This window comes from Nicotiana sylvestris, chromosome 10 (assembly GCF_000393655.2).
Source record: "Nicotiana sylvestris chromosome 10, ASM39365v2, whole genome shotgun sequence".
In the NCBI taxonomy this organism is placed as follows: domain Eukaryota; kingdom Viridiplantae; phylum Streptophyta; class Magnoliopsida; order Solanales; family Solanaceae; genus Nicotiana; species Nicotiana sylvestris.
This window is the reverse complement of record NC_091066.1, coordinates 14,569,517-14,641,605: the sequence shown is the minus strand read 5'-3', so window position 1 is coordinate 14,641,605 and position 72,089 is coordinate 14,569,517. Positions and strand designations below refer to the sequence as shown.

The following is a 72,089-nucleotide window of genomic DNA, read 5'->3' as shown; positions in this document are numbered from 1 at the left end:
TACTGTCTAAGTATGCTCTGTGGTTGCAGCATAGTCTGATCTTCCACATCAGAAAAGATTTATCTTGGTAACTGAGTCAAGGTTCTGTCTGAGTATGCTCTATGGTTGCAGCTTAGTCTGATCTTCTACATCAGAAAGGAAATAATCTTGATTTGTGTCGTCAACTATTAAATAATATTTGTGTCAAATATGGGAGACAATAAACCAGAAAAATCTACATCAAGTGTCAATAATATGTCATCATTGGCATCTTCGCTTATGACAAGAATTGTGTCAAATGCAAAATTTGCGGTAGAAATTTTTAACGGATCCGGGCATTTTGGGATGTGGCAAGGCGAGGTTCTAGATGTCCTTTTTCAACAAGGGCTAGATCTTGCCATTGAAGAAAAGAGACCAGATGTTATTGGAGAAGAAGATTGGAAAATTATCAACCGTGTTGCTTGAGGTACCATTCGATCCTTCCTTGCTAGAGAGCAGAAATATCCATACACAAAGGAAACTTCTGCAAGTAAATTATGGAAAGCACTGGAGGATAAATTTTTGAAGAAAAATAGTCAAAATAAATTGTACATGAAGAAGAGACTGTTTCACTTCACCTATGTTCCTGGTACCACGATGAATGAACATATCACCAGTTTCAATAAGTTGGTCACAGATTTGCAAAATATGGATACAACTTATGATGATGGTGACTTGGCCTTGATGTTGTTGGCGTCACTTCCTGATGAGTACGAGCACCTTGAAACTACTCTACTCCATGGAAATGACGAAGTTTCTCTCAGAGAAGTTTGTTCGGCTTTGTACAGCTATGAACAAAGAAAGCGAGAAAAACAGAAGGGCGGAGAAGGAGAAGCACTATTTGTGAGGGGTCGTCCTCAAAATCAAACGAGGACAAAGAAGGGAAGATCCAAGTCAAGATCCAGACCCAGCAAAGATGAATGTGCCTTTTGTCGAGAAAAAGGGCACTGGAAGAAAGACTGTCCGAAGTTGAAGAATAAGGCCAAACATAACAATGGAAAGGCCATTATGGATTCAAATGTAGCTGATTGTGATGATTCAGACTTCTCATTAGTTACAACAGAGTCATCAACATCATCAGACATATGGTTGATGGACTCGGCTTGTAGCTATCATATGTGTCCCAACAGGGACTGGTTTGTGGAATTTCAAGAAGGAGAATATGGAGTCATCCACACAGCGGATAACAGCCCTCTTACCTCATATGGCATTGGTTCAATACGATTAAGGAACCATGATGGAATGATCAGAACATTAACAGATGTTCGATTTGTACCGGATTTGAAGAAGAATCTCATCTCTGTAGGAGCCCTAGAATCAAAAGGGTTCAAAATCATTGCAGAAAATGGAGTGATGAGAGTATGCTCCGGTGCACTAGTGGTAATGAAGGCTAATCGGAAGAATAATAATATGTACCGCTATCGTGGCAGTACAGTTATTGGGACAGCGACAGTAACATCCAGTGACGACAAAGAGGCAGAAGCAACCAAGCTATGGCACATGCGCTTGGGACATGCTGGAGGAAAATCCTTGAAAACTCTATCAGATCAAGGATTGTTAAAAGGAGTAAAGGCTTGCAACTTGGAGTTTTGTGAGCATTGTGTCAAAGGGAAACAGACAAGGGTTAAATTTGGTACAGCGATCCATAATACTAAAGGCATTTTGGATTATGTACACTCTGATGTTTGGGGTCCTTCCAAAACACCTTCATTGGGTGGGAAGCACTATTTTGTAACCTTTGTTGATGATTTTTCTCGAAGAGTGTGGGTGTATACAATGAAAAACAAAGATGAAGTGCTGGGAATTTTTCTCAAATGGAAGACGATGGTAGAGAATCAAATAGGCAGGAGGATCAAGTGTATTCGCACAGAAAATGGAGGTGAATAAAAAAATGATCATTTCAATAAGGTCTGTGAAAATTATGGCATCGTTCGACACTTCACTATTAGACATACACCACAACAGAATGGAGTGGCAGAACGTATGAACCGGACCTTGCTGGAGAAGGTACGGTGTATGTTGTCCAATACTGGCTTGGGCAAACAATTTTGGACTGAGGCAGTTACATATGCATGCCACCTCATTAATCGCTTACCATCTGCTGTTGTTGATGGCAAGACACCATTTGAAAAATGGTATGGAAAGCCTGCTGTAGATTATGACTCTTTGCACGTGTTTGGCTCAACTGCATATTATCATGTGACAGAGTCAAAATTGGATCCAAGGGCAAAGAAGGCTATTTTTATGGGAATTACTTCTAGAGTCAAAGGATATCGCTTATGGTGTCCTATGACAAAGAAAGTAATATTCAGCAGGGATGTTACCTTTGATGAATCTGCTATGGTAAATAAGGTAACAGAAGATACCAAACAAAATGAAGGTGCTTCTAAGCAGGTGGAGTTTGAGGGAAAATTTATTTTTCCTACACAAGAAGCAGAGGAGGAAACAAATGAAGATTACCCTCTGGAAGGAGAGCCAGTAGAGGAGATTCCAACTCAGGAACCTCAACAACAACTTGAATCAATAGCAACCAGCAGGCCAAAAAGAACAATAACGAAACCTGTTCGTCTCATAGAGACGGTTGCTTGTGCAACCTCAATTGTAGCTGATGATGTTCCTACCACTTATAAAGACGCTGTCCAAAGTTCAGAAGAAGATAAGTGGAGGATTGCCATGAATGATGAAATACAGTCCCTTCATCAGAATCATACATGGAGATTGGCCAATCTCCCGAAGGGAAAGAAAGCAATTGGGTGCAAATGGGTATTTGCAAAGAAAGAAGGATTTCCTAACCAAGTAGATGTTCGCTACAAAGCAAGATTGGTGGCCAAAGGATATGCTCAAAAGGAGGGAATTGATTACAATGAAGTGTTTTCTCCAGTTGTAAAACATTCCTCCATTAGAATTATGTTGGCTTTGGTAGCACAATTGGATTTGGAACTAGTTCAGATGGATGTAAAAACTGCGTTTTTACATGGAAACTTGGAGGAGGAAATCTACATGACTCAGCCAGAAGGATTCAAAGTTGCTGGAAAAGAAAATATGGTGTGCAAACTTGAAAAATCGTTGTACGGATTGAAACAATCTTCTAGACAATGGTACAAGCGATTTGACGAGTTTATGTTGCGGCAAGGGTACAAGAGAAGCAAATACGATCATTGTGTGTATTTGCACAAGCTTAAAGATGGTTCCTTTGTATATCTTCTCCTATATGTTGATGATATGTTGATAGCTTCCAAGAATTCGGAAGAAATTGATAAGTTGAAGATTCAACTGAAGAAGGAGTTCGAGATGAAGGATTTGGGTGAGGCAAAGAAAATTCTTGGCATGGAGATAATTAGAGATAGACGTTCAAAGAAACTCTGTTTATCTCAAAAGGAATATTTGAAGAGAGTACTTCAACGTTTTGGCATAGATGACAAGACTAAGCCAGTTAGTACTCCACTTGCTTCCCATTTTAAGCTAAGTACTACTATGTCGCCAATGGATGAAGCTGAACGAGAGTATATGTCAAAGGTACCATACGCAAATGTTGTTGGTAGCTTGATGTATGCAATGGTTTGCACAAGGCCTGACATTTCACAAGCTGTTGGAGTTATTAGCAGATATATGCACAATCCAGGGAAGGAGCATTGGCAAGCTGTGAAGTGGATTCTACGGTATATTCATAATACTGTAGATGTCGGGTTAGTTTTTGAGCAGGAAGACAATCAGTCTGTAGTTGGATATTGTGACTCAGATTTTGCGGGTGATCTGGACAAACGAAGATCAACTACTGGTTATGTGTTTACTTTTGCAAAGGCACCAGTTAGTTGGAAGTCTACTTTGCAGTCAACAGTTGCTTTGTCTACAACAGAGGCAGAGTACATGGCTATTACAGAGGCTGTGAAGGAGGCAATTTGGCTTCAAGGATTGCTAAAGGAGCTTGGTGTTGAACAAAAAGGTATCACAATTTTTTGTGATAGTCAAAGTGCTATTCAATTAGCGAAGAACCAAGTTTATCATGCAAGGACGAAGCATATTGATGTTCGATATCATTTCGTACGAGAAATCATAGAAGAAGAAGGAGTCACGGTGAAGAAAATTCATACTACGGAGAATCCTGCTGATATGCTGACAAAGGTGGTGACTGCGATCAAGTTTCAATATTGTTTGGATTTGATCAACATTGTTGAACACTGAAGATTGAAGATTTAGACACAATCAAAAATTTGAAATTTGTTATTGAGAGAAAATTGAAGATGTGGAATTTTGCCAAGGTGGAGATTTGTTGAAGTTTGGCAAATTTTTTATCCCACGTTGGTTGGGAGTTAAGTTTGGGGGGGATTTTTCCCCTATAAAAGAAGGCCTAATGTTTAGGATTGAAACACACCTCTCATTTGCCTTCTCATCTGTTTAAGGCATTTGTATCTTCTCTCTTTAGTATTATTTCACTTGTATTTTGGAGTGGAATAAAATATTGGTTGTGTCCGAGGAGTAGGCAAAATTAGCCGAACCTCGTAAATTCTGGTGTTCCCTTTATTGTTGCTTTATTGTCTTATTTATTATTTGGTGGCTGTCACAATTTTTGGTATAGTAGTTGTGACTTATTCACACTATATACATTTGGCTTCCGCAACAGTTGAAAGTATTCCGGACACTATTACTCAGAATCTTAAATCTCTCTGGATTATAGGTTGCAATAAACTTGCAACACTCCCCTTATCTCACTACTAGAAATCCGGTAAAAAGCGACCACAAAAAGCGACCAACTTACCCCTAAAAGCGACCAAAAAGCGACCAAACATGCCTTGTCGCAATATTGCTGGTCTCTAAGGAAAAAAGACCAAATATTCTGATTTTGACTTTAGTGACCAACTTTGGTCGCTATATTAATTTAATAATATAAATTTGGCGACCAAAGTTGGTCTCTACATATGAAATACGTTGTTTTTAATTTATCATTAATCATTAGAAAGCGACCAACTTTGGTCTCTAATCCAAATATTATATTTTAAAATCTGGACAATAGAGACCAAAGTTGGTCGCTAAATTCAAGAATTTAATTTTTTTTTTAAAGATAAGCGACCAACATTGGTCGCTATATTTCCAGAAATTGTATTTTTTTTAATAGAAATCTGGGCAGGTAGCGACCAAGGTTGGTCGCTATTGCCCAGAAAATTATTTTTTTTATAGTGAAATGCGACCAAATAGAGACCAAAGTTGGTCGCTTTTCTTGGTATATTTTTGGCAGAAACTGCCTGTTTTGGCAGCTACACCACCTGCCAGCTTACCAAACATCCTAAACAGGCATTTTATGCCAGCAACAACAACAACAACAATTAAAAGCAACAATCAATAGAACTAACACATTAAGCTAACAAAACTAAGTTAACGCTTATTACAAGCCCATTCGAACTAAAAAGAACTAACACAATAGAACTAAATTTTTTTGTCTAGTTCAAAGTATATAAAGTACTCAAGGAGTGTTCTTTCAGCATCCTCGTCCGAAAGTTGGATTGCCTCGCCCGATTCATTAGGTGGTTGACTGCGTATGAATTCTCCCACGTCAGCTGTATGTGAAGCGAACCTATATGAAAAATTATATATATTGAATTAGCATTTCAAAATTTATATAAAAGTAAATCAAAATACTTAATGAAAAGTAAAAAACTTACATGTATATAGTCGAGGTTCGACCCTCCTTTCTGAATCAGTCTCTTTCTTCTTCTTTACAATACGAGTTTCATTGAATATCTCATCTTGCTTCATTGGCATCATAAAGCTGTCTGGTGGCTTTGGTGATTATCCTCGTGGTACTATTACTCGGGATGAACTTGGATATAGAGAATAACTTGGATACAATACCTGACAGGGTGTGTCTTTGATCAATTGTTGATCTCTATAGCTACAATGATAATGAGAAGGCAATGACATGTGTTTCAAAATAGTGATGGTATAGGTAGGATTTAACATTTCCTAAGTAGATAAAAGAGGTTATAGAGGAATTCTCTACTTCACTTTCCAAGAGGAAAAGAAGTTTGATTGATAGTGACAACGTTGATGAAGACGGAATGTTTTCCGTTGGTCATGACAGTTCCCATAAAGCGGGGATCATAAGACTCTATGATGACAAAGATTATAGGAAGTTTTGTTCTAAACTTTCTTCCAAGTCTGATCCGTACAAGCTTAATATGATATTGGTGATATTTCTTCGGATTCAGACAATGATTTGACCGACAAAAGTATGGAAATGCTCTTAAAAAGAATTAAAGGTAAAATGTTTTTCTTGGTAGAGAAGGATGCTGAAAAGATTTTACCTTTAATTCTTTTTAAGAGCATTTCCATACTTTTGTCGGTCAAATCATTGTCTGAATCCGAAGAAATATCACTAATATCACATTAAGCTTGTACGGATCAGACCTGAAAGAAAATTTAGAACAAAACTTCCTATAATCTCTGTCATCATAGAGTCTTATGATCCCCATTCTATGGGAACTGCCATAACCAACGGAACACATTCCGTATTCATCAACCTTGTCACTCTCAATTAAACTTCTTTTCCTCATGGAAAATGAAGTACAGAATTACTCTATAAGCTCTTCTTTTATCTACTTAGAAAATACTAAATTCCTACCTACACCATCACTATTTGAAACACATGTCATTGCCTTCTCATCATCATTGTCGCTAATGAGAAGAACAATTAAAGGCACACTTTGCCAGGTACTGTGTCTTAGTTATTCTTGGTGGAAGTTCTATTGCTTGTCTAATAACGTCATCAACCTCTTCTAATAATCCTCTGGCAATCTAAAATTCCAAAACATAAACTAAAAGTTCAATTCATATCCTAAACCTTCAATTCATATCCACAAAAGTTCAAGTCATATCCTAAAGGTTCAACTCATATCGTAAAAAGTTCAAGTCATATCGTAAAATTTCAATTTATATCGTACAAGTTCAATTCACAAGAACAAAACCTAAAAACTAAAAGTTCATCAATTCTTATCCTACGAGTTTAAACATAAACTAAAAGTTCAATTTATATCCTAAAGGTTCAATTCATATCCACAAAAGTTCAAGTCATATCCTAAAATTTCTATTTATATCCTAAAAATTCAACTCATATCCTAAAAGTTTCAATTTATATCCTACAAGTTCAATTCACAAGAACAAAACCTAAAAACTAAAAGTTATATTCATATCCTACGAGTTTAAACATAAACTAAAAGTTCAAGTCATATCCTAAAGGTTCAATACATATGCTAAAGGTTCAATTTATTTCCTAAAAGTTCAACTCATATCCTAAAAGTTTCAATTCATATCCTAAAAAGTTCAAGTCATACATAAAAGCTTCAATTTATATCCTACAAGTTCAATTCACAAGAACAAAACCTAAAAACTAAAAGTTATATTCATATCTTACGAGTTTAAACATAAACTAAAACTTCAAGTCATATCCTAAAGGTTCAATACATATCCTAAAGGTTCAATTTATTTCCCAAAAGTTCAACTCATATCCTAAAAGTTTCAATTCATATTCTAAAAAGTTCAAGTCATACATAAAAGCTTTAATTTATATCGTACAAGTTCAATTCACAAGAACAAAACCTAAAAACTAAAAGTTATATTCATATCCTACGAGTTTAAACATAAACTAAAAGTTCAAGTCATATCCTAAAGGTTCAATACATATGCTAAAGGTTCAATTTATTTCCTAAAAGTTCAACTCATATCCTAAAAGTTTCAATTCATATCCTAAAAAGTTCAAGTCATACATAAAAGCTTCAATTTATATCCTACAAGTTCAATTCACAAGAACAAAACCTAAAAACTAAAAGTTATATTCATATCTTACGAGTTTAAACATAAACTAAAACTTCAAGTCATATCCTAAAGGTTCAATACATATCCTAAAGGTTCAATTTATTTCCCAAAAGTTCAACTCATATCCTAAAAGTTTCAATTCATATTCTAAAAAGTTCAAGTCATACATAAAAGCTTTAATTTATATCGTACAAGTTCAATTCACAAGAACAAAACCTAAAAACTAAAAGTTCATCAATTCTTATCCTACGAGTTTAAACATAAACTAAAAGTTCAATTTATATCCTAAAGGTTCAATTCATATCCACAAAAGTTCAAGTCATATCCTAAAATTTCTATTTATATCCTAAAAATTCAACTCATACCTAAAAGGTTCAATTTATATCCTAAAGGTTCAACTTATACATAAAAGCTTCAATTCATATCCACAAAAGTTCAAGTCATATCCTAAAGCTTCAATTTATATCCTAAAAGTTATATTCATATCCTACGAGTTTAAACTTAAACTAAAAGTTCAATTTATATCCTAAAAGCTTCAACTCATACCTAAAAGGTTCAATTCATATCCTAAAAATTCAACTCATATCCTAAAAGGTTCAATTTATATCCACAAAAGTTCAAGTCATATCCTAACGGTTCAACTCATACATAAAAGCTTCAATTTATATCCTAAAAGTTATATTCATATCCTACGAGTTTAAGTTCAATTTATATCCTAAAGGTTCAACTCATACCTAAAAGGTTCAATTCATATCCTAAAAATTCAACTCGTATCCTAAAAGGTTCAATTTATATCCTACAAGTTCAATTCACAAGAACAAAACCTAAAAACTATAAGTTATATTCGTATCCTACGAGTTTAAACTTAAACTAAAAGTTCAATTTATATCCTAAAAGTGGGCGACTCGTTGTACTCAAACAAGAGCCACGCAACGATTCGCTTAAGGCCTTAAACATTAACATTGTCTTGAACTTTAAGAGAAAATCCAAATATACTATCATGTGTCTATATTAAATATCTACCTATAAACTAATCAAGATTAAACTAAAAGTTCAATTTATACCCTAATATATATCTACCTATGAATCAAGTCTTTGACGTTAAATTAGTATCTATTGCTTACTAAAATATTGAAGGAGAAATACTCAATAAAGTCTAGCCTAAATATTCAACCCATACCCTAAACCCTAGATTTCTATAAAATGTTAAATAATGATAAATACAACTAAACCCTAGGTTTCTATAAAATACAATGTTAAATAATCAATTGAAACACTAATTCTAGGTTGAAACAATAAACAATTGAAACACTAATTGAAACCCTATGTTTGTAATTCTAACCTTGAATTTTTAGGAGGTGGAGAAGGAGAGACGCAACAGCGGCAGAGGCGACGGTGACGGCGATGGCGGCAGCTGAGCGGTGGTCGTTGGTGGCGTGGGTGGGGCCTGGTAGTGGGAGTTGGAAGGGGGGTGGGGTTTGAGTGTGAGAGAAAAGAGGGATTTTGGGAATTTTTTAGAAAGAATGGGAGGGGATCCCGGTTTTGAGAGTTATGTAATTAAAATAGCGACCAACGTTGGTCGCTATTTTGGTGGGTAAAACAGTTTTGAATTTTTAGACATAGCGACCAACTTTGGTCGCTATATTCTGACCGTTTGACCAAAATAGCGACCAAAGTTGGTCGCTATTTCAAAAAAAATAAAAAATAATATATATATATAAGCTGTATTCGTTACACTATTACCTAATACACTTATAGTTAGTGCATAGTATAGCGTATGTATATATATATTATATATATATATAAGCTATATTCGATACGGTATTACCTCATACACTTATACTTAGTGCATAGTATAATATATATATATATATATATAAGCTATATTCGATACGGTATTACCTCATACACTTATACTTAGTGCATAGTATAATGTAAGTACATATATTATATATATAAGTTGTATTCGATACGGTATTACCTCATACACTTATACTTAGTGCATATTATAGCGTAAGTACATATTATATATATATATATATATATATATATATATAAGCTGTATTCGATACGGCATTACCTAGTACACTTATACTTAGTGCATAATATAGCGTAAGTATATATATTGTATATATATATATATATATATATATATATATATAAGTTGTATTCGATACGGTATTACCTCATACACTTATACTTAGTGCATAGTATAGCGTAAGTACATATTATATATATATATATATATATATATATATATATATATATATATATATATATATATATATATATATTCGATACGGTATTACCTCATACACTTATACTTAGTGCATAGTATAGCGTAAGTACATATATTATATCTATAAGTTGTATTCGATACGGTATTACCTCATACACTTATACTTAGTGCATATTATAGCGTAAGTACATATATATATATATATATATAAGCTGTATTCGATACGGTATTACCTAATACACTTATAGTTAGTGCATAGTATAACGTAAGTACATATTATATATATATATATATATATATATATATATATATATATATATATATATATATATATATATATAAGCTGTATTCGATACGGTATTACCTCATACACTTATACTTAGTGCATAGTATAGCGTAAGTATATATATTATATATATATAAGTTGTATTCGATACGGTATTACCTAATACACTTATAGTTAGTGCATAGTATAGGTAAGTATATATATTATATATATAAGCTGTATTCGATATAGTATTACCATCATACACTTATACTTAGTGTATAGTATAGCGTAAGTACATATATATTATATATATAAGCTATATTCGATACGGTATTATCTCATACACTTATACTTAGTGCATAGTATAGCGTAAGTACATATATTGTATATATAGACACACACGCCCGCTTCGTAGTACTATTCATCCCTTGTATTACAAAATTATTAACGACTTACATTTATATTATTTACATAGTAAACACAAAAGTGATTTTTAAATTTGACCATATAGAGACCAACTTTGGTCGCTAACTTTAAATGAATTTAATTTAGCGACCAAAGTTGGTCACTAAATGTACATGAATTTAAATTAGAGACCAAATTTGGTCACTAAAATTTAATCAGATTTATTTATATTTTATATAATATTTAAATTAATAATAAAAATTGTTAAACGTTAGAACTGGGTCCCACATTGGCGACCAACTTTGGTCGCTAAATTTTGAATTATATTTATTTATATTTTATAATTTTTTTACATAAATATATATTTATTAAAATATTATAACTGGGTCCCACTTTAGCGACCAAAGTTGGTCGCTATCTTCTTATCCTTCAGTTAGCGACCAACTTTGGTCGCAAGTTTTAAATTATATATATTTATATTTTATAAGTTTTATAAAATAATAATAAAATTATTTAAAAAAATTGTGTGGGTCCCACTTTTGCGACCAACATTGGTCGCTAAACTCAGTGTATCTTTGACCAAACAAGTATGACCAGTCCAGTCAACTAACCAAAATTTATTGAAGTTCATAGGTCGTTTTCTCCGGACATTTATCCAGGTTTTTATCTCTCCCTTCACATTTATAGATGTTGATTCTTGTCAATTGATATATAATAATAATAATAATGATTTCTGTTGCAGTGCACTTCCACCAAAGGGAACATATTCACATTTCTTTTCCCCTGGGCAGAAGAACTCCAGAATCGTTTGTTGATAAGTTCTCAATTAATCTGAACTCATCTTGGTACACTGATAAATTCATGGGTTTTTTGATATGTTATCATGTTAGTAATCCATTTCATGAATCAGCTATGTACTGCAAATTATCAGACCGCGAAAGAAAACATCACTTGTGTTGTTGCATTAGGCCATATGAGTTCCCTCACGATGCTATTTTTTATGTATCGTATACATACCATTTAAAGTATTTTGGGATGCTTCTGCAAGTAAAGAAGGGAAGAACCCAAATGATTATTGCCTATTCGAGGTATCCAATCCAGGGATTGCAACATGTTGGAGAATTTACCTGGAGTATGAGAATCAAGGACGGAGATGGAGAAGGATGCAACGAGTGAATCAAAATTCCCAACACTTCCCAATTCAGCAAAAGGATAATGCAGTGACAACAGAACCTTGTTGCTCTATGGCATTTGAACGACTAGAGGCATCACGCACTTGTAGTCATTTGCAAGCATCTGTCGAACATAACGCTGCAACAGATAGGGTACTACATTTGGAGTATGAGAATAAAGCTCTAGAGGTGGATAATGCAACAATGGCAGTTCGAAAGGAATATAATTCTCAGAATGCTGAGCTGATTAGAGTTTCTGATGGCCCAACAAGGACGATTGACGATGCTTCAAGAAAGAAAAAGAGGAAGAGAAATAGAAAGAAAAAGTGAAATATAGGCAGGGAAAATGAGACAAGCTGCTCTCATTGCACCAACTACTCAACTAGGATGCATGACTTTGATTGGATCATGAGAAGAAACCTCTTACTTTGCTACCAAAAGGGTTATCCAAAGGAGAAAATCGAGGTTAGCCTTGAAGATATCTTGTGAATGCTCGTGTTCAAATGTATTTTACACTTACTCTCTTTGATGTAGGAAGCATCTATCCAAATGGATATTCAAAACAAAGAGGATGTAATGAGAAATTACTCAACATCAAAGCCAAGTGGGAGCAGCTATGCAAGTAAGCTCATTGCCATTTTGATTACACCATTAAAATTTTCTTATTTGTCGGGAAAGGTGCCTGATATTGCTCCTATTATTCTTCACCTTTTTTCTTGATGCTTTAGGCCTCTGCTTCTATGTTCTTAAGTATAGCTAAGCTCAAGGTACCACTTTTTTCCTTCCTTTTTTTAATAATTAGATCTGCCTTGAGATGGCCGGGGGTTTGGCTGGGACTCCTACCTTGTATATTAAATCCAAAAAGACAATACATACAGGAGGACATAAAAACTAGCCTCCATAAAAACAAAAGATGAATTGGACATTCCCAATTCTGAAGATCTCCATGAATTCTATTATTTTACGTCTCTGTGCTTCTGAGGCAGTTTCAAGTTTAAGCCTATCCTCGAGGCCCAATAAAAGGTCACTCCTCGTCCCGATCTTATTAAAGGAGGAAGTAAACAGATCAAGGTTTCTAGGTACGAAAATATGAGTGCAATTGCTCTAAATTGTGATAAGGGATGGACAATGACGCTTTCACATATGAATAGACAGGACTCCTCTCTTTATAGTTTGAGCAACCAAGACAAAAATAAACATTATGCTCCTTGTTAGTCTATCCATAACATCATGTATAAGGTACCGGATGATATTGTTCGCAGTTAACAGGGCATTTATATTTGTTTTGATTGCCTTAATTTTTATTTGTAGTAGGGAAAGTTAAGATTGTTTAAAATATTTGGAAACAGAAGTTCAGAAAATAATTCTACCATTTGTACGCAACTTATTTGTTTTTTTTTAGGTTGGTGGTATGTCTCTGAGTACATTTGATCAGCTGAGAATTTTTGTTGGCAATAGAAAGATTTCAAAAATTGAGCTTTAATCGTTGCTCATGGCAACACCATTAATGTCCTGAGCATTGTTGCTTATGCTACCAATATAACTATTTTAAGTTTTGATGCTTCTTTGTTAAATCATTTTCCAGGCAATATGACAATATCTGCTGGAGGATGACAAATTCCAACTTGTGTTCTGCTTTATAAAGGGATTCATATATTCCTAGTATCTTCTTAAATGCTGGTGATTCTGCCGGTTAACCCGTTTTTTATCTGTTTTCAAATATGGGTCGGGTCAGATAATTTATCCATTTTTTGCATTATCCGTTTTCGACCCGCCCATAGCCGACCCATCCCGTCCGTTTGCCACCCCTATCTACCCATATGAGTCTTCAATACATTGTTTTCCTTCTCACCACCAACTGGCTGAGGTTTACTTCTTCAATATTGAGCAGACTTTACAAAACTTCTCTGCCACTTTAAAAAGATTTTTCGGTCTATAGAACAAGATGTAGTTAGAAACAACATTACTTCTGTTTGCAACTGTCTAATTATTAGTTGGCCTTAAAATCTTACAATCTTCAGGCAACATGAGCACTTGTTGTGAATTGGACATTCAGGTATTAGCAAAAGTGAAAGTCTTTTCTTGAAAGAGCTTAGGATGGAAACTTATCTTCATTCTTCTTTTATTTTTTTTATTTGAGAAGTGTTTTTTTTTCAAAAGTATTTTTGGTGAAAAACAGCTTGTATTTGACTAATTAATTTGAAAAGCGTTTTTGAGCAGCAATTAGTCTTTGGCCAAGCTTTTAAAAACTGCTTATAAGTATATTTTTTCTCAAAAGTGCTTTTGGAGAGAAGCTATTTTTTTCTATTTCTCCAAAGGTGCTTCTGTTTCTTCTCAAAAACACTTTCTTTTCTTCCAAAAGCTTGGTCAATCAGGTTATTAGAGCCTCTGGTTAGTAGGTGGAATCTGGGTATCAATTTAGATGGTTTGGAGTGTTATGACGATTATGTAATAGCCCAGCCCGCTAGTAATATTATCCGCTCTGGGTCAAGGCTCTCACGGATTTAGATCGAGTCACTAGGGTCTTAAGCATGTTTCCTAATATTGTATGTGAAGACATATGTCATATATTCATTGATTGGTATAAATACCTGACAAGAGTACGTTTTTAAACCTTTTGTTTTGTTTGACTCAACTTGTTATTTAAAAAGAAATTATTTAAAAAGAAAAGGCTCAGAACCATTTAATGAAGTCATTCTTGTTTGACACAAAAGATATAAGAATCAATTTGGACAAATCAATCAAAGAAAATGGAGGGGTAAATCTTAGTTGAGTCTAATAATCTCTAGAATGAAAGATAGTTAAAGAAAATATTGATGATAAGAATTCTTCAATCGTTTTTGTGAGTAAGTTTACAGCCAGTATATTAAATTCTGATCCCCCCTCCCCCCCCACAAGACTGTCCTTTGCTATATATATAAAGAATGAATCCCTACTAAGCTATAAAGGACGAATTATAAGGAATATTCCAAGTATCCACTAATGGGTCCGTATTATTACAAGGGTCGTACAATCTCATGCTTGTCTAGAGGTCGTCCTCCGTTGGACGTCAAGTTACGAGGACCTCGTCGTTCTTCGTACTCATCGACGATCGTAGTCGTTCAAGTTTGGACCCATACAGTTAGTCCCTCCGCTTGTCGAGGTTGCAACTTGGTGCGTCCTCGATGAGCGGACACCCTGCGTTCCTACGGAGAAATTTGATCCTTCGAAACGTTACGAGATTGGCTAATGGTGGGCGGTCGGCATGCCTAGCAAGACACCAGGTTATACATTTTACCAGAAAATGATGTCATTTTCACGTGCGTCATCATTACGCGCGTTTTTTGAGGTAGGAGTTGATGAATTGTTGCTTCGATTCGGGTGCCCCTCTGTGACCTTTCGCTTCGATTCTAGCGCCACCCAATCCTATAAATAGGGATAGGGTTTGTTTTTTCGAAAGTTCTTGGCCATTCCACTTCTGAAATCCCCTCTTTATCTCTCCAAGCTAGCACTGACAATCTTCCGCTTCTTCTTCTCAAATTCTTCGTTCACAACTTCATCTTCCTCCTTTGTTTCTACGGTATCAACATCTCTTTTCTCTTTTAACGAAGGCATGCCAAGGCAACATCGATCTTGCGAAGGGGTTCCTGAGCCGCTCCATTGTCCATGGTGCCCTCTTCGGGTGGTGAAGATACGGTAGTAGAAGAGGGTGACAGCCTTCCTACGGTGGAGGAGTTACTGCCGAGACACCCCTATCTCGAAGTGACTTCCTCAAAGATCTCCCTCCTAATCCGGACCCCGTACTCTCTAAGACGGAGCAAGTTGACGCTCTTCGTGTAAAGTATGGCATACCCGCTCATGTCGATATGGTTCCGGCGGGGAGAGATTTTGTAAAGGTTCATAGACTTGGGTATTATGTTTTTTATGAGTACCCCTTCATGATTGGCTATACTTTTCCTCTCTTCCCTTTAACGGAAGAGTTCTGTAGGTTCTACCAAGCTTGCCCGGCACAACTTTCGCCATATACACTCAAGATACTTTTGTTGTTGACCTAGTATGCGGAGTTGGCGGAGTGTGACGTTTCTATCCACCACCTTTTGCACCTGTTCACGCCTGGCTTCCACAGGGGTACCATGGTGCATCTGAGGCTCCGTGGCACAAAAGGGCTGGTGGTCGGGGAGGACAACCGGGCTAGTCACAAGTTTTGGCACAAGTACTTCTTTGTCAAAATCGAACATATCGTTTCTGACCCTGCCAGCTTCCCAGAGCGATGGAATGAGGCTCGTAAGTGTCGCTACTCATTTTACTCTTCCTTCGTCTGTATTCATTATAAAATTTGTTTGCTTCTTGTTTGCAGCTATGGGACGTCCACCTTGCCCTATTGCGGGTATCAAGGATTGGGTCGCCCATTTGTTGCCCCATGCAACGGAAACCTGAGATTGGCCCGCCTTCGTAAAGCGTTATGGCCCTAAAGTTCCATCTAGTAAATGTTTTCCCTACCTCTTCATTGCTATATAACGTTGTTTATTGATACGACCCTTGTGATGACAGGTCGAGGAGCTTCCAGGCAGAGAGCGTCAGTCCCTGTGTTTCGACAGGCCGTTGCTGCCGCGGGCACACAGTTTATTTTGAGTGAGTTTGTTCGAGAGAGTTGTTCTCAACCTATTCAATTAGAAGGTCCTTCTCGAGTCATGGTCGTGAGGGAGGAGGCTTCTTTAATGCCGGCCCCACATCCTTTGGGCGAATCATCTAACGGGAACGAGCCGTTATCAAGAAAGAGGAGGAGAATGGAGCTCGGGAAGAGCGTGGTCGTGGATGCTGATAGAAGTAGGGCGTCGCAGATAGCCCCGTACCTATATTTATGGCTGACGCCATTTTGTCGGGAGATCTCTCCAAGCGGAAGGAGTTTACCCAGGAGCCGGCTCTGTACGCTATGCTGAGGGCGGTGCATCGTCCAATGTTGGAAGTCATCTTGTTGAGGGTGATGGCTCAGGTTCATATGTCGACCCAGAGGATGCCAACAAGTTCGTAGGTTGCCATACTCATGTGGAGGTCAGAGTGGAAGGGTCTAATTGTCACATAGTCATCCCGGGGAACTACAACTTGCTGCTGAACTATGAGCAAGTGGCATTTGTTCTATCTCCTTTATGTGTTGCCTCTGAAAACGAGGTGATTAGGGCGATGAGCGACGTGGAGTTGTCTCAGAACGTCGCTGGTATGGCCTTGCGGGTAGGTGCCTTTCCTTCCCTTTTCGTCGTTGGGTTTGTGTGGCGATCGTCGACCTGTATTTTGTTTCTAACTTTTCCCTTTTCTTTGTGCCAGACCCTCATCATGGAGACCGAATGAGAGCGTTAGGAGAATAAAAGGACGACCACTTATGAGAAGATGTCGTCCAAGTATCAACAGTATCGTGCTAAGCATCGCGCGATGGCCGACATTTATAATCAGGACCCTGAGTTTCAGTTGTTTTGCGAGGGGTTCAAAATAGAGGGAGGACCAACTGGAGCGAAAGGTCGAAGAGCTAATGGAGCGGGATGAGGATCTCATGAAGGTTGTTGCCCGTAACAGTGAACTCGAGGCTTCCCTTAAGGTGAAGGAGGACGAGTTTGAGTTGAGCAGGGGGTGATGGCCGAGAATACCGATTTGCAGGCAAAGGTGGTCAGTTTGACCGCTGAATTAAGTGTGAAGGCGATGGATGTAGAGGGGCTTAAGGGCGAGCTGAGCGTCGGTGCTGATAAGTTGGCAGCAACTATTTTTGAAACTGCATCTTTGGAGAATGCCCTCCATGTCTGTAGGTCGGAGCTGACTGAAGAGAATGAGGCCTCTAATCGTAAGGTCGTGGGGCTTGAAGGGCATGTTAAAGAACTGGAGGTGGAGTTGTCTGCATTGAATGGACAAGTGGCCTCGCTGAGGACGGAGGATGCAGGTCGACGCTTTCAGCCTTCTACGTCTTGTGCTTAGTTGATCCGATCGTGCCTTGTCATTTATATGAGTTATGGGTCCATGCTGAGGCTCGGCTTGACGTGTACAAGGCTTTTCACACCGAGGGAGGGCAACTGAAGCGGAACATCAGGCCGTGCACACCGAAGCTCGTACAACTCGTGAGGCATGCAGGTACAACCCTCTTACACTTGACGGGGGTGACATCGATTCTGATGATGCGAACCGTCTTACTTAGGACTTGTGGTACGAAGATGCTTACCCTACCGGGGATGATGTGTAGTTTCTTGCTTGTGCTTGCTCTTATTTTGGGGTTTTTGTATGGGGCATGCTTGAGCCCGTTTGTAAAGACAAGTGTAAATAACATTTTGATGCAATGTAAAATTTATTTTGTTGATTTGTTATTCTTTGCAATGTTTTATGGTATCTGGGATACTCGTCGAGCTGTTAATTTAGCTTTTGGGCAGAAGTTGATTCCTTTTTTCGTCGATGGCCTTGGCCATTGGGATGCTGCTTCGAATTGTCGTCGAAGTAGTATCCCGTCGTGGTTCGAACGAGGTCAAACTCATATTTTCATCGATGACCTTGGCCATTGGGATGTTGCTTCGAACTGTCGTCAAAGTAGGATCCTGTCAGGGTTAGAACGAGGTCGAACTCATATTTTCGTTGATGGCCTTGGCCATTGGGATGTTACATCGAACTGTCATCGAAGTAGGATCCCGTCGTAGTTTGAACGAGGTCGAACTCATATTTTCGTCCATGTCCTTGGCCATTGGGATGTTGCTTCGAATTGTCGTCGAAATAGGATCCCGTCATGGTTCCAATGAGGTCGAACTCATATTTTCGTTGATGGCCTTGGCCATTGGGATGTTGCTTCGAACTGCTGTCGAAGTAGGATCCCACCGTGGTTCGAACGAGGTCGAACTCATATTTTCGTCGATGGCCTTGTCCATTTCATGTTGGAGGTTTGATCGTATTCCCGTAGGAAGGCACATGTCGACTTTATTCATGCAATGGAGATTTAATCGTATTCTTGTAGGGAGACACATGTCGACTTTATTCATGCAATGGAGATTTGATTATATTCTTGTAAGAATCACATGTCGACTTTGTACATACAATGGAGGTTTGATTATCTATATCCTGTATCTTTATTACTCTGTTCCGGAGATAATGTCGACGGACGGGGTAATGAATAATACTTCGAACCTCGAGACGTCCCATTTGTCGCCTCATTAAAAACCTCACCGGGAAAACCCGATTGGGACAAAACCCGGATGAGGGAAAAAGAGCACGACTTAGGTGGCGCCTCCTCTTGGAAGTGGAAGTATTTGAGGTGGGTGACATTCCAGTTGTTTTGGAGTAGTTTTACCTACATTGTCTCTAACTGGAATACTCCTTTGTTTGTTGAGGCCGTGATTTTGTATGGTCCGCCCCAGTTTGTTCCTAGTTTTCCATCATTAGGGTCTTTTGCGGCTTGTGTTTTAGCCTTGAGGACGTAGTCCCCGACTTTGAGCGGTCGCACTTTGGCTTTCCTGTTGTAGTTCCTTTTTACTTGTTACTTTTGGGCTACCATTCTTACGTGGGCCATGTCTCTCCGTTCTTCGACTTCATCCAGTTCTTGTAGCCTACTTCCATCGTTGCTTGGTCCGCTCTCGTTGGAGTATCTCAAACTAGGCTCTCCGACCTCGACGGGTATAACTGCGTCAGTCCCGTAGACCAATGAATATGGCGTCTCACTTGTGCTGGTTTTTGGCGTAGTGCGGTATGCCCATAATACTTCTGGTAATAGTTCAGGCCATAGCCCTTTGGCGTCTTCAAGCTTCTTTTTCAATATATTCAGTATTATTTTATTGGAAGATTCGGCTTGACCATTGCCGACGAGATGATATGGCGTGAAGAATATTCGTTTGATGTGCCATTTTTCGAAAAACGCGGTCATTTTCTTTCCGACGAATTGAGGTCCGTTGTCGCAACTAATTTCTTTGGGGATACCGAAACGGCATATTATGTTTTTCTATATGAACGCAATGACCTCTTGCTCAGGTATCTGAGTGTATGCACCTGCTTCCACCCATTTAGAAAAGTAATCAGTTAAAACCAAAAGGAAACGTACCTTACCTTGTCCTACTAGGAGGGGACCAACTATATCCACCCCCCACTTTATGAATGGCCATGGTGAAGTGACAGAATGAAGGAGTTCCCCTGCTTGATGTATAATAGAGGCGTACTTCTGACACCATTCACATCTCCTGACATAGTCCACGACTTCTTTTTTCATGGTGGGCCAGTAGTATTCGGCACAGATGAGGCATCGGACAAGGGCGCGGTTTCCCGTGTAGGCACCGTAGTGCCCTTCTTGTACTTCTTCCAGTACTCGCCTTGTTTGATTTGGCCCAAGACATTTGGCTAGAGGGCCGCCGAACGTTCTTTTGTAGAGATCACCATTTACGAGATTGTATCTGGCTGCCTGTATCCGAAGCTTTTTGGCTTCTTTATTATCTTGCGGGAGCGTTCCGTCCTGCAAATATGCTACGAGGCGGTTGCGCCAGTCCCAAGTTAGGTTTACAGAATGTACCTCGACGTGGTCTATTGCGGAATGGAGAAGGATGACCACATTTTCCTTGTTGATATTTTTGGTGGCTACCGCTAGTTTGGAGAGGCCGTCTGCTTCGATATTTTGTGCCTTAGGTATTTGGTCTAGGTGGCATTCATCAAATTATGGAAGTAGTTTATGAATTTTCGACTGGTACTTTTGTAGTCTCTGTTCTTTGATTTGGAAAGTCCTGGTGACTTGGTTCACCACGAGTTGAGAGTCGCAATGGAGGACGAGTCGTCGAGCGTCATATTTGAGGGCTAATTTCAAACCTGCAATCACAGCTTCATACTCGGCCTCGTTGTTAGTCATCTCGGGGCATCGTATGGACTGCGAATTACTTTGCCCGTAGGGACTTCGAGGATGAGTTCCAGTCCCGATCCCGAGGAATTAGAGGCACCGTCGGTGTAGAGGACCCAGAGGTCGGTATGAGTGGAAGCGCTAAGCGTATCCTGTTCTACTTCAGGAAATATTTCTGCGCTGAAATCGACGACGAAATCGGCGAGCACCTACAACTTAATGGCAGTTCGCGGTTGGTATGTTATGTCGTGCTCGCTTAGTTCTATGACTCATTTGGCCAATCTACCCGATAGTTCGGGTTTGTGTAGGATACCCCTTAGGGGGAAAGTTGTCACCACCTTTATGGGGTGACATTGAAAATACAGTCTAAGCTTTCGTGAAGCTACAACTAGTGCCAAAGTTAGTTTTTCAAGGTGAGGGTACCTTGTTTCGGCATCGATTAAGTTTTTGTTGATATAGTAAATCGGAGATTGCATACCTTTGTTTTCACGGACCAAGACTGCGCTTACCGCAACTTCGGAAACTTCTAGATACACAAGTAGACATTCACCCGGGTCTGCTTTGACGAGTAGTGGTGGCGAATATAGATACGCTTTCAATTTTCTCAGGGCGTCGACGCATTCTTCATTCCATTGCAGTCCGTGGTCTTTCCTTAGCATGTTAAAGAATTTGTGACATCTATCGGAGGATCGTGAAATGAACCTCGACAGGGCGGCTATTCGTCCTGTTAATTTATGCACCTGCTTTTTGCTGGTCAGTATCTCCGGTATTGCATCGATGGCCCCCTGATCTGATCTAGGTTGACCTCGATACCCCTCTGTGACACTAGGAAACCAAGGAACTTTCTTGAAGTTACGCCGAAGGTGCATTTTTCAGGATTCAGTTTCATCCCGTATTGCCTTAATATCTCGAAAGCTTCCTTCAGATGGCCAATGTGATCCTCTTTCTTTGTCGACTTTACTAGCATGTCGTCGATGTAAACCTCCATGGTCTTACCGAGTTGTTTTTTGAACATCTTGGTGACTAATCTTTGATACGTGGCCCCTGCATTCTTGAGTCCGAACGACATTACCTTATAGCAGTACATTCCTCGTGATGAAAGTTGTCTTTTCTTGATCTTCTTCAGCCATTAGAATTTGGTTATAACCGGAGTAGGCGTCCAAGAAGCTCAGCAGTTCGTGCTCTGCTGTTGCGTCGATAAGCTGGTCGATGTGTGGTAACGGAAAGGGGTCCTTCGGGCATGCTTTGTTCAGGTCGGTAAAGTCGACACACATCCGCCATTTCTTGTTCTTCTTTTTGACCATGACCACATTGGCGACCCATTGGGGGTATTTTGACCCTCTGATGGAACCGGTAGTGAGTAATTTATCAACCTCCTCGTTGACCGCTTCATTGATGGCGGCATTGAACTTTCTCCTCATTTGCGGTACTGGCGGGTAAAGTGGATCAACATTCAACCTATGTGTGGCGATATCCCTTGGGATTCCTGGCATATCTGAGTGGGAAAAGGCAAACAAATCGGCGCTGTTAGTTAAAAACTCACGGTATTTACCTGGTTCAGGGAGGTTGTGTCCGACATAAGCCTTTTTCGTGCTATCGGCGTTGTCCAGTTGGACGGGATCATGATCTTCTACGGTTGCTTTGCAAGCCTCCACGACGTTCGGGTCTTTGATGGCCTTTACTTGTATGTCGGGTTTGGTTCCCGACATGGCTGATTGCTATGCCTCCGCACTTGCCCCTTTTAATTGTTTGGTGTGTGTGCAATCTTGGGCGATCCGGTAGCATTCTTGGGTGGTGCGTGGCTCGCCTCGAATGCTGAATATCCCCCATAGGGTGGGAAATTTGATTACTTGGTAGAGGCTTGACGGGACGGCTCGCATGGCGTGTATCCATGGGCGTCCTATAATGGCATTGTAGGTTTTTTCCTGATTCATAATGTGGAATGTTGTTTCCAGGGTGACTCCTCCTGCTAGGACAGGTAGCACTATTTCCCCAGATGTTCGCTCCACTACATTATTAAAACCCGTTAGTGTTATGCAACGCAGTATTATTTTATCCTCGAGCCTCATCTGTATGAGAACTCGTGGGTGGACAATACACGCGCCGCTTCCGTCATCCACTATTATTCTTTTTTACATCGGTATCCACAATGCATAAAGTTATAACCAAAGCATCATAGTGAGGGAAAAACAAACCATCGGTATCCGACTTATCGAAGGTGATACTATCTTCGAGGTCGTCATACCGTTCGTGGGCAACCATCCGTTTGAGTTTATATGTGGTGGTGAATTTCACATGGTTGATTATCGTGTCGTCGTCGCCGCCAATGATCATTTGTATGGTACGAGTTGGTGAGGGTGGTTTTGGAGGTCATTGAGGTTGATCGCGCCCACTAGCAAAGTTGGCCCGTCCTCGATCGCTCAGCAGTTCTTTCAAGTATCCCTGGTTTAACATTCTTACCACTTCTTGTCGCAGACCTATGCAGTCTTCAGTCTTGTGTCCTCTTTCCTGGTGGAATTCACACAAAACGCTCGACCTCCTGATGTTCGGATCCTACTTCATCTTTTGCGGCCATTGCACCTTCGTGTCGAGCTTTTCCAGTGCGTACACTATTTCTAAAGGAGAAACACAAAAGTTATGAGCAGATAACAGTGGAGGCATACCTCTTTCGTTTCAGGGTGGTGCGAAGTGTTGAGGCACGACATCTGTATATCATGGAGAAGGTGGGTTGGATGTTCAGATATAAGGCTGGTGCCTTTCTCGATTGAAACGTGGTAGTTGATCCCTTCGACCGTCATTGCGACGATCTCTCCTTGCCTCGGTCTGGACTGATGATAATCGCTGGAGCGGGCCATTCAGGTCATCCTCGTCTGCCCTTACTTCGGCGCAATAGGCATTGTGGATTTCTTCCCACGTGGTAGGGGGTACTTCATGAGTCTACTAGTAGCTTTTTGGTTGCTTTTGACCCATTTTTGTTTAGCCCATTTTGAAAGGCTACTACCGTCATCCCTTCTGACACGTTCGGTAGGCTCATCCTTACCCTGTTGAATCGGACTAGAAAATCCCTCAGTCCCTCGCCCGTCGTTTGCTTGACGGCAAAGATATCATTGTCCCTGGCCTCTGCCTTCTTCGCTCCCGCGTGAGCGGTGACGAACTTATCTGTCATCTCTTCGAACGTTGATATCGATCGCGCTAGTAGTTGGGAATACCATGTCAACGCTCCCCTTGTCAGAGTTTCGCCAAACTTTTTCAGCAGTACAGATGGCACCTGTTCTTTTGATAGATCGTTACATTTTACTGCGGTAACGTAATGGATTAAGTGATCCTCCGGGTCCATGGTGCCATCATATATTTTCAAATATGGCGGCATTTTGAAGGTCTTCGGAATAGAATGGGGAGCTGCCCCTTCGTTATATGGTTGTTCGATGAATCGGCCCACATCTCATTTTGGTAACAACTTCGGAGCGCTTGGTATTTTATCAACCCTTTTCCTGATGTTCTTTCATCTAGTTGCGGAGTGTTTTGTTCTCATTTTTCATCTCTTCCATTTTCTTTAAAATGGCCGTAAGGGCATCGTTGCCTGCATCAACAATAGTACGGGTGTTGTCTGTTTGTGTAATGTCTGGCTCATCGGCAACAACTATGGTTTCTACGGATAATATGTCTTCGATATCTCTCTGTGCGGGTTTCTCGAGCATGCTGCTCAAGGTATTTGTCAACCATTATTCTAGTAACCTTTTCACGGCCGGTGGTGCTTCTCCTGTTGCGGATGTTGAGGTTTCCCTCTCGCGCAAGACCGTTAAACCCTTGTACCCGGAGGGGGGGGGGGTTTGAGATCTCTCCCTCAGGTGTAGCACTCGGTGTTGCGTTTTCGTTGTCTTCTCCACTGGCTTCGTTGAGGGAATTCAGGAGGTTGTTTGTGACACCTATTATTGCCTTTAGCCTTGCTTCTCCCTTTCCTGCCATTGTTTGTCTTTGTGAAGCTAAAGAGAGGTGATTATTTCTTTCAAGGATCTAGATGAAAACTATGATTTCAGCTATAGAAATTCCCACAGACAGCGCCAAATTATTTGACACAAAAGATATAAGAATCAATTTGGACAAATCAATCAAAGGAAATGGAGGAATAAATCTTAGTTGAGTCTAATAATCTCTAGAATGAAAGATAGTTAAAGAAAATATCGACGATAAGAATTCTTCAATCGTTTTTGTGAGTAAGTTTACAACCAGTATATTAAATTCCAATCCCCGACACAAGACTTTCGTTTGCTATATATATAAAGAATGAATCCCTACTAAGCTATAAAAGACAGATTATAAGGAATATTCCAAGTATCCACTAATGGGTCCGTATTATTACAAGGGTCGTACAATCTCATGCTTGTCTAGAGGTCGTCCTCCGCTGGACGTCAAGTTACGAGGACCTTGCCGTTCGTCGTACTCATCGACGATCATAGTCGTTCAAATTTGGATCCATACAAGTCTTGCATTGGATGTACGCAACAACTATGAAATGATGTGTGGAATGATGGATTGAATACGCTAAACCATTAACGAATAAATTCTTGAAACAAAAGTAATTCCAATATTTTATGAAAGACTACAGCCCCTTTTTTGTCCATAAATTTCTTTTCCTTTTTTTTTTAAATTTTTTTTTCAATAATATGTTTGTTTATGAAATTTTACAAGTTTTTGAAAAAATTTCGAAAATGAGTTTTTCAAAATTTCAAAATTTTCTACTCATAAAATTGCAATTTTTTTTCCAAGTAAAATGCATTGTCCAAACAGAATTTCAAATTTCAAATACCATTTTTTAATTTAACTTTAAATATTATTAATATTATTTTTCAAAAATTACAATTTTATATATCCGAACCCTACTAATTCGCTATATCATTCAATTAATTGTTTTTCTTCCTTTCTGGCATATCCATACTCCTATACTACAAGTGAATGTTGAAGTCGTTAGCTGATAATTAGTGTTGGCATTATAGAAACGACCCTTAATCTTCACCGATATATTTCATTTCGCTTTTATTTTGCTGTTGAAGACAGTGTTAGATGATAGAGTAGCCATTACAGGAAATCATTAGAATTTTACAAATATTAGTCATTAATTCATAATTTCAAAAGCAAAATAAAATTCAGCTGTAAGAATTTAAAAATTGAACTTCACTAAATTAAAATTTTAGATCAACCGTTGGATGGTTGGACGATGTTACAAATATTTTAATATTAGCATGCAATATTTAAAACTTTAAAGGCTTCATCAAAATTCCGTTGTTCAAATGACCAGGTTTGGTTATTCGGTAATAATTAGTAATGAAATATATAAAGCTTGGTAGGTTTTAGTAGTTAATTTAAAATTGTGGGTATACATTATATTTCATGTTTTTGAAGAATTACCTTCGACCATCAACTTTATTCCAAGTATTTTATTAATAAGTATAATCCAAATATAATTTCATTTCAAATCAAAATTTCATAGAAATCATGATCCAGAAACAATTGTCATTTCCAAGTTACTTTTAACTTTCCAACTTGAAATAGGAGTTATTTCTACCTTATCAAACAAATAAAAAAAAAAAAACTTGAAGAATAAGTTATATCCAGAAAACGTGTTAAAATATGACTGGAGAAGATGAAAAAAGAAAAAGAAAAACTACGGGTCCACAATGTTGCTGTACACCGAATAATTTGTACCTGCACGACACCTGATTGCTAAAACCCTCCATTTTCCCCCAAAATCTCAGCTGCTCCTTTGTCCTGAGACCTTCATGTATAAATTCTGACCCTAAGCTTCAACAATCTGGCTTTCTCTCTCCACCATTTTTTCTCTCTCTAGATACATTTAATAAAATCCAATAATCATTTTTAAATCTTCGTACATATATACACACGTTGACAGTGTGAATTTCTCAGCAAAACTATTTTCTCTGCGCATCACCGAGGCGAAATTTGTAAGTATCAAAGCTATTTCATCACTAGTTTGAATGTTTTCAGCTGAGGACAATTCTTCAATTTTATGCTTCCTCTTTTATTTTTCTATTTAAAATTTCGCGAATCGTCGTCTCATTTTGTAGTATTAATTTGTGAAAAACAGTTGCTTTATAGATTTTCTTTTTTTTGCAAGTTTTTATGTTTTGTTAAATATTAGCAGAAATTTGCGATGTTAAGAAAAAATAATAATCTTCTAATAAGCGATCAATTTAGCGTGTTTGCAGTTTTTACTACTGGTGTTCTATGTAATTTTAATTTCAGCAGAAATTTGCATAGTATATGTTAAGAAGAAATGAAAGGAGAAATCATTGTCTTATAATAGGAGATTAATTGAGTATATTTGGTTTTTTGATGCTTGTGTCCCATATAATTTAATTTTAGCTTTACTTAAGTTTCGCAATCTTTTTTTTTCCTTTCTAAATGTTAGCACAAATTTGCATTGTATATATTAAGATGAAATAAAAGGAGAAAACATTGTCTTATAATAGTCAACTAATACAGTATGACGTTTTAATGCTGGTGTATTTTTACACACACAAACATACACATATATAATGTATGTGTGTGTAATAGTGATATCAGTGCCAATTTGCACGCATTTCGACTAATCTACCAGCTACCTAGTCCTTCCACCAACACAAATATTGAGTAACTCCGTCTAGCCTAGTGTAGACGGATGTGAAGAAATAATGAAGTGTAATATTGAGTTTTTTTTTGAGTAACTTGTATGCCACTCACTGAACATGATTTTTGTCTTTCAGTGAAGAGGCAAGTAATGGCTTCTAGAGCAATTCTACGGAGAAGGAGGCTTCTTTCTAACTATTTGAATGTCTCTGCTCGGTCTATTAAAACTCTTCAGGCGGGGAATGGGCAATCTGCTCATTATTTGGATTCCCGCGGTTTTAGCTCAACTGTGAATTCTATCTGTCAAGGTTCAGATCAAAGAAAGGATAGTGACGATGTTTCTGCAATAAACGATGGAATTTCGAGATTTTCGGGTTTAGGATTCCTCCAGCCAAAATGTTTTAACGCTACAGTATTTGGCTATGTAAATAGAAGAGTCGATATTATTTCTTCAGCTGGTGTGAGGTTGTCGCCATATTCTGTACGTTGTGCTTCTACAGCAACAGCAAAGCAACCTAATTTGGAAAGTGATGATGAAGAAGAGTTGATTGCCAAAAAGAAAAGTGAAGCATCTCCTGAGGAATGTGATCAAGCTGTTGTAGGACTAAGTACTGCAAAGGCCAAAGCAAAAGCAAAACGGCTGCAAGAATCTCAGAAGGTTGCTAAATCTATTATACAGAGAGTATGGGCGACACTTTTGGGCATTGGTCCTGCTTTGAGGGTGGTGGCCTCGATGAGTAGGTTAGGATTTGTTAGAATCCGTTGATTTATTTTTGGTTAAACAAGAAGTTTCTCTGATAGTGCTTAGTGCATGTTTCCTTTTTCCCTTTTTTGTGGTCTTTATTCAGGGTAGATTGGGCCAAAAAGCTTGCTCACTGGAGACATGAGTTTATATCTACTCTGCAGCATTATTGTCTAGGTTCTAAGCTCCTCTGGGCTGATACGAGGATCAGTTCAAGACTGTTGATAAAGCTAGCTAGTGGAAAGAGTCTTTCTAGAAGAGAGAGGCAACAGCTCACACGAACTACAGCTGATATATTCAGGCTGGTTCCATTTGCTGTTTTCGTCATTGTCCCCTTCATGGAATTTTTACTGCCTGTATTCTTAAAGCTGTTTCCAAACATGTTGCCATCTACTTTTCAAGACAAAATGAAAGAACAGGTCAAATATTTTCTTTCTGAGTGTAAAGTAAAATCTATGTTATTGTCTGAGTAGTCTGTAATTTTCTTACTCGTGTGATGTCGTATATTCATATTGGTATGTAATTCTAGGCCTTGATATCTCAATATAGGTTTCCTATTTGTACTGGTTAAATAATTTTTGTGCTAACTCAAACAAATTGCAGTGGCTTTACCAATCTCAGGCTGTTACTTTTGCATTTACTTAAGGTAAAGAGTTTATCCTCCTTTAGATCATCAATTTACTTGCTTGGAATGCTTCATTTATAGGAAGCATTAAAGAGAAGGTTGATTGCGAGGATAGAATATGCAAAATTTCTTCAAGACACCGTCAAGGAGATGGCTAAAGAAGTCCAAAACTCTCGGAGTGGAGAACTAAAGAAAACAGCTGAAGATCTTGATGAATTTCTGATCAAGGTGACGCACTCTTGATATACAACCATCGCTATCCCCTACATGCATCCAGAGGCTAAAAATATGGAAAAAGAAAGTGCCAACGAAGATCAATAGCATTCTGCTTGTCTGAATATGAAACTTCATGCAGGTTAGAAGAGGTGCAGGAGTCACGAATGAGGAAATTTTAGGCTTTGCCAAGCTGTTCAATGATGAGCTTACCCTAGATAATATAAGCAGGTTGGGTTTATAACTAATTCTTTTATACTCTATAGTTCTATCTAGTCAACGTGATATACAATCTATCTGAATATAGAAGGACTTGAATCTTCTCTATTTCTCAGGCCCCGATTAGTAAGTATGTGCAAGTATATGGGGATCAGTCCTTATGGAACAGATGCTTATTTGCGTTTTATGCTTCGGAAGAGATTGCAAAGGTATGCCCCTTCTTTCCATGTACGATATTGTTTTAAGAAAATGTATGTTAGAGACCATTATAGATGTTCTTGAATGTAAGTTTCTATTTAGTCCATCACAGTTTGTGGAAGTAGGTCATAGTTTGACTTGTTCTTGACGTTTGTGGAGGTACAAGTTTCACTAACATTGCTCAGTAGTGAGTCACTTTCTGAATCTCTAGTATGACATGAAATTCTTTTGCTGATGGTGTTCGAACCCTGAGTAAGGTGTTTGAGGCATTGTCTAGAAAAATTGCATCAGCAAGAGGAACTTGGTATATCAGTCTGTTTAATTTGTCAACAGAAATAAGAAAATAATCTTTCACGTGGATGTATGTTCAGTTCCTTTTGACTTTTGAACACTAGCTGGGAAGAGGTTACAGTTTGTTTAATTTTGCTTTTCCTTTGCTATTGACAAGCTATGTAGCTCAGACAAGCTTAAATCCGCGGAGACTTTGCAAGAAAATAATTGCGAATATATTCATTTTATTGAAAAAAAAAATAATGTGATCGACTAGTTATTTGCTGAGGGAAACAAAAAATTTCACTGCCTTTGTGACCCCTAAGAGACCCCAAAACGTCTTTTTGGTTCATTGTTGATGAAAAAAACTGTCTTTACTCTTCTAACAAGAACCTGCATTAGTCAGTAGCACAAACATTGCAATTTCACCTGTCTGTGTCAGTGTTGAAGACATAATTAAGTAAATAAATGTGTGTTCTCTCTACCAGCTTAAGTTTTTAGATGAGATGGTCACACACTTCAACATGGTAACAGAGCAAGGAGAGGTCCTGGGTTCGAGTCTCACCGCCATCCAATATCAAAAAGAATTTTCACGTGCTTGGCTTATCAAAAAGAATTAAGTCCGCACGTGAGGGGGAGTATTGCAAACATAATTAAGTAAATAAATGTGTGTTCTCTCCAACAACTTAAGCTTTTATATGAGATGGTCACACACATCAACAATCAGTATTAATTTTCTCTAGCAAACAGTAGTTGCCTGGACAAAAGGTGAAGTAACACATGTTCTTGGAGATTTAGCAGCCAAGCAATTTCTCAGGGAACACGTATACATGTTCATTGACATGTCATACATAGACATGCTATCTACTTTCGAAGTGACTAGTTTAGTTCTCGTACAGTTGCATCTAGTAAGATATATGTGACACTTAAGATCCTATCATTTTCATAGGATTAAAAATGATGACAAATTGATTCAAGCAGAAGGAGTGGAGTCTCTTTCGGAAGCTGAACTTCGTGAAGATTGTAGAGAGCGAGGCATGCTTGGTTTACTTTCCGTTGAAGAAATGCGCCAACAGGTTCTTTGTCAATTTTTTTTGCAAAAAAAAAATCAATAAAAATGTATTTGTTCAATTTGATATTATGTGGATATCCTGTCAATAGTTTTTACCGAATTGCAGCAACTTTTTCAGCTAAGGTATAGATGGAGGATTGGATTGCTCTTGCGATATCTGCTTTGGACTATCTTTGCTAAGATATTCTATGTTGACTTCATTATTTTAGTGATTTTCTTGTTGAAAATGTTCGTTATCAATGAAAAATACTCATCTCAATATTTTTAGGATTATTTGAGTAGACACAAGTTTAAGAAAGAAAGAAAGAAGGCGTTTGACACATGGACCAAATATACATAAAATATCAAAAGTACTCTTAGTACCACACTATATTTCTATGCAGCAGGATCTGCATCAAGTCATGCCAATTCTCATAGATTTTTTCAATCAGGACAAATTGGGAATGTAAGGCTCAAATATAATTTCTGAATATGAAAATGTTTCAATCACAGACAAAAAGGGAAGAGTGCCAAATAAACAGGGATGAAGGGGCTATCACTTTTCCGTTATAAAGTTAGCTGGTTTAAAGTGATGGGGGAATTGTCTGTTTGATCTAGACTTTGAATGTGAAGGACTTTATACGACATGGAATTAAGTGGCTATGATCCTTCTGATCTCAAATGGATTTGAAGAAATAAGTTTGTAGAAGCACTCAATTAGCTGTACTGATTTCTTCATTGACACAAAGCTGATGGGCAGGTGGAGAAGTAAAAGGGTGACGCTAAGGTCCATTTCCATTGTTTTATAAGAAAGTATGAGAGCAAAGGGGAGGAGAAGTTTATGTTATAACTTCCACACATTCATTTTTAACCCCTCTCAGAAATTGAATTTGACAAAAAGAAGAAATTTCTTTAGTTCATTCCAGTTGCAGGAAAACTTGAAGAGAAGAATATATACATACTTTAGGGGAAATGAACTTCAAAGTTAATCATTGAATACGTGCAATACTTTGTTCTAATATTGTTGTTCTTATGTGCAGCTCCGAGATTGGTTGGATTTGTCACTTAATCATTCAGTGCCTTCATCACTTCTGATCCTTTCCAGGTATCTTAGTCTCTCTGTCTCTCTGAAATTTAGCACCTGCAAACTAGTATATGCATGCCCCGATTACACATTTTCTTGAAGTTATTGAACTTGCAACTACTTATTTTGTTCACCTTTGAGCACACATGACCTGCTTTTCCCCCCATTCTGTGAGCAGAGCTTTCACTGTTTCTGGAAGGTTGAAGCCAGAGGAGGCTGTTGGAGCTACACTGTCTTCGCTACCAGATGAGGTTGTGGATACTGTGGGCATCACTTCCCTGCCATCTGAAGATTCGCTATCGGAAAGGAGGAGGAAACTGGAATTTCTTGAAATGCAGGAGGAGCTTATCAAGGTTGATTTTATTCTTATTGTGAAATGAACAGTGTCCGATGCTGCATCTCTTTTGCTTTCCCCCCCCCCCCCCCACACACACACACACACAAAAACTGGATTTTGTGGTTCTTTTTTGGTTCTCTTAAGTGGGATTCTATATTTTGAAGAATCCAGCCTCCTATTTGTGTAAAGATCCCTTCTATTTTTTGACTATAGTATCCATCAGGAAATGAATCTACCTCTTAAGGCATGTGTATTCTATATCAAGTTGTGTAAACATCAGTAGTCTTCTGCTTAGAGGTAATTGTACTTTTCTGCAGGAGGAGCAAGAGAAAGAAGAAGAGAAAACCAGAAGGAAGGAATCTGTCTGTAGTGAAGAGGATGTGGCATTGAAAGAGATGACTATTCCAACTGCTACAGAAGCACAAGAGCAAGCTCGAGCAAGAGCAATTGACAAACAAGAGCAGCTATGTAAAATTAGCCGTGCCTTGGCTGTTCTAGCTTCTGCTTCTGTAAGGATGGACTCGAAAAAGTTTTGGACTGTTTAATACCTGGTCTTTTCTCTCAATCTCTTATAACTCTATTTTATGCAGTCTGTTAGCCAAGAGCGTGAAGAGTTCCTGAGGCTTGTAAGTAAAGAGGTATGTCATTCTGAAGCTAAACTGTACGAGAAATCAGACCAAGAAAAGTTCCCGAGGCTTTTCTATCAATCTCTTATAACTCTATTTTCTATAGCTCTTAATGATTCTTTGTTATGTTTGCATTTTATTATGTACTTGCTGCTGCTTCTTATTTTCTTCTCCTTGTTTAATCATGTTGGACCTCCCTTTATCTGTTAATGAATATTGTCTAATTTTATTGATGGACGTCATGTGGATCTTGATTTTGTCCTGCTAAATTTCTCTTTTGCTTTTAGTTGAACTATTTGTTGTTTTAAAATGGGAAACAAAGGTAAAGGTGAATGTTCATTTTCCAATGGAGGGAGTATTGGTTATTGCTTATACTGAAATTACAAATTCTGGGCAAAGAAACAAATTGCTCCTTAACCTGCTTTCTTTTTCCTTTTCCTTTTGGTAAAAGAGATAAGTACTCCCTCCTTCCCAATTTATGTGACACTTTTCGCTTATCGAGAGTCAATTTGACTAAACTTTGAAGCTAAACTGGATTAGATTAACTCAATATTTTAAAATAAAAATTTGAATATTCAAAAACTATGCGAAAAGTACTATAAGTTGCAATTTTTCTCATGTCAATTTGATGAAAAAATATATTATGATGGTCAAAGCTCACATAGTTTGAATCTCGGGAAGTGCCACATAAATTGGGACAGAGAGGGTAGTAATATTGATGATTGTAGCATGGGCTAATTTTCCACTTAGCTTTTTCTTTTTGTTGATAAGGTAAGATTTGATTGATAAAGTGTCAAGATGGTACAAACTAGTACATCACTCAGATAGAAGCCAAAAAGAAGCAAACTACTTCAACCGTCTTCCTTGACTTGCTTAAGCAGCAGAACATTCAATTCTTAACAGATAATTAATTGGGTGCCCCTCTTCTCCAGCTATTCTTCTGTCTCCCCCTCTACCCCTCTCCTCCAACCGAAAAATAAATTCAAATAAAATAAAAGAAAGAAATTCCACCCATGGGCTCCCTAGATCGCTTTGCTGTTGATGTTTTTCTGGTATTTTTCTTTATGTGCAATGCATATAGCGAGTATATCTTTGGTTCCCTATAAGGTCAGGTAATTCGTCAACAAGAATCTGTGACTCATGGAGGATTCCTTTTCTTGTCAGATCCAACTTTATAATAGCATGGTAGATAAAGAGGGTACAGGTGGTGAATTGGATGCTATCAAGGCATATAGAGCTGCTCATGATGAGAATGATCATGCTGCTGAACATGATGAGGTTTCATCTGCACTCATAGATAAGGTGAGACATTCTTCCTAAATTAAGTCGGTGAAGGCATATATTTTGTCCTCTATAGCCCAAAATAAATTGAATAAAGCATCAGATAAGGTAGCCTAGAAATTGAGAAATATGCACTCGGTTTCAATGATACAGAGGGAGGGAGCAGATAATCAAGGGAAACTAACAGAGGACAAGAATGTTTTCTTACAGCTGACTTAAAATTATTTATTTATTGGCTAATGTGTTTCAGGTTGATTCCATGCTTCAAAATCTTGAGAAGGAAATTGATGATGTTGATGCCAAAATTGGCGACCATTGGCGAATACTTGACAGGTGAATAGCAGTGGTTTGCTTGGTGATCCTTATCAAAATTTTTTGCTTGATGATCACTTTTGGGCTTTGACATTTTCTTTTTCATACATCTCACAGCGTTTTGGTTGCACTTATAAGTATCTTGAATATAATAGTGTAAAAACCATTTTAAATAGAGGTCGGAGTTGGGGAAATGTTGTTCCCTTTTCTTATTGTTTAATCTACCCGGTCACAAGCATGCAGTGATGCAAGCAGAAATTTGTTCACCCAGAGTGATTCTCATGTTGCAAATTTGAATGACATCTATGTTATTATCCTTTAAAGATGAATTGGTGGAATATTAATCATGAGCCATGCAGCAGAACATTACCATATCATGAGTGGAAGTAATGATTAATCATGTTTATATCTCTCATTTATGTGATCAGGTTTCTGGTTCACTATGGTGATCTAATTTGCTGGGGAAGTTACATTTTCATCTGCAATTGTGTAGATCCAAAATTTAGCTTTTAATTGACCTGCATATTGTTTTGTTATACAGGGATTATGATGGGAAAGTGACTCCCGAGGAGCTAGCAGCTGCAGCCAACTACTTAAAGGATACTCTTGGCAAAGAAGGGGTTCAAGAACTTATCAGCAACCTTTCCAAAGATACAGGTCAGTTTTATTTTGTTCGAAATCAGAAAGATCCATGCTTTGACTGTTGATTTATGGTTGTTATTGGAACTCTTGTGGAAGGTCATCATAAACACATCGACATTGCTTGGAATTTGGCGTATATAAAAAAGCGTTTTGCAGTTTAAAAGCCTTTTTGTTGAGTCACTGTTTGTTTGATAGCAATTAACAGAGATCACACTTGATGGTCTTTCTGTGTAGCTTTTAGCAAAGACATTTAATGTGAGTTTTATTAGAAGAGTTAAACCAGTAAAGAAGTCACGTACTAACTAAGCATAGTCTTTGAATTAAGAGTTCCGAACCTCAACTGTCATAAAAAAGCCAGGTTAACTAAATAATTATCCTGTGTGTATTCAAATCGATGACATATTTGTTCATTGGTAGTAAATATAGACATCGGAAAAGTTAGTAATAATATCGTATGGACACCAAAGATTCCTTATATAGAATAACTACATTTTTGTGGTTCCAGATTCCTGATAATGACCCTCGTTTTTTTCTCAGTTGCTTTTAATTTAATTCATTTTCTAAAGAAGTTGAGTCCTTGAGCCGAGTGTCTATCAAAAATAGTCTCTCTACCTTCACAGGGTAGGGGTAAGGTCTGCGTACACGCTACCTTCCCAAGACCCCACTTGTGGGATTACAGTGGATATGTTGTTGTTGTTTCAAAGAAGTTAGAGAACAGTCACCTCTTACGGTGTCTATTGTTTCTTTTTCTTTTAACATTTTTCCATTCTTTTTAATTTCTCGAACTGGATGTTTAATTCATAGACAATTTTCTTCTTTGGGTTGATACTGAAGTTGCTGTATTTTGTGAATGAAATAAACACGTTTTTATAAGCAGCAACTCTTATTAGGACCTATAATGGAAATTTATGTATTTGTACAACAGTAGGATAGCAATTAATTATCTTAATGCCTTGCAAGTTTAAGGGGAGTTAATAGTATCTTTCAAATTGACCCGAAAACTGAACGTCTCCCTATTTATGCTGCTTCTAACTTCTGTTGAGTCTTTTTGTTGCAGATGGGAAGATTTTTGTTGAAGACATTGTTAAGCTTGGCAGCCGCGTAGAAGAAGCAAGGTCCCATGAATAGACAGAGTGACGCAACAATTTTGGTTTCTTAAATAAAACATTACACTTACACTAACGTAGTCCAGCATATAATTAGGCCCCCAATTATAGAAAGGTCTGTTAGTTTTCTTTCTCAAAGCTTTGACGTTTCCAGTCATTGAGGTTAGTCCCATGTGAGTAACTCTGTTATATCATATGAACTCAGATATTTCATAGGAAGATGGTAAAAGAAACAAAGCTATGAAGAAATAAATATGTACCGTTAGGCATGTAAAGGCAGTCCTGAGATTAAGGCTGAATATTTTTTTGACTTTGATATATAGTGGAGAATCATCCTATTTTCCTTTCTGATGAAGGTTTATGTTCTGTTTCAATAATTTGGATCTCTTTCTGATGAAGAAACATGTTCTGTTTCAGTAATATGGATCTTAAATTGTGAGATTCTTTTGGAATTGAAGATCTTAACGTACTTTACTAATGATTTGGACTGCATCCAACTCATTGTTGTTTGGAAAATCTACACCTTTTCATAAGGCGTCTGTCCTAATTTTTTCATCAAAGGTGCAAGTCTTTCGGTGATGTTATTTTAAATACCCGTGGTGTTCGAGTTAGTTTTTGCACACTTTGATTAATAAGTATCAGCTAACTTTATCTATTAATATTTGGACAGATGGGAGCACATCACCTAGTGTTTTTGCCTCTTTGAAATTTGAACCTAAGATATTGTGGTTCGTAATTTACTTTATTAACCAATAGCTCACATTCTTGGATGCAAGTCTTTCGATGATATTGTATTCACTAGTCATGATCCACAAGACCACAACACATGAAACATTTCCAAAATAACCTAATACGTCTCCATCCTCTATGGACCTCTCACCACTCTCGACCTTGTCGACCATGAAAGGTTTGGAGACAACAGAGATGAGTTGCACCCATATGTCTGCATTTTCACCTGATAGAGAAGTAAGAGTTGCGATTGAGAAGTGAAAAAGAATAGAACCCAAGACAAAAAGTCCTCTTTCTTCACGTCTGTGTTCACATATGTACTTTCTTTTTTGGAAAAATGATACTGTATAGCCACTTTCAAAATAATAGTCGAAAAAATGTATAATTTTTTTACATATATACATTCTGTATATTATATACAAAAATTATACAAAATTTATACAATTTTTCAACTACTAAATGTAAATAGTTTCTGGCGCGTGCTAAAAGTGATAATACCCCTACTTTCTTTGTAAAAATTGTGTGGGGTAGCCACTTTTTAAAGTGGTATTTACTTTTTATCCAGCATTTTTAATGCTTAGCAATAGTAGCCACTAGTCTATTAAAATTAATATGAAAAGACCGTGTTACCCTTTCTTCTATCTCTTTCATGTTAGGGAAAAGAACTGTGCCGGAAGGAAAACCAGTAACCAATAATACAAACTCACATTTTGTCGCACACTCTGCGGTCAGAACACGATGAATTGGATCATAGTGATCACTATCTTAGTCCTTTTTTTTCCCAATAATACTTCTAAAACTAGTGAACAATAATACTTCTAAGATCACATTCTAAGCCGTGATATCCATTTTTTTAAAAAAAAAAAGAGGACTAAGAAGGTGATCTTAGAAGCCATTATTTTTCTTTTTCTTTTGGTTGGTTAGGTTCTGTAGTCTTTTATTTTTTTAGTTGTTTCTTTTTGTTCTTAGCTTTCTGTTGTGTAATTTGACATCAATCTTATATGTAAATTGCAATTATTATTATTATTATTATTATAATTATTATTATTATTATTATTATTATTATTATTATTATTATTATTATTTTGTGAAAAGATACAAATAACATTTGGTTTTTTGCTACATTATGGATCCTGAACTTACAGTTACAAGTTCAAAAGTTAAGGAAATTTGGTCCTGAACTTCGAGTTTCAAGTTCAAAAGTGAAGGACACTTGGTCCTGAACTTAGAATTACAAGTTCAAAAGTTAAGGACACTTGGTCCTGAACTTAGACTAACAAGCTCAAAAGTTAAGGACAATAGGTTCTGAACTTACAACTACAAGTTCAAAAGTTAAGGACAATAGGTCCTGAAGTCCTGAACTTAGACTAACAAGCTCAAAAGTTAAGGACAATAGGTCCTAAACTTAGGCTAAGAAGCCCAAAGTTAAGGACAATAGGTCCTGAACTTACACTTACAAGTTCAAAAGATAAGGACAATAGGTCCTGAAGTCCTGAACTTAGACTAACAAGCTCAAAAGTTATGGACAATAGGTCCTGAACTTAAGCTAAGAAACCCAAAAGTTAAGGACAATATGTCCTAAACTTAGACTAACAAGCTCAAAAGTTAAGGACACTTGGTCCTGAACTTAGAGTTACAAGTTCAAAAGTTAAGGACATGTAGTCCTGAAGTCCTGAACTTAGAGTTACAAGTTCAAAAGTTAAGGACATGTAGTCTTGAAGTCCTAAAGTTAAGGATATGAGCAGAAGGGTATTTTCGTCCGGGCAGTTAAAGTTTATTAAAACAGTGGCTAAAGACTAAAGACATTTTAAATAGTGGCTTAGAAGTAAATACATGTGTTATTAGTGGCTAACTGTGCACTTCCTCCACTTTCTTTTTGGTAGAATTGAGTAGAACCCAAAACAATGACATTCCTATTTCACGTTTTTGTTTTCCCTGATGTATTTAATTTTCCCCTTTTTTATTTTGTTGGGTTTGTACGAAACAAAGTTTCACGTGGAAAGTAAAAAAGAAAACCACTTATAAGGAGTTGAATATTCCTAATGGTGTGAGGCATTTTAGTTGTGGACTTGGCGCAAAACGGACAATATTACAGGTGATTTGCACAAATAGGATACTTCAGGTGTCACTTTTGACACCGATTGCCCCATGGACAGAATTTCAAGTTTAACAAGTGTTGTTCCTTGCTTGCTCCATGGACGCTACATTTGACCTTAAGGTTTGCCCATGGAGCAAGCGAGGTCAAAAAATCAACCATCCATTTTCAAAGTCATTTGATATACTTTTCTGCAATATTACACCATGTTAGGATCACTTTTAGACCTGTTTAGCGGGAGAAATTCAAAATAGCCAGATTTACAACTGGTCGCTCAAAAATAGCCCAATTTCAAAAGTAATCGAAATTTAGCCACTTTTCATGTAAAGATAAATCTGAGCGAAAATACTGTTCAAAACCCGAAAAATACGCCAGTATATTATACTGGAGTTCTAGCATAAGTATGCTTGAACTCCAGCATATTATACTGGAGTTTCAGGATAAGTATGCTGGAACTCCAGCATAATATGATGGAGTTCCAGCATAATATACTGGAGTTCCAGCATAATATACTGGAGTTCCAACAAGTATAATTGTCCAGTATAATATACTGGAGTTTGGAGCACCGGTGCTCCTGTCTCCAGTATATTATACTGGAGTCAGCAAAGTATACCGGTCCAGCATAATATGCTGGAGTTCATATACAGGTGCACTGAACTCCAGTATATTATATTGGACCGGTCTCTATTGCAGCAAAATAGTAGCTATTTTTCATTGACTTCGTAAACGCTGACTATTTTTAAATGACCAATCCGAAAACTGGCTATACCGTGCTCTTTTTTCCAGTTTAGCCCAACATCTTTTTGGCCACTCAATCATGGTCCAAGAATTTTTGGTGGGTTCCTAGCTATGAATTTCAGCAATTTTGGAGTATTTGATGTTGTTTTCCCTTAATTCTTCTTCTCTCTTTTGAGCTTATCTATTTCGGATGTTGACAAATACATTACACTGTTCGAATATTCCAAAAGTATGATAGGATTCGCGTCGAATCCATCAAAAAGCAAGTCGTATCTCAGTATCCTCAACGAAATTGAGTAGTTTTCAATGAATATTAATTAATTAAAAAATAAAAAATCAAGTCATAATTACAAAACGATCATTTGTTCTTTGATTTAATTAGTAAATAGAAATCGAGTTAAATTATATTTGACAAAATATATACTCCTAAATTACTCTTCAACAAAAAGAAATGTGCCGATCTGTGCCTCGAACCTGAATTAATGTGAAGATAAATTTATTTTAGATGAATTTGCGTAAAATACCCGCACCCATATTGGAGCAACATAATACATACTCCATAAACTGCTTTTCGTCTGTTTTGGTCTTTTTGGTTATTAAAAATGCAGTACACATGCTTATTTCTGTCCACTTGTAGATTTAATCAAGAAGACAATTGATAATTATTGGAGGCTTAAATACTGGAGGGGATTCAAACTCGTACTTCTTATTTTCTCGCCAATTTTATCACATGGATATTCAAAACTCGAAATTTTAGCCATCAAAACTATAAACAAATACTTCCTCTGTTTCAATTTAATGACGTAGTTTGACTCGTCACGAAGTTTAAAAAAAAAAAAAAATTTAAAACGTGTGTCTTAAAAAGTTTAAGGGGTAAATTTTTTATGGGACCATGATATTTGTTTGTGTTATAAAAACATCTCATTAAGAGTAAAATGAATAAAAATGAAGAGTTTAAAATTAAATTATTTCAAATTGTAAAAATGTATTATTCTTTTAAAACAGACTAATTAGAAAATTGTGTCATTCAAATTGAAATATAGGGAGTAGTCGTTTTCTTTTTTCAATTTATTGTCGCGAAAAAAGACAAATCTTCTCAATTTTGTTCTTCGTGACTATGATTGTGACTATTCATAAAAAATTTACGTACCTTTTTATTTCGACCAGATGATAGCAGGAACCATACTATTCACTGGGGTCGTAAAATCATGTATTATCATTTCATTTCGTACATATGGAAAAGCTGACATGTTTGTGATTATATTTTGGCATTAATAGCGCTATAAATCTATAATAAACTCCAACTTGATATACAGTTTAAATATAGAAGAATACAGTGAGGCATTTTCCATTGCCGTAAGAAGACACAACACCCACCAAAAGATATAGTGGGCGTTTGGGCATAAGAATTGTAAAATTTCAAAAAAAAAGTAAAAAACATTTATGTGAAAATGATATTTGAAAATTAGAGTTGTGTTTGGACATGAATACAAGTTAGAGCTGTTTTTGAATTTTTGTGAGCGATTTGAATTGAAAATTTTGAAAAACAGTTTCTTTTTGGAGTTTTTCAAATTTCCGAAAAATTCCGAAATTCAACTTCAAGTGAAATTTCATGGACAACACTATTCCGAATACTTGGAGTTGTGGAGGTAGACCCTAGAGCCTAAAGGTTTCAAGTTGAGTATGACAAAAACTGAATAGAGTGCAAGTTCAGTGTGGGGACGGAGAAACCAAAAGTGGAGGTGAAGCTTGATACACAAGTCATCCCCAACAGAGATACTTTTAAATATCTTGGGTCTGTTATTCAGGGAAACGAGGAGATTGATGAGGATGTTACGCATCGTGTTGGAGCGGGGTGGATGAAATGGAGGCTTGCGTCTAATGTTTTGTGTGATAGGAATGTGCCACCAATTCTTAAGGGCAAGTTCTAGAAAATGGTAGTTAGGCCGACTATGTTGTATGGAGCCGAGTGTTGGCCAGTCAAGAAATCTCATGTCTAGAAGATGAAAGTAGCAGAGATGAGGATGTTGAGATGGATGTGTGGGCATACCAGGAAGGACCGAATTAGGAATTTGAAGTTATTAGGGACAAGGTGGGTGTGGCCCCTATGGAAAACAAGTTGCGGGAATCGAGGCTGAGATGGTTGGAGCATGTGAAGAGGAGAGACATCGATGTCCCGGTGAAGAGTTGTGAGAGGTTGACCATAGCGGGTTAGAGGAAAGGCAGAGGGAATTCTAGGAAGTACTGGGGAGAGGTGATTAGGCAGGACATGACTGTACTTCAGCTTACCGAGGACATGACCCTCTACAGGTAGATGTGGAAGTCGAGGATTAGGGTTGTGGGTTGACAGGTAGTCAAAAGTCTCTTCTAGTAGTATTAGTACTAATCTTATTCTCCTATTCCGAGTTCCTTGCTGATTAGATGATGTGGCATTATTGAGGTAGTTGTCGCACTTCTCTTATAGCTTCGTATTCTTAGTTTCTCTGCTATTACATGTTGTGCTATTTGTTTCTTTTATCTTATTTCCTTGTCATTGTTAATGTTTGTTTATTGTGTCCTTTTCACTGTTCTTGAGCCAAAGGTCTATTGGAAACAACCTCTCTTCCTTCATAAGGTAGGGGTAAGGTCTGCGTACACACTACCCTCCTCAGATCCCACGTTTGTAATTACCTGACTGGTTGTTTTGGGAATCTGCACTTCGCTCGGTATCTTGAGAGCTTGAGTATCTTCGCATGATGTATTATGACTTGCGTAAATCATCGGTGTTGGTTTTCAAGTTATCCGGGATCGATTTGGAAGAATGAACTTCAAGATTTGAGTTCTAAGTCGGAAGAGTCGACCAAGTTGACTTTTTAGCATTTGACCTCGGAATGGAGTTTCGTCAGTTCTGTTAGCTCCGTTGGATGATTTTGGACTTAGAAACGCATCCGAATTGTAATTTGGAGGTCCGCAGTTGAATTAGTCTTGAAATGGCGAAAGTTGGATTTTTGAGAAGTTTGACCGGGAGTGGACTTTTTAATATCGGAGTCGGATTCCGATTTCGGAAGTTGGAATAGGTCCGTAATATCAAATTTGACATGTGTGCAAAATTTGAGGTCAATCAGACGTGATTTGACTGGTTTCGGCATCGGGTGTGGAAGTTTGAGGTTTTAAGTCCATTAAGCTGGAATTGGTGTGCGATTCATATTTTTGTATTGTTTGATGTGATTCGAGAGCTCGATTGAGTTGGTATGGTATTTTAGGACTTGATGGTACATTTGGTTGAGGTTCTGGAGGCCTCAAGTGTGTTTCAGGTGAGTTTTGAGCGAGTCCGGACATTTCCGGAACTCTAGCATGGTTCTGGTACCTTGGAAACGCAGACCTCGACAAAATTTTTGCAGACTACGGTGGATGGGGCGCGGACCGCATAATTTTGGTCGCGACCGCGATCTAGGGGAGATCTGCAGATCCGCTGGTCCGACTTCGGAAGCCCATATCTTTTGATGTGCAAGGAATTTTGAGATGATTTAAGAACGGAAGTTGTAGCTCTTCGTGTCTAGTTTCCAGAAAAGTCGAGAAGTCATCATTTAGTCATCTGTAGAGAAAGTGTTAGCCAAAATACTAAGGTCTATCAGTGTAGCCACCAAAAGTGCGGCCGCACCACTTTTTTGCAACCGCATGGGCTTGGATTTTCGCGGACATGCCTAGATTTTCGTGGACCGCATAGTGGAGACCAAAGGGTGCACTATATATACGGGATTTAGGGCATTAATTCACATTTTGGACCTAGGGAGCTCAGTTTGTGGCGATTTTTCGAGTTTTTTTCAAGGAATTCATTGGGGTTAGTAATTCTAACTCGGATTTTGTTAATATAGATGAATATATCACTGATTTCATCATTTGATTAGTATCTTAGGTGGAAATTTGGAGAAAATTATAGAAATTTCATAAAATGAACTTTTGAGATTTGAAAGCCGATTCGAAGTCGGGATTGAGTGAAACTAGTATGGTTAGTCTCGTAATTGAATGGGCTATCGGATTTTGTGAGTTTTGTCGAGTTTCGAGGCGTGGGCCCGAGTGTGATTTTCGGCCGGATTTGGGATTTGCTGTAGAATTCGTTCTTTATCAATTGTAATTTCCTCCTTGGGTTTATTTGATGCATTTGAGTTACTTTTGGCTAGTTTTGCACTACGCGCGGGATGACATTTTGGAGCATCGCTTGTCTTGCTCGGTATTGTTATTGGCTTGTTCGAGCTAAGTATTTTGCCTAACTATGTTGAGGGAATTTTTCCTCCTATTTGTCATTGTTTGCTACATGCGGAGGTGATACATATATGAGGTGACAAGCGTATATATATGTGTCGGGTTTAATCATGCTCGGGAGTAGATTTGCTATAATTGTGTCTTGTAGGATTACATAACTTCCTTGCTTCATGCTTCACTTGATTTATCGATGTTAAGAACGTAATATAAAATGTTAGTAATCAAGAATTAGCCCAACATAACTTGATCGAAGTTGGTAGGATTCTGAGAATACATTGATATTCTAATTCGGTCATCTCTATGCGAAATCATTATTTAATTACTAAGACCCATACTCATGAGATACTAGACTCTATGCTTGTGTTGTGGATCAGTGTGAGAATTGTGGAAGTATTTGAATAACATGATTCTCGAGGATTGTTGAATCATTGTTGATTTGGAAAGATGTGATTGGGATTTATTTGAAATATCTATTAAAACACTCTCCCTGATATTATTTGTGCTTCCTGCCTTATTTGTCATTGATACTCATATGCTTGGTAAAAAAGAGTATAAAGCACGAAGGGTAATTCCATGCCATTATTTATACATTATCATGTGAGGGCCAGTGTAAAGCACAAAGGGTGATGACGTGCCATATTATTGAGAGTAAAAGCACGAAGGGTGATGTCGTGCCATATCATTGAGATTAAAAGCACAAAGAGTGATGCCGTGCCATATTATTGAGAGTAAAAGCATGAAGGGTGATGCAGTGCCACATTATTGAGAGTAAAAGCACGAAGGGTGATGCCGTGCCATATCATTTGAGAGTTAAAGTTCGAAGGGTGACGCCGTACCATTTTATTTATATCGTTATTCTTATATATTATCGTGAGGTCATGGCACGATGGGTGTTTCCGTGCAGGCGAGGATGAGGGACATGCATTATGTTAGATATCAGCCTTCAGTGTATATATTCTTGTCTTTACCTTGAACTGTTATTGTCACAATTATGGATTTGAAGTGATTTATTGCCATTGTTCTTTCATGATCTCCATCTCAATTGTTGTTGTGTTGCTCATACCTTCTACTTGCTTAACTTGCAAATACCATACATATTTCCTGCTTTTATAATTATACTCATGTTGTGTCTATTCTGTTGCACATTAGTGTAAGCCTTCCACCATGCTAGTCATTCATGCCCTTGCTTGTTAACTTGTAAAGATCTTGTGTTTCCTTCTTGTTTGCTATATTTGTACTTAGGCCTCCACTATGCTAGTTAATTGAAGTTGATACTCTTTATTTTCCTATTGGTTGTTATTACTCACGTGCTTTCTGCCTAGTCTTTTATTGTTGCCCACATGTATATCCTCGTCCATTGTTGTTACTTGCATATTTCCTACTTTGTAAATCCTATTACCGTGTTTCTGTCATCTGGTTGGTTATACTATACGTACATTTGGGAAGGATGCGTTGAACGCACGAAAGGTGTTGTCGTGCTAATTGATTTGTCACATAAATTTATTTTTATATGGCGAGGATGAGATAGAAGCACGAAAGGGTGTTACCGTTCCATTTGACTTGATATCTTGAATACACTTCTCATACCAGGAAGGATTGTAAATCTTCTACTGTGATTCCTGCTAGTAATTGTTGATTGTCTCACAGAGTTTTATACGGTATTTTATCTGTTATATTTTGAACTGTCCATATTGTTAGTTTAATGTACATGTTATAACAATAAACATCTTTCAGCTAAAAGCCCGTACATTTGGGAAGGATGAGTTGAACATACGAAAGGTGTTGTCGTGCTAATTGATTTGTCACATAAATTTATTTATATATGGTGAGGATGAGATAGAAGCACGAAGGGTGTTATCGTGCCATTTGACTTGATATCTTGAATACACTTCTCATACCAGGAAGGATTGTAAATCTTCTATTGTGATTCCTGCTAGTAATTGTTGATTGTCTCGCAGAGTTTTATACAGTATTTTATCTGTTATATTTTGAACTGCCCATATTGTTAGTTTAATGTACATGTTATAACAATAAGCATCTTTCAGCTAAAAGCCCCGTCACTACCTCGTCGAGGTTAGACAAAATACTTACCAGTACATGAGGTCGGTTGTCCTGATACTGCACTTCTGCACGTTCAGTGCAGATTTTGGAGCGGAGCTACTGATGACGTCGAGTGTTGATTCGGAAGATGTTCGTGCGTTTGGTTATAGCTGCCACTTGTCCTTGGTAGTTTAGATTATTGCTAATCTGTTTATGTAACCTTCGAACAAAACGTGTATTTATTTGTATCAGTTTTGAAATTCCAAATCTTAGAAGCTCGTACTACAAGGTCTTGGTAAATTCATAAATGCTCAGTTATCTGTTCTCTTTCTCTTATAACCTCAGTTGGGTTGTGTTTTTCTGTTAGTTGGCTTACCTAGCGGGTTGAGTTAGGTGCCATCATGACTTTTAATTTTTTGGGTCTTGACAACGTTGTGAGATTGCACTGGATTTATTGTTATTATTGTTGTTGTTGTTGTTGTTGCTGTTGTAACCACTAATTTCGAATAAAATAAATTTTTTTAGAAAAAAGTAAATTTTTTCTTATAGCCAACGGGCGCATAATAAAATGATAATGATTTCTTCACATTTAATTAGAAATATCGAATTCGAGCTCTGAGAATGAAATTTTGTAATATGGAAAGCTAAAACCACCCATAACAGCCTATCTACCACACAAATCTTATTTATCGAGTCAATACATTTTAGACACCCGATGATTTTTGAAAAAGGAACATAAGACAAATGTGAGATTCCAAATGAAAAAGCGAATTCTTTTGAAGGCAGGATAAAAAGGTTCTTGAGTAATTTGTATTAAAGCCCTCTATCTTCAAGGGCAATTCTATACACAAAGCATTCCACTTAGGAGAAATGGACGCACTTTAAGAGAAGTGATGCCAATAGTCTATCCTCACGCAAATCTGCTTTCGATTTTCAATAACAGATAAAACAAGTTGAAAAGTCTGATATTATTAAAGATTAACGGATGTAAATTAAGACCTTTTCCCATTATTATTTATAGAAGTAGCTAAGGGGATTTACTATTTTACTTCTCCTAGCCGGTACATAATAAATTATATACTAATTATACATGATTATACATATATTCTATATGAATTATGTATATATTTGCCATCTAGTTTTATTCTTCTCCTTCCGTTTCAATTTAGATGAGGTAGTTTGACTCGGCACGGAGTTTAAGAAAAAAAAGACTTTTGAAACTTGTGGTCTTAAAAGCTTAAGGGGTACAAAAAGCTTTTGTGGTGCTATGCCATTTGTGTGATTGTAAAAGCTTATCATTAAGATTAAAATGAAGAATTTAAAGTTGAATTATTTCTACTTATAGAAATCTGCTATTCTTTTTTGAATGAACTAATAAAGAAAGTGTGTCATCTAAATTGAAATTGAGGGAATAATAGATAAGGTAGATAACTATTTAGGTTAATTCTCCTATTATAATTTATACTGTTCCTATCTTACAAAAATTACTTCAACCAGCCACAAAATCACATCTAGATAAAAAAACTACACATTTATCTATAGCCCCTACCACATATTCCGCCAATTAGGGGTTGACATCGGTCAGTTTTGTTCGGTTGTAAATGTTATCGGTTTGGCATATCGGTTACCGGTTTATAAATATGCTAAACTGATAACTGAACCGATAAGATATCAGTTATCGGTTATCGACTAATTTTGTTATCGATCGTTATCGGTTCGGTTATCAGTTTATCCGATAAAATAACTCAATCTAGATTCTAGAGGGAAGAAGTAATGAAGGATAATGTGTACCGTATAAAGAATATGATAAACTTTCTCTACTATTATAAACCCTAACAAAGAATATGATAAACCTTACAATATTGTTTCTCTATGTGTTGAATGATAAATTTGAGAGGGTTATAACAGTAGATAGAGAATTGGGAGAATTGAAAAATTTATATACCTAAGTTATAACAGTAGATAGAGAATTGGGAGAATTGAAAAATTTATATACCTAAGGGTAAAATCATATTTTTATAAAGTTTATTGGGTTATCGGTTAAACCGTTAATAAAATTGGGAAACCGAAACTCGAACCGATAACCCAATAATAAAGTAACACTAAACTGTTATTGAACTGTTAACCCAATAATCTAATACTAATAATCCATTAAACTTTTTTCGATTCAGGCTATCAATTTTACCCAATATATGCCCAACCCTACGGCCAACTAACGAGACAAAAAGACCAAACAGCCAAACAACATTGACAAGACAGTTTCCTATCTTTGTGGTTAACTTTCCTGCCTTAAACTTAAACATCATACATACAACTTTTTGAAGGTTATTTTTCTAAATATATCAGTCCCTTTTTTTTTAATTTATGTGAATCTATTTTTCTTAATCTGTGTTAAAAAAATGACTCTTTCCATATTTGAAAATAATTACCTTTCTGCAATAATTTATAACCACATAAACAATGTCGGCTCAAGGGTAAGACATCCCAAGCAATTGCTTTAGGCCCCCAAAGTTTAGGGGCCCCATTTTTTTCTAGTAGTACTTTTTAAAAATTAATATTTTTTTTTAAAAATGAATATTTTGAAGTAAAAAATTATAACCTAATTAATAGAAAAAAAACTTTGATTTGTTACTGATGTCGACCATAGAGATTTGAATAATCGGAAGTGTAAAAATATCTATAATTTTTAGTGAAAAATTTGAGATCACTAGGTGATAAGAATATGAGAAAAGTCACTCTAATGGATAATTCAGACTTATTTTTCGAATTAAAAACATTAAAGGAAATACTATAAGTAGAAATAATATCCTATTCGATATACTCAATCAGCTAACAAGACTTGAAAAAATAATACTTGATTCTTTTTCAAATATCTATATTCCTTATCAAATAATATTCTTCTAACAATTGCATTTGGGGGAAGAAGTTTATTAAATTTTAATGTAATACAATCTTATCTAGGATCCACAATATTTCAAAAGATACTAAAATGAATTAGCTATATTATCATGCGAAAAAGAATTGTTAGAATAACTCGATTATAAAAAGAATATTAATAACTTTGCGTCTCAAAAAGTAAGGAAAATTTTAATAAAAAATATATATGATTTTTTAAAAAAGAATAAGCCCTAACATGAAGATTTGACTTTAAGCCACCAACATTGTTGAGCCGCCCCTACACACAAAATATAGGCAGAACGACTTCCTGGCCACTTAAACTTGTAGGATTTTTAAAAGCCGATACATTAACTTTCAACTTTCTCATTTAAACACTCAAACTCAATTTTTGGTAATTAATAAACACATTTGACCATTGACCATGACCATGACCATGTAGTATCAGTTGGTCCTAATCAGCAGACTGTATGAGAAACACGGCACACAAGAGCGTGAAAGCCCCTTTCCAACGCCCAATGGTACAAAATGGGTTGTATTTAAGTGTCTTCTTCTTCATTTCTAAAATAACATATTCCTCCATTTTTCTAAAATCTAAAACTCCATTCCTCCATTTTGTAAAATCTGAAGCTCTATCTAATTTTTATCTTTTTTTTCAGACCATGAAAATGATGGAATCAAAAAGAGACAAACGAACCATCAGATCATATAACGTCACTGAAATCGAAATCATGAACCAAACGAAACTCGATCAGAACGAGATTAACATATAATAAACGAGAACAAATTGGTGAGTGATTATGATCGATTTTGGAAAGGGGTGAGTGATTGTTAGCCCATTGGTAACCCAGGTTTAATTGGGGAGATTTTGGTTAGAGAGAGGTTAAAATGAGGGGAGGGGGTCGGTTTATGGAATAAAGAGCGAACCCCGATCTGTTGGGTTAGGGTTTTCGCGGCTTTGACGTGTAAGACATTCATTGGTCATTTGCTGACTGGATGGACACGTATGTGTATGTGTAATACACGCGCACATGGTCAATGGTCAATGGTCAAATGTGTTTATTTGTTACAGGAAAAATGAGTTCGAGTGTTCATATGAGAAAGTTGAAAGTTTATGTATCGGCTTTTAAAACCCCTACAAGTTTAAGTAGTCAGGAAGCTATTCTGCCCAAAATATATGTGCCTAATTTTATACAACAGGTTCAAAAATCTTTTTTTTTTCTTAAACTTCGTGTTCAGTCAAATAAGTTTATATAAATTGAAATTACGTGAGTATAATATTTGTGTAGTTGTAAAATTTTTAAAATTTATAATTTTAAATGTCATAAATTTGTGGAATCATAAAAATTTCATTAAAAATAAAACCGAGAAATTTAAAGTTCAATTCTTTTCTGTACTCCTATATAAAAAATGTGATATCTTTTTTAAACGGATTAATAAGAAAATATTTCGACCCAACGTAAATTTAAAGGGGAGCCTTGGCGTAATTGATAAAGTAGCTACCATGTGATCAAGATATTATGGATTTGAGCCGTGAAAATAATCTTTTAAACCTTTGTGGTCCGATTCTTCTCCGAATTCCGCACATGGCGTGATCTTAGTGTACCAAAGTGCCGTTAGCATAAATTCAAAGGAAAGGAGAAGTATCGTCCCAACTTTTCACAAAGGTTAGCTCTTCTTTTCCAAAACTACTCTCAATAAAAGTCTAAAAGCTTAACTGAGCAGCTAAAAGTATACTCCAAAATGGAAGAAATAACCAGCAAATCTCATGTTCTAGTTCTCCCTTTCCCTGTACAAGGCCACATAAATCCAATGGTTCAATTTTCCAAACGTTTGGTATCAAGAGGAGTTAAAGTAACCCTAGTTACTATAGATTCTATTAGCAAATCCATGCCAATGGAATCTTGTTCAGTCAAAATTGAGTCAATTCCACATGATGAGTCACCACCAAAAAGTATTGATATTTTTCTTGAATGGTTCTTTGTTTTAATATCTAACAATTTGAAAAAAATTGTTGAGAAATTATTTGATTCTGAATATCCTGTGAAAGTTCTTGTATTTGATTCAGTCACTGCTTGGGCGATTGATTTAGCACATGAGTTAGGAATTAAAGGGGCTGCTTTTTTTACACAATCTTGTTCTCTTAGTGCTATATATTATCATTTGGATCCAGAAATACGTAAAATTATTTTGGATGGTTCTGCTGTTTCTTTGCCTTCACTTCCATTGTTAGAAAAGGAAGATTTGCCTTCTTTTGTGTATGAGGGTGATTCATATCCATCTCTTGTAAGACTTGTCTTCAGCCAGAATATTAATTTCAAGAAAGCAGATTGGCTTTTTTTCAACACATTTGATGTGTTAGAGGAGGTATGCTCTCTCACCCGTCTCGTCCCAATTTTTGTGGCAGTGTTTGATTTGATACGAAATTTTAGTTAAAAAGAACTTTTGAATCTTGTGGTTCGAAATATGTCATATATATATGTGTGACTTTAAACAATCTTATTTAGTGTAAAAAATGAAAATTTTGAAGTTAAATTGTTGTTAAATACAGCAGAAGTATAATTTATCTGTAGCACACAAGTTGACCACCCCAAAGTGCTATAATAATATACTCCTCCGGTCGCATTTTATATGCAGGTGTTTGATTAGCCGCGGACTTAAAAACAGAAAGAATTTTTTTGGCACATACCAGAAGTACTTTTAGTAGATGGGCTTAAACTTGTTATGACATTTTTATGGACGTAAAAGGATGTAATGAAAGTTTAAAATTAAAGAGTTTCCTAAGATAGAAATGTTCAGTAACACACTAAAGAGTAAAGAGTGTCATATAGACGGAAGAAAACAAATACTCCACTTAAGCAGGCTAGATACGCACATATCCTTACATCCAGTGGTAGAGCTAGGTGGGCGGAATGAGGTTCAGTTGAACCTTCTTTGCTGAAAATTACACTGTATATACTAAGGTTAATTTCTTTTTTCATGTATATATATTAGATGTTGACTTCCCTTAGCTTTTTTGAATCTCCTTGGCGAATATTCTCCTTCCGCCACTGCTTATACAGTGTCATACCGATAATCTGATGTTTCTTTTGCTGAATTTGCATAGGTGGTTGACTGGATGAGGACTCAATATCCAATCAAAACAATTGGACCAACTATTCCATCAATGTATCTTGACAAGAGACTAAAAGATGACAAAGAATATGGCTCAAGTCTTATCAAACCTAATGGTGAAACTTGTATGAAATGGCTAGATTTGAAAGAAATTGGCTCAGTTGTTTATGTATCATTTGGAAGTTTGGCGAGTCTTGGAGAAAAACAAATGGAGGAATTAGCATTTGGATTAATAATGAGCAACTCCTACTTCTTGTGGGTAGTTAGAGATACTGAAGAAAACAAACTTCCAAATGATTTCATGTCAAAGGTATCAGAAAAAGGACTAATTGTGAATTGGAGTCCTCAACTTGATGTTTTAGCTCATAAATCAGTTGGATGTTTCTTTACTCATTGTGGATGGAATTCGACACTCGAAGCGTTGAGTTTAGGAGTGCCAATGGTGTGTATGCCTCAGTGGACAGATCAACCAACTAATGCTAAGTTTATTAGTGATGTATGGCGAACGGGAATTCGAGTTAAGGCTGGAAAAGATGGTGTAATTACAAGAGAAGAAGTAGCAAGTTCTATAAGGGAAGTGATGGAGGGAGAGAAAGGTGTAATGCTAAAAGAGAATGCAATTAAATGGAAAAATTTGGCTAAGGAAGCAGTAGATGAAGGAGGGAGTTCTGATAAAAATATTGAAGAATTTCTTTCCAACTTGTAATGCACTAAATTGAGTATCAGATTGAGAAAAGATATATGTATTTGACAAAATTGATCAAGTTATGCATCAGATTAATATTCTAAGTAAATGTTATGTTTATTGCTAAATTTCTCAGTAAATCTTAGTGGCAATTCAGTCTCTGTTTCAAGAAGAAAATACTCTTGCTTTCTCAATTTTGTGTTGTGCTTGAAAACTAAACATGTATGATGTAGGGAGCTTTGGTTATGTTATACTTGTAGTAGGTGTGCTTTAGTGCTACATTACATAACTGTTTAGTAAGTGGTTCTCCTTCTATCTTTCTCAAAATTTATGGACCTTTTAGATTACGGTTTAAAGATCTCTTTTGAGCAATTTATAAGTTATTGTAAACGTTAGACGACTGTGTAATATTTTGTGAGTAATATACGAACAAACATTAGATCTGAGGCTAACATTATTCGATGGGATAATTTTCAGGGTCTATATTTGCACAACTTTTAAAAATAGGGACAAAATCTAAATAGTGGTTAAAAAGGAACATTTGCGTAAATCAGTTGCTTCATTCGATGGGGTTCTAGGAAAAAAGGAAATATAACGGAACGACATTATAAACCAACAAAGCTTATAGTTTTGGGGAATAAATTTCGTACAAACATGACTAATGAATGGGAATTAATTAGTTTGAGCAATTATATACCGTTCCGTCATACTTTCTAATACGGCTTGAACTCTGTGTGAAGTCATTACTATCATAGAAAATGAAACAATGAAAGTACTAATATATATTTAAGAACTTTAAACATCTATCAACAACTTAGATTAGAACATTAAGCATTGAGAATTATGGTCGAAGATATCTATTTAGGAACTTAGAGCCCGTTTGGATTAGCTGGAAAAAAGTAGCTTTTAAGTGCTGAAACTTGTTTTATAAATAAACAGTTACCTGTTTGGATAAAAGTGCTGAAGCCTAAAAAAAGCTGTTGAAGTGTTTGGTAAATAAGTGCTGGCAAGAACTTTTTTCTATTAAAAAGACAGAAATATCCTTAGAGCTGTTAACATTATAAAGGAACTGATTACTACAATATATTTGATTTATATAATAAATGTAAATAAAAAATAATTTATATTTTAATTTAATTTCAATTTAAATGATTACTTAAGATAGTTTTTACAAATATAATTCTTGAACGCTCATTTTTAGTTTGTACAAAAGAGGAAAAAAATTGAAAATCTGGGTAAAAATGGTTCTATTCAGCCAAGACTGCCTGTTAATTCATTTTTTCCGATGTGCATGCAAGGAAAAAAAATATAACCGTTGAGTATGCTTCTGGCTGGTTCTCGTGGGATGTTTCTTATAGCTTCCCTAGTGGCTGAAGCATTCTTGTTATTTAAGGGTTAAGATAACTTAAGCTGATAATAAACTTATGGGATTGGGAATCCATTTAGCTTGGTGATCAATGCACTGATAATTTGTAAATTCACAAAGTTATCCATGATGAGATGTCATCAGATCATGCTACAGAAGATCCAAACACATACAAAATAACAAGATAACATTAGTGTTTCTCAATTAAAATGTAAAATAATAAATATGAGTGTTTTAAAAGATTTATACAGCTACAAGTATCAAGCTTCACAAATTTCATTAGCAATCAAATCGCGAAGACCCATCCAAACAAGATCACTTTGCTCTTCCACATTTTCCGCATTTATATTGTTATTAGCTCTCAAAGATGTATCAACGCCAGGATCAACCGATGGAACATATCTCTCATTCTCAGCTGCTCGGAATGCATCATCCATATTGCATTTTTTTCTAATATAGTTATGAATGGCCATAATAGCAAGTACGATGTCTCTTTGAGTGTCAATGTAATAGAAAGGCATGTCTCGCAAAATAGACCATCTTGCTTTCCAAACCCCAAATGTGCGCTCTACAATATTTCTACAAGAAGAATGCAAATAGTTAAAATTTTCAATTCACCCTCTTGGTTCTCGCAATTGTCTTGTTGCACCGCGACGGAATTGTGCTAGGTGATATCTCACATTATCTCCTTTGTATGGAGCCATATATCCCTTCATATGCGGATATCCTGCATCAACTAGATAATACTTATTTCCAATTGGACGTGGAAAATTGAGTTCTGGTCTACGAAGGGCCTCACCAAATATACGACTATCGTTAGCTACTCCTTACCACCCATCCCATGCAAATGTAAAACACATATTAAAATCTACGACAACAAGAATATTTTGAGTCGGATAACCTTTACGTTCAATATATGGTATCTCTTGACCTTGCGGTAATCTTGCTTTAACATGTGTGCCATCAAGTGCACAAATACAATCCTACACATATTTACAAGTAAGTATAAATTTAACTTAAGTTAGTAATATTTATAAAAGTTAAGTTATAAGTTTAATAAAAAGAATTATGTAAAAATATTTAAATTATGTAAAAATATTTCTTACTCTAAAAAAGGGAGATATTGACCATTACATGGCTTGTGAGCTCCTGCACCATCATTATAATTTTGATGTGGTCTAATTATATCTCTTGCAAGCTCACAAATGGACTTTAAAACACTATGAAAGTGTCTATGAATTATTTCTCCCGAATGTTGAAAGATTTCCTGTATCAATCGATTTCCAGCTCCATGTGCACAAGTCATCAAGAACATGCCTAACATCTCGTGTATAGACATTCCACGTGTGGGTTTAAGCCCATACTTTTCAGTTAAGTCATTCGGTAGATCAACAAACACCGACTTCCTCAATCGAAAATTTTCATAACAACGAGTCTCGTTTCCTCTTAATATCTCTTGAATAAATACATTTTCAGAGCGACTAGATGTACGACAAGGTTCCTTGCATAGGTATTTTTTGTAATACATCAAAATCAATTTACCTGCTATTTGACATAAAGCCGTCCATTCCTTCTCATCTTGCTCCCTCTGTATTTCCTCCAGTTCTTCTTCATCTTCATCGTCTGACGAATAACTTGGATAAGGATCTACTATGTCACTAGAGTTCGAACTCTCCCTTTTACTGAAAATGAAAACATAAAGTTAACTAAAGCTTTCTAAACATAACCTTAACTGAAGCTTTACAAACGTAAAGCAAAGGGAAGCTTAACAGAAGCTTAACGATAGAAGCTCAACAAACAGAAGCTTTAATTCAATAAAAGTTTAATGATACAATCACAACGTCTAAACAAAAAGAAATATATAAAGTTTACACATAAAACCATAATAACATTTACTCATACAACCACAATATTAGAACACGGAATACTAGAAATACTCAACCACAACGATCAATTATCCATTTTTCTTGAGGTATAACTGATAATTAAACTCTAACCAACACTTGCGAGCTTCATCAGTAGGCATCCCCAAAAATCTCTGCTGGTTATTTTTCTTGCGGAACATACTCATAGTAAAACTGTAAATTTCACTCCCAGCTAGAATATCAGGAATTTGTCCCAACGTTCCAATACACTTCTCGATGGATGTCTCGTCAACTGCAGGAGATGTAGCAGTGCTTTTGCTAGACATAAACTCTATGAGCGAGTGTATGTCCTCTTTTATTAATGTTGCAACTATTTTTTTCTTACTCTTTCTTACTTGACTACTGGTGCTAACACCATCAATTGATTTTTGTCTTTTTAGTGATGGCTCTGGAAACATAACAAAATTTATATTCTGTAGATCATCACTTTCATCGCTCATTTCATCATTAAGATAAATAAAGTGTTCTTTGTCACAACCATCAATAACATTTATTCCTTCTTCATCAAGATTAAGTACAATGCTGGATGATTGTTCTTGATTTGCTGAACGTGCTCTTTCTCCTGTGGCAACAACATCAACAAACAATGCATCGTAGCGAAACCATATGAGCAAAAGATCTTTGTTCCTAAATTTCTTATATTTTGCATTCTCCTATAAAAAGAGAAAATCAAAACTACTTTAATCAAATTGATAAAATTAACAATTAAAAAAATGAGAATTACACATATAATAATGTGAAAGATGTACCTTAATTTTTCGGTCCCACCAATCATCATCTGCCATAATCGTATTTTTCGTGGCATCCCATCCTAAACCTGTCTCCCCTCTCATCAATTGCTTAAAAAGTGTCCATTAGCCTTTCATGTAATCCCAATGATTTTTTATTTTTTTTTATCATAGTCTTTTCCCGTCTTCTTACAGAACTCGTCAACAAGACTTTTCCACACATCTTTATTTAAGTAAGTGTTTGGTCTATTTCCTTTTCTAACCTCTTGCTCACACAACTCAATAAATATAATATGTGTATCATCGTCCCACTTAGCATTGTCCGGCAGAATTGAATGTAATAATCTGAAGAAAGCAGAGCAACCAAGAAGCTAAGACTGAAGTTGCATAATAGTAATACCAGTACTTTTGTAACTTCATGATCCATAGACATCTTGAGTAACAATTTTATTGTTTCTCTCCTAAAAGGGGAGATAGAACTAAGAACTCAATTATTTCAAAAAGATTAATTAGGATAACTATTGGGTTTTATGGACTCTCCAATATGTACCCTTGATATCATATTTGAGCTTTGTCCTCTTTCTCTGTTTCTATCTTTTTTCTACATTCTAGTTAAATAGCAGTATCTCTCCAACTGGTGAGTTCATCTCATGTTATTATTTAATAATGATACAATTTCGCTCTGATTATGTTCCCAAAATTAAGTAGTTTGTTCGGTTAAAAAAAACTAAACCTTACATTTTTTGGTTAACAAAGGTTTTAGCAATAACCTCGTGTATCATACTTCAAAGACAATTTGATATTCAAGAAAATTACAGGGACTGCAGTTATGAAGATAGCACATAAAGCAAACGCATGCAGAAATGTCGACTATAATTCTTGACAAACAAAAAGAAATTCTGTAAAGGATACGAATCAGAGTTATCACTACAAAGCCACTCTTAAACCTATAGCAACCTAAAATAATGAGTACAAGTGTTACAGATCACTTTGGATCTGTAACAATGACATAAGTACCAGCAGTATTAACAATACCAGCAGTAACAAAGAAAAACGAGGCAGTGATGATTTGGTTAAGAAAAATATTAGTGCTCGACGACATGCTTATATGAACAACTTGGCAGAGGTGTTAACGGGCTATCAAACACTTAGCTCCAGCACTCCTAAACTACATTTTTCTTCATTTTTATAAAAAGAGTCAACTTTGATAAATATCAAATATTCTACTGTTTTCTTTGCTATAACACCAAAATGGATGAAGCAGATATGAAGATGAAAGGAGCCAACAACCTAAAGCAAGATCGTTCTTGAATTTGTATAGTCAAAACTCAGTAAAATTTTCCAAATGAATTCAAACAAAAATATACAATAAGGAACGAGAAAAACTTAAACTATAATTGATTTCCACTGAATTGCTTGAAGAAAAGCGCAGAAAAATTAAAGATGAAGCAGAGATGAAGATGAAAGGAGGAACGACAGTCTTCAAAGTGAAGAAAATAGGAGAAATACAATGTTTTAGAGTTTCTTTGATTGAGGGTAATTTTGGTATAAACATATAAGGGACAAGAGAGTAATTTTTTTGGTCAAATCAAAATGGCTTTTAAGCCAAAATTTAAAAAGTTGGGGTCAGCCAACTTGTTGCTTTTAGCTTTTTTTAAGCACTTTATAGCTTTTTTTAAGCAGCTTTATATTTTGCCAAACACTCCAAAAATCAAAAAAGTGCTTAAAAACTAAAAGCCGGTTTGACCAGCTTTTAAGCCCATCCAAACACCCTCTTAGTCTATTTGTAAAATCGAGAGTATAAACATATCAGTTATTGTATACAATCGAGTCAAACAAAACAAGAAAATGCTATAACAAAGAAGAACAAATTATCCAACCATTGTAACAACAAAACAATATAGTACAATAGAATTAAGGTACCATATATATATATGAAACAATGAGAAACAACAATATAATAAAGACATGCTCTATAAATTCTGAACTGCAAAGTGATTCTTGCAACTAGGGGCGTACGCAGAATTTTTTGTAAGTGGTGTAGACATGTAATTTTTGACCCTCCCCGAGATTTTACACATTTTAGTGTTTAGATATTTAGTTTAGGTCTAATATCGCTATTTTAACTAGTTTTGACTCTTTTACTTTTTTTTATCACAAAAGTAAAATTACAAAAATATTTTCATCTTTAGCTTAAAGTCAATTAGTATATTTATATTTATAGCCTATTCGTCCTACTTTTTACTTTATTATAACATTTGAAAATACAAAAATTAGTTTAACTTTTAGTATTTAGTTTTTATATTAGTTTATTTTAATTACGAGTGATTTTTACACTTTATAGATACATTGTATTATTTGGTTTTCTTAGCCTAAATTTAAATCCAAAAGACATGGTCAAACCCCATTTCCTAAATACAAGCCCATTTCCACATTCCCCTCTTATATCCTAATTAAAATAGGAGAATTTTTCACAAAGCACCATCTTTTAGTCCTAATTATCAATTAATAGAAACCCTTTGCTATATTACGTCCTATAGATATCTTTTATGCAATTATATAATGTATTTAAGGTAGTGTATTTAATAATACAACAAAAATTAGCGGCGTACAAAAAGGAAATCCAGCAATTCCTGAAAATATATTTACCTGTATTCAAACGTATGTAGCGCTAAATACGTAACGTATCTGCGCAATATCTGGGTCGACGAAGATGTTAAAAACGGAAGAAAATCAAATCAATTCTGATTTTCCTAATTTTACTCAACAAACTTAAAAGTTATCCCATCAATCTGTATTCTTCTCAAAGTCAAAAATACAGAAAAGTGAAAGAAGCGAAGAAACAGAGCAGCTTGCTTCTATATTGTGCGATTTTCTTCTCCTCCTTATCGATTGCGACAAATTATATACAGAAGAAGGTATAACTCTTCTATATATATGGCAAGCTTGACAGTTTTGTTGCGTCATTCTGGAAAGTGGAACGATGAGGGCAATTATATCGACTTTTCAATTGAGGGAATACTGATTAAGGAGTATGCTTCCTTTAATGATCTAGTTTGTTCAATTTCTAATCAACTGGGTATAGATTTGAGCACAAATACCATTAAAATACAATACAATGTTGAAGGCAATCGCACGCCAATGGAAATACACAATGATATGGGTTACAGAGTGTATGTAAAATTGAAAAAAGAGAACAGAGAATATGGGATGTATCCTCTGTGCATTACAACTATGGAAAAAGAGCTTATCTCTGGAGATGGTTTAAATCAAGGCGACATTGTGCAGATAGACGAAGCAGTTCAAATGTACGATTCCGATACAGATTATACACTAGCTATAGAACTTGCCAATTCAGGAGAAGCGATTGGAGTGTTCGAACTCCACAAGGATTTGATAATTTCAAAAACTAATCAAAAGGAGGTTATGGCTGGACAAGTGTATAAGGATAAGGCTACATTGAAAGAGGTGATGAATAATTATGCTATAGCTCAAAGGTTTCAATTCCGTGTTGATCGGTCTAATGCTGTCAGGTTTGATGTTTGTTTAACTTTGTTGTATTTAGTTGTAGTTGTGTGTTTCCTGCAGATGATGAACACCTTTGAAAATTTATATTTGTTTAGTGTTCTTAATAATATGTATTCAGGTGTATTTTACTATTGAAAAAATACAACAGTGGCTATGATTATTTTCATATTATGTCTATAATATTACTAAGTGTTTGATTATTCATACGAATATATTTAGTTGTATTTATTGTATTTAATCACATCTAACAATATTGTAATTCGTTAGCATACAAAATTACATATACACAGATATTAATTTGGTACTTTATGAATATGAAGTATATATGTCAGAATCATTAAGTTGTCTGATGTATGAACTTTTCTGTCCAGCTATGCATTAATATGTATTTCAGAAGATTGTGATTGGAGGTTTAAGGCTTCAAGCATTAACAAATCGGAATTATTCAAGGTGAGAGAATTCAACGACAACCATACATGTCCGCTGAAGGATAAAGTGTACGAGCAGCGGCAAGCTAGTAGCAGCCTTATAAGTGGTATTATAAGGACAAAGCTTACAAACCATAAGAGGAAATACACTCCGAGGGACATTATTGATGACGTGAAATCAGATCTAGGTGTTGATGTTAGCTATATGTTGGCGTGGAGGGCTAAAGAAAAGGCAATGAATTTTCTTAGAGGTGAACCGGCTGATTCATACAAAAAATTACCAGAATACTTATATACAATGGATAAGACATATCCAGGTTCTCACATAAGAATGGAAAAATCGTCAAAGAATGAATTCATGTACGTGTATATATCATTGTATGCATTTATAAGGGGGTTTGATCATTGTAGACCAATTGTTGTAGTGGACAGAAGTCATCTAAAATCCTACTACACCGGGACATTCGTTTCTACAAGCACGTTGGATGGGGCAGGTGAGTACCTCAATAATAATACAATTTGTTAATATTTAAAGCATTGGAAAACATGTATTTAAAAACAATTATATTCAATTGTATTAAACATGTCATATATTGCCACTAGCATACGGTGTTATTGATTCAGAGAACGATGCTGCTTGGACGTGGTTCTTTGAGCAATTCAAGATAGCGTACGGTGTAAGGGAAAACATGTGCATTGTTTCGGATAGAAATGAGAGCATCATTAAATCTGTATCGAGAGTATATCCGGATTTACCGCATTGTGCTTGCATATGGCATCTATGGAATAACGTATACAAGAAATTCAAAAAGAGTCATGCCAAGTTGAGTGAGATATACTTCTCGATGGCAAAAGCATACACACAAACTGAATTTGATAGTCTGATGGAGAAGGTTGAGAAGGTAGATATTAGGGTGAAAGAATACTTAGAGTTAGCTGGTTACGAAAAATGGGTTAGGTTGTATGCACCTGTTAACATGGGATGGACAATGACGTCAAATATCGCTGAGTCAATCAATGCAACACTAGTTTCAGCAAGAGAATTGCCAATATATAACTTCCTCGAAGAAGTTAGGAAGATGTTTGGTCGTTGGAATTGTAGTAATCGTAAAGAAGCTACTCAGACATACAAGACGCTTGGGAGAAAATACCAAGAAATGCTGGAGGTGAATGAGACCATGTGTACCCGTATGACTGTAAGTTAACTTTTTATGGCATTGTTGTATACAACTGAATACATTTTTTTAGGCAGAACTACTGGTATGCATTTTTATGAATATTTACTTGAACTAGTAAATAATATAGATGAATACAGGTAAGTACATGTTTATTATTAAGACTGTATGCATGTGATAATGATTACAATGGAATTCAGGTGATTAATACAGTTTAAATTGATTGGAAATACCTGAAAACATCTGCTAAAAAAAGGTTGAATACAAATGCATACAAATGCAGACTGTAGAGTAATACAGTTGAATACAGTTGCATACAGTTACTGGAATCAGCTGAATTTAACTGAAATTGAATGAAGTTGCAATTTTTGAAGTTGATAGTAACCATTTAACTCAGTAGTATATATTTGTTAATTCATGTAAATGTGTTCAAAACGTATATTTCTGTTTTTAAATGTAGGTGGTACCCTCAACTGAATACTTACATACTGTTAACGATGGTGGGAGGAATTACACAGTCTGTCTGCTCGAGAGAAAATGTGTTTGTGGGAGATTCCAAATTGATGAATTGCCATGCCCACATGCCTGGGCTGTATTGAAGAGCAAGTTTTTAATGCCTGAAGAATACTGCTCTAGCTATTACAAGCCAAGTACAATTGTAATGACATACGATGTGCCAGTGTACCCGCTACCGGACAAAAATGACTGGAATATACCAGAGCATGTTGCAGAGGAGGTTGTACTACCACCCAAATGGAAAAGACCTCCTGGAAGGCCAAAGAAGAAGCGCGACAAAAATTTAAGTGAATTGTTGTTGCCGAAAAATCAACATTCATGTAGCATATGTGGGCAGGGAGGACATAACAAGCGAACTTGTAGGAATGCTCCACGTAATAAATAGTTGTATTTTGACATGTATTGGTGACTTGACATTATCAGCTATAATGAATTCATTTTTCGAAGTAATATATTATGGAATGACTTTCGTTAATATTTTATGAATTTATTTAGTTGAAGTATTTTTATATATATATATAAATATATATGATTTGGCCGTGAGAGTATCTTAGTATAGTTGAATACAACTATATCAATTCCTTAATATAGGTGAATACAACATGTAGAATAGAGTTGAATATAGGTTAATAACACAGTTTAATTCAACTGACTTTGGTGGAATACACTGTAATACAGTTTAATACAGATCTGGACATCTGGTTGAAACAGTTGAATTTAACTGACATTGGATGAATATAGGTAATTCAATTGTTTAATACATTTGAATACAACATGTTCAATAATGTTGACTATAGGTTAATACTACAGTTCAATTAAATTGACTATAGCTGAATACATATGAAATCAGAGAAAAATACAGCTGAATACAGTTGAATAATACAACTAAATACAAGTTAATCAATATAACTTGTATTGTTTCTAGTCAATTCAAAGTTACATCTGAATGGATGCAGCTGAATATACTTGCATACCAACTGTAGACAACTGATAAATACACTTTAATACAACTGAATTGAACTGAATAATATATATTAATACAATAAGCTAAACAGAATAATACAACTAAATACAACTGCTTAATACTGCAAGATAAAGCTGATCTTATGCAGCTGAATACAATTCAAAAATTGGCATTAACAAAAATCATTCAGCATACATAAAGTTTCAGAAATTTTAACTAACATGTGCGTTAGCTAAAACCTGTTCAAGCAAACTTAACCAAATTTCAGCATGTAAGTAAATAGCATCTACGACCAAAACCACTACAATCAGTATCATTGTTCAAGCTAAACTAAAAAAAAAAACCTAAAGCTATTCTAAAACTATTTGCATCTTTGCCTCCGACTCAGAGATTTGCCTTTCAATCTTTGAAGGTGCTTCACTCTCGCTTATTGCATCAGCATCTATCTTGCGCATAACATAGTCCCATAACAGAGCACCATATCTTTGACGGAGAAGAGTGGCATCAAATGGTGTTTTTTGTGTAATCTCTCCAATAGTGCTCAGAAACTCCGCGAAGGCTGCAACATGCATTCCACAATCTCTAAACAATAATTGATTGAAACAGAATATAAATTAATTAATCCATATACTGTGTATAAAACATATAAGAATGATGATTGGATACTTACATGCTGCCCGCTTTCTGTTGAGGCAGATTTGGAACGAAGATAACTTCAAAAGGTTCGTTATGATCCTTGTTTGTGTATGCGGGATAAGCATACCAGTGAATGCCTTGACTATCTCTGTAAAAGCCACTAATTGACAAATACAGAGGTAATAGCTTAGCTAGCTTTACAATCTCAGAGACTACGTATGCATCATGACCGGAAGACGTGTACGAGTCATACACTTTGATACATCTATCTTTGAAAGTCACAACAACCAACACCCAATGAAGTTTTTCCTTCAAGTTCACTGGTATCAAGACATTATCCACTATATGCCAAGGTACATTAGCATGTAATCTGTAGCCCCTAATATACTCACATACAACGTCTTCTTGTTTTGCTACATTAGCATTACTATCTATATCTTCATACCTGTCATATATTTCATCTGTTCTTGTCTTGAATATACAATCAACAGTAGTAAACGTGAAGTCCCTATGCTGATTGTACTTGCCCATCTTTCGCAAATAGTAGAATATGACATCCATATGCTATAAACAAAAGAGGTTGGTAGATAGTGTGAGTTTATTTGCTTGAACTAAGAAATAATATATAAGAATACCTCAATACAGATGCTAAAAAAAAGTTGAATACAACTGAATACAGAAAATAGAGGAATACACTGTAATACAGGTGAATACAATTGTATTCAGCTTATGGACTACAGTTGAATTCAACTGACATTGAATGAATACAACTAATTCAATTCCTTAATATAGGTGAATACAACATGTAGAATAGAGTTGAATATAGGTTAATAACACAGTTCAATTCAACTGACTTTGGTGGAATACACTGTAATATAGTTGAATACAGATCTAGACAGCTGGTTGAAACAGTTGAATTTAACCGCCATTGGATGAATACATGTAATTCAATTGATAAATACGGTTGTATACAACAGTATCAATAAATTTAATTATATGTTAATAATACAGTTCAATTCAATTGACTATAGCTGAATACATAGGAAATAAGAGAAAAATACAGCTGAATAATACAACTAAATACAAGTTAATAAAACAGCATATTATTATTTAAAGATAAGATTATCATTTTTGGGAAAGACTCACATTGTCATCCCATAACTTCCCGTAAATGGATAGAAGGTAAAACCAGTTTTTGGAATCAACTTGATCAACTCCAAAATCCAATGGAATGTGAAGTATAGACTTGTTTTTCTTGTAATGGTCGTCGAGATTACCTCTACAAGTATGATATAAAACTCATTATGTACATACCTTAAAAAAATGAAAACATAATACAATGAACGGGGGAAAACTCACTTCTGATCATGTCTTGCTAGAAGACCTTCACGAACCCACTTGTCATATTCTTGAATGAGTAACATAGGATGTGGACCCGTTATTGGATCTTCCTCAAACGGGTGTCTTTTTTCAAAGATGGGTGTCAACTTTACAGAGGAACATGCTGTAAATAGAACATGCTGTAAATAATCACGATGAATGCTGATTATTACGTTTGTAAAATCACTTACCTCCTGAGTCAAAGTTAGACTGATAAGGCGAAGAGTTCCATCTACTTGGTCGCCTATTTCGTTGAGGTTGCACTGGTGTGGCTTCATCTTTTTTTGCACTTGCGTGAACAACTATTCTAGTTTCTGGAATTTGACTGGGTAGAAACTTATCGTCCAGTTCAAATTGAGAAACATAGAATTCTTTAGATACATCCTCTTGGTTTGTGGTAGATGGTATGATGGACGGTACCTCTGAAATAGTTTTCTGGTAGATGTATGTATCATTGTTAGCATGGTAACTTAATGTTAGAAAAAAGATTAAATACATATATGTAGCTAGTATACATTACAGAAAATGCAGATTAACCAAGCAGAATACATGTAAATACAGTTGAAATAAAAATAAATACGGCAGTTTAAAGTGATATTACAGATTAAGTGTAACACAGTTATGAATACATTTAAAAAAATATGCTCAATATGTTAAGATTTAAAAGTCAGAATACATATATATAGAGCTGAATAACATTTAAATACATCAGTAAAGTGGCTAGATTAAAACATATATGAATACAACTAAATACATATGTTGAATATGATAACTGCTTTTATACCTCATTATTATCTCCGACATCTGTGTCAATGCCACCATCATGTCTCACTATGAGTTCAGTTTGCTGATTTTGTTGAAGTTGGTCTGAAAGCATCTTAAAGTTATCATTGATCAATGTCCTTAGAGACTTGAACTCTCCAACAATCTTAATAGTACAAAATAGTTAGAAAAAATACTAAAACACATAGCTATCAAACTTTATTGATTAATCGGTGGGTAAATACTCACGTATTCTTTGAATGATTTTAGCTCTTTCCTCAAAGAAGATGGGTCCTCATTTTGGCCTTCTAGGAGCTGATGGTCATGCACAACTTTATGTCCAATGTCAGAAAGACAAACAGGAGGGACTTTGGGCTGATGTTCTGGTTCTTTTGTAGGAATCTTGGGTTGTTCCTTGACCTTCTTATGTGGCGGTGATGAAGATGGACCGACACTATCAACATGTTTATTCTTAGATTGAAGATTGGGTGTAGGAGAAAAGTCATCTGTATCCTGTCCCGATTTGTCTGAATGCGCAGGAGTAGGTATTTTCTCAATATCGGCGCACACTTGAGGAATCTGAAAAACAGCAAGCTCTATATCTAGAGGAGTGATGTCCTTGAACACAATCTGTGAACAAAAATAAGTTATGACTTACAAAAAACATATTAATGCATAACTGTATAATGCTATATTCAGGTGTATTTAACTCTGTTGTATTCTGAATGTATTAAAATGTATTAATATGTATGCAAGTATTCATGTATATAAGCTTATGAATCCAATGAATACAACAGTAGGCTTCCCCTCTAACTGAATGCAAATGTATGCAAATTATATATGTATTTATGTTCAATTATCTTCAGAATATTGATAACATTTGTATATTACCGTGTTTCCGGTGTCTTTGAACATGCCGTTCATCAGATAAGAAAATGTTGGCTGATTTCCGGTGGTTCTCCAATTGAGTATTCTGGGGACCACGTCGCAGACTCGGACTGCAATTTTGGAATCAACAGAAGAACAACACTCATAAAACCACACCTGCATAGCTAGGGGCATCCCAGCTATCCTGTAATACTTCTTCAAAGCATCCATCTTCTTGCTAATCGAGTTTATCAACAACTCAAATGCTTTAATACCCCAATGATATTCAGAATAGCGCCCACTCTCTACTAAGTCAAAATCTAGCCTCGGTATAGTTGCACTATTCTTCTCAGATGAAAATATAAAGGTGTGGATGAAATACAACAAAGATATCTTCAAAGCATCCTCATCATTGTCGGGGCCCCATGCCTTGTCATTGAAGCATTGTCTCAAGTGTTTCTTCTTTACAATATTAGCACTTCCAAAATAAGTCGCAATAAGCCGGTTAGGAGGAGTTTCACTAAACTCAAAATCTTCATCTTTACCTACACATTTGAGGCCAGTCACAAGCGCAAACTCCCTTAATGTGAAATGTAATTCAGTACCATTGACGTATACTGCAAATACATTGTTTGGAGTGCCGTTTAACTGTCGAGCCATGAAGCATCTGAAGAGTTGATGTTGAACATCAAATCGCTTCATTTGAAGAAATGAGCCAAAGCATGTATTGCCGAATTGTTGGAACTGATTGGGAGTAAGCTTATCTTTTAGCTGGGATACTATATCAGTGTTAGTGTAACTACTAATATGGGGTGCTAATTTTGGCTAGTATTTCACAAACAAATCAATTCCCTGCAATGAACATTGAAAGATACATGTTAATACAGATGAATACATTGCAAAAATACATATTAAGATTTTTTGGAATACATGTAAGACATGATACAGTGACAAAGCCAAATGCATGTCAGACAACTACAAACACTTACAGAAGACTAGATACAGTGACAAGGCTAAATATATGCTAACATACTTTGTAACATACAGATATAATACAAAATATTTCAGATGAATACAACTGAATACATATGAATGCATATGAATACATTTGAGGTCAAACTGGATAATTGAATTATCGCAAATATATATTAGCAAACGCTAAATACACATGAATACATATGAATACAGGTAAAATTACATTAAAAATGAACTGTTGGAAACAACCAAATACATATGAATACATAAACATACTGTAGAAGAAACAGACTACACTATACAAAAAGGTACAAAAATACAAGAAGATAGATATGAATACAACAGAATACATGTAACAAATACCAATTACCTTTTGGTTTCTTGAATCTTTCATAGGTTTTTTCCTCTTTGAGCCAACTTGATTTTTGGTTTCTTTTGAAGCTTCATCAACTTGGACTTCTTTCAACTTGTCCTTGTGTATTTTACTTCTTCTTTCATCAACTTTGGATGCTGATAAACCTGCAAAATCTTTCTCCGCTTGAGTCAGTTGCAACGAGAAAGAGGGCCCATCAAAATAGAGAATTTTGGTGGGTATACCTCTGGGTAGTCTGTTGAGTGGCGTTGCATCCGACATTAGAGAGAAAGCTCAAAGAATCCTGGTGATTAACAATACAAATGGAAGATATATCAGAAAATTATGTAAATTCGCTAAAAAACTTTATAGAAACAAACTAATGAAAAAGCAATTGCGAAGAAGAATTACCTACGGGAAGAAAATTTCCAAAATACAATTGTGAAGCTTGCGAAGAAGAATAGCCTTTGGGGCGATAATGGCGGAGGAGGGTTTTGGAAGTGTATGGAACGTGTGTTTGTGGGAGAAGAGGGAAAAGTGTATTGAAGAAGAGAGAGAAAAGCTGATGAGAGGAGATATACACAAATTAGGTGAGAGAAAATAAAAAAATGAGATTAGAAAAATATTTTGTAGCATATATTAAGCCTTAATTTTAGGATGGAACTAAATTTAGATTTTTTGCTATAAACTAAAAAGGGTATTTATAGAATGTAATATTTTAAAAGGATATTTATATATTATAAATAGGGTACTAACCTATTCTATAGGTGGTAAAATTTCCTTAAAATAACCCTAAGAGAACCCCCGGTCTGATCTTCATCTACACACCCTAAACTAAAAAATCCTAAGGAATCCTAGAGATAGGAGAAGCAGCCGCAGCAACACAACCCCAAAAGACCTCTATCACTGCCGCATCTCCCTCACTCCAAAATCGCCGGCCACCCTTCTTCTTCACACCACCAAACCAACAACCACCTTCACCAACCTTAATAAAAAAAGAACGAAGACAGCCAGGTATTTGGGGACTGGGCTGGGGCGGATTAAGGGTGTTTTTGGGGCAATTGGGCCATTTTAAATTGGCCCATTCCGGTTTTAATTTAAAAGAAACAAAACCCCTTTTCTTTTTATTTGTTTTTCTTTCTCTTCTTTGATTTTAAAATCTAATTAAACTAAATAAAATCCTAAATTAATTCTTAAATCATTCTAATTTATAAAATTAAGCTAATTATCTATTTATACTATTTACATAATTAATTAATCCTAAATTAATGAAAATAATTACTAATTTAACACTAAAAACTAAAAATCTAAAAATGAACATTATTTTTGTGATTTTTGTTTTAATAATACAATTAATTAATGACTTAACCTTAAAAATGCAAATAACATCCTAAAATGCAATGCATGAAATGTTGAACATTTTAGGGTATTTTTCATGATTTTAAAATATTAAATGTGCACAAAAATGCAACAAAATGAAAACAATTAACAAGAAATTCCTACAAAATTCTATAAAAATAAAAATAATTTAGAAAAACCTATTTTTTAAAATTTTGTATAAGTATTTTTAGTCGGGCGAAAATCACATGCTCACAACTGCCCCTCTTTGCTTGGAAACACAAAGAATTTTTGGGCAAAGACAAAATGAGCAATTACGAGCGATTTTTGCCCGTTTGGATACTCTATGGGAAGCATTTGAAAAAGTTTGACTGAACCCTGCTTTAGAGGTTGCCTATATATCCTTGGCTATAAAGGAATTAGGTCAATGTAATTCTGGAAACTTTGGTAGCTGGGACTACCGGAAAATTGTGATTTCACTGCCGTTGCTGCTATTACTGCTTGCTGAGCTCCTTATTACACCAAAATTAAAATGAAAAACTAAACTAGCTAAACCTACTAGCCAAGAGTTACAAGATTCCTTTCTATAAATCTTTAGAAGCTTGATCTTGAGTCTTGGCTAGTTCTTCAATGCAGACTCTGATCTGAATCTTGATGCTTGTTAACTGCAAGTGCTGGTTCATTCTCCTTCATCTTTTCGGATCAAAGCGGGACATGCAAAGCTTGTGACTTCAATCGTGTCGTGAGCAGTCCAAATCTTTTTTCCGCTTCTGCACTTTAAGTTCACTTCTTTTTCTTTTCTTCTTTTTCTCTTATTTCGGATTGAGACTTCTTCTTTTGGTCATCTCAAACCCTGTGTCTCGAGGTATAACCTGCTCAGACACCAAAACAAACAAACAAATAGAATTTTTCTGCCCCAGTTTTCACTAGGAAAATTTTATGAGTTATTTGTAACCAAAACTCTATACTACTCCATTATTGAAAGCAATAAAAATCAGGATTGTGTATCCTTGGGAAAATGATATTAGGGAGTTGAGACCCTATATCTAAAATCAAATCAACTAGGGATTGGAGACCCTATTATTGGAAAATCATCAACTAGGGAGTGGTGACCCTATGTTGGCATCAGGTTATGCTGGCATCAACTAAGGAGTTGAGACCCTATGTTAGCATCAACTAAGGAGTGGTGACCCTATATTGGCATCAGGTTATGCTGGCATTAACTAGGGAGTGGAGACCCTATGTTGGCATCAACTAGGGAGTGGTGACCCTATGTTGGCATCAGGTTATGCTGGCATCAACTAGGGAGTGGATACCCTATGTTGGCATCAGGTTATGCTGGCATCAGATTATGCTGGCATCAACTAGGGAGTGAAGACCCTATGTTGGCATCAGGTTATGTTGGCATCAACTAGAGAGCGAAAATCCTATGTTGGCATCAGGTTATGCTGGCTTCAACTAGGGAGTAGAGAACCTATGTTGGCATCAACTAGGGAGTGGTGACCCTATGTTGGCATCGGGTTATGCTGGCATCAACTAGGGAGTGGAGACCCTATGTTGGCATCAACTAGGGAGTGGCGACCCTATGTTGGCATCAACTAGGGAGTGGTGACCCTATGTTGGCATCAGGTTATGCTAGCATCAATTAGGGAGTGAAGACCCTATGTTGGCATCAGGTTATGCTGGCATCAACTAGGGAGTAGAGACCATATGTTGGCATCAGGTTATACTGGCATCAAGTTATACTGACATCAACTAGGGAGTGGAGACCCTATGTAGGCATTAACTAGGGAGTAGTGACCCTGTGTTGGCATCAGGTTATGCTGGCATCAACTAGTGAATAGACCCTATGTTGTCATCAACTAGGGAGTGGTGACCTATGTTGGCATCAAGTTATGTTGGCAACAACTATGTTGGCATCAAATAGAGAGTGTAGACACTATATTGGCATCAACTAGGGAGTGACGACCCTATGTTATCATTAACTAGGGAGTGAAGACCCTATGTTGGCATCAACTAGGGAATGGAGACCTATGTTGGAAAAACGACTAGGGATTGGAGACCCCATACTACCATGATTTTGAATTTTCTTCTTTTTCTTTTTTTTTAAATCATTTTCATCATCATTTTTTTTTCTTTTTTTTAGAGAAGGAGTAAATGCAGGATTTTTTTTGAGGAGACTTCCCTTTTTTGGGTTGTTGCTGCAAAGCTATTTCTAGCCCTTGCGCAATTTTTTTTGGTTGCACCTACTTCTTGCAGGGTTGTTTTGGATTGCACCCGTTTCCTATTTTCAAACAAATAACAATTGTTAGTTTGAAATGATGGTTGGTTTTGTGGCCTTGGTTTGTTTCAACCACTTGATCTTGGTCGGCTTCTTTGATGATACTTTCTACTGTAACTGGTTGTTTCTTGAAAACCGATTTTATTTCTGGCCCCGTAGAAACTTTGTCTTTCCAAACTTTACCACGACGGCTGATCACGTGGGACTTAACCTTTTTGACTTTATTTTGCCTTTGTAGGCCTTTCACTTTTGACTTGTTTTTTTTCGATTTTAACTT

The 72,089-nt window shown here is 36.1% G+C and overlaps 3 protein-coding genes across 3 annotated transcripts; all 3 read left to right on the top strand.

The window, feature by feature from the left end:
- Positions 1–26,477: 26,477 nt before the first annotated feature.
- On the top strand, positions 26,478–36,408 carry LOC104226567 (uncharacterized). Its single transcript, XM_009778594.2, has 15 exons — positions 26,478–26,683; positions 27,485–28,088; positions 28,196–28,508; positions 28,796–28,942; positions 29,070–29,158; positions 29,263–29,355; positions 30,564–30,690; positions 31,706–31,770; positions 31,928–32,102; positions 32,404–32,595; positions 32,677–32,724; positions 33,877–34,014; positions 34,244–34,326; positions 34,847–34,962; positions 36,005–36,408. Exons 2-15 carry the CDS (start codon positions 27,499–27,501, stop codon positions 36,073–36,075), a joined length of 2,247 nt encoding a protein of 748 aa, XP_009776896.1. The 5' UTR covers positions 26,478–26,683; positions 27,485–27,498; the 3' UTR covers positions 36,076–36,408.
- A 14,021-nt stretch (positions 36,409–50,429) lies between these two features.
- LOC104226566 (UDP-glycosyltransferase 74E2-like) lies at positions 50,430–52,719 on the top strand. The gene is made up of 2 exons (XM_009778593.2): positions 50,430–51,159; positions 51,899–52,719. The coding sequence occupies exons 1-2, from the start codon at positions 50,536–50,538 to the stop codon at positions 52,610–52,612; spliced, it is 1,338 nt and encodes a 445-aa protein (XP_009776895.1). The 5' UTR covers positions 50,430–50,535; the 3' UTR covers positions 52,613–52,719.
- A 6,828-nt stretch (positions 52,720–59,547) lies between these two features.
- On the top strand, positions 59,548–62,642 carry LOC104226568 (uncharacterized). Its single transcript, XM_070158602.1, has 4 exons — positions 59,548–60,143; positions 60,510–61,060; positions 61,170–61,762; positions 62,202–62,642. Exons 1-4 carry the CDS (start codon positions 59,548–59,550, stop codon positions 62,640–62,642), a joined length of 2,181 nt encoding a protein of 726 aa, XP_070014703.1.
- Positions 62,643–72,089: the final 9,447 nt, after the last annotated feature.

Bases quoted from the DNA above. Each gene is read 5' to 3' on its own strand.
- LOC104226567 (XM_009778594.2), top strand. From the start codon at position 27,499: ATGGCTTCTAGAGCAATTCTACGGAGAAGGAGGCTTCTTTCTAACTAT. The intron at 29,356-30,563 runs GTATGCCCCTTC...TCATTTTCATAG, and splicing joins CTTCGGAAGAGATTGCAAAG to GATTAAAAATGATGACAAAT. The intron at 34,327-34,846 runs GTGAATAGCAGT...TTTGTTATACAG, and splicing joins CATTGGCGAATACTTGACAG to GGATTATGATGGGAAAGTGA.
- LOC104226566 (XM_009778593.2), top strand. From the start codon at position 50,536: ATGGAAGAAATAACCAGCAAATCTCATGTTCTAGTTCTCCCTTTCCCT. The intron at 51,160-51,898 runs GTATGCTCTCTC...GAATTTGCATAG, and splicing joins CATTTGATGTGTTAGAGGAG to GTGGTTGACTGGATGAGGAC.
- LOC104226568 (XM_070158602.1), top strand. From the start codon at position 59,548: ATGGCAAGCTTGACAGTTTTGTTGCGTCATTCTGGAAAGTGGAACGAT. The intron at 60,144-60,509 runs GTTTGATGTTTG...TTTTCTGTCCAG, and splicing joins GATCGGTCTAATGCTGTCAG to CTATGCATTAATATGTATTT. The intron at 61,763-62,201 runs GTAAGTTAACTT...TTTTAAATGTAG, and splicing joins CCATGTGTACCCGTATGACT to GTGGTACCCTCAACTGAATA.